This window comes from Camellia sinensis, chromosome 6 (genome assembly GCF_055761805.1).
Source record: "Camellia sinensis isolate YWXY chromosome 6, ASM5576180v1, whole genome shotgun sequence".
Taxonomy (NCBI): domain Eukaryota; kingdom Viridiplantae; phylum Streptophyta; class Magnoliopsida; order Ericales; family Theaceae; genus Camellia; species Camellia sinensis.
This window is the reverse complement of record NC_138966.1, coordinates 118,607,900-118,679,988: the sequence shown is the minus strand read 5'-3', so window position 1 is coordinate 118,679,988 and position 72,089 is coordinate 118,607,900. Positions and strand designations below refer to the sequence as shown.

At 39.1% G+C, this 72,089-nt stretch overlaps 3 protein-coding genes across 3 annotated transcripts; all 3 read right to left on the bottom strand.

Annotated features, from left to right (window-relative positions):
- Positions 1–24,262: 24,262 nt before the first annotated feature.
- LOC114271482 (uncharacterized) lies at positions 24,263–25,272 on the bottom strand. The gene is made up of 2 exons (XM_082876382.1): positions 24,750–25,272; positions 24,263–24,408 (listed from the first exon to the last, which is right to left on the bottom strand). The coding sequence occupies exons 1-2, from the start codon at positions 25,270–25,272 to the stop codon at positions 24,263–24,265; spliced, it is 669 nt and encodes a 222-aa protein (XP_082732508.1).
- Positions 25,273–37,723: 12,451 nt separating this feature from the next.
- LOC114271483 (uncharacterized) lies at positions 37,724–39,298 on the bottom strand. The gene is made up of 2 exons (XM_028213099.2): positions 39,089–39,298; positions 37,724–38,473 (listed from the first exon to the last, which is right to left on the bottom strand). The coding sequence occupies exons 1-2, from the start codon at positions 39,296–39,298 to the stop codon at positions 37,724–37,726; spliced, it is 960 nt and encodes a 319-aa protein (XP_028068900.2).
- A 3,444-nt stretch (positions 39,299–42,742) lies between these two features.
- LOC145792375 (uncharacterized) lies at positions 42,743–50,543 on the bottom strand. The gene is made up of 6 exons (XM_082873111.1): positions 50,358–50,543; positions 50,031–50,258; positions 49,838–49,930; positions 45,469–45,570; positions 44,913–45,358; positions 42,743–42,844 (listed from the first exon to the last, which is right to left on the bottom strand). The coding sequence occupies exons 1-5, from the start codon at positions 50,490–50,492 to the stop codon at positions 44,939–44,941; spliced, it is 978 nt and encodes a 325-aa protein (XP_082729237.1). The 5' UTR covers positions 50,493–50,543; the 3' UTR covers positions 42,743–42,844; positions 44,913–44,938.
- Between the last annotated feature and the right edge of the window lie 21,546 nt (positions 50,544–72,089).

The window sequence follows — 72,089 nt, the reverse complement described above, 5'->3', positions numbered from 1 at the left end:
AAGCAGAGGATATTTCGCCCCCGTACAGTGGCAATGGCATGGTTGTGGTGGTAGAAGTAGTAGCGATGATAGTGGTAATAAAATGATATGTATGATGCTTATGGAAACAATAATAATAGTGATGAAGGTGGTAGTAGAAGTGGTAGTGGTAGCAATGGCGGCAACGGTGGTAATGGTGGCAATGGTGGTGGCATGATGGTGGTAGTTGTGATAGTGTTGGTAGTGGTGGTAGTGACGGTGGTTGTGGTGAGTTTGTAATAGTATATATCAATGTCTATGTTTAATATTACTAAATTCAATTAGAATTAAGTAAATTTCATATGACTTAAAAATTTGTTAAATTTTAGTTTACATTTTAAGATGCACTTAAATTTTTTAGTAATATTAGTTATGATTATCGAATTGATTTAATTGATTATTACTTAATAGTTAATATATTCAACTTTAAATACCGAATCTAATTATCAAATACTCCTTAAAATAATATTTTATTTTCTAACTACTTTTCAGATAATTTTTTTGAGTCTTCTAGCATTGTTGAAAGAATATTAGACTTTTACAAAAGTTCCATGATACAAATTTATAAATTTCTAAGTCCTCATTTGGGAGCAAATTATTTTAATAATTTTTTAATTTTTTACGAAAAAATATAAAAAAAATTAAAAAAACAATATAATAAATTATAATAATTTTTTAACTTTTTAATTAAAACTGAAAATTACCGAACCAATAGTGCCACAAAAGTTTCAATTAATCCTATAAGTTTTGTGTGCCAACCAATGACCACAATAGCGTTATTTTTTTAAAACATTAGTTGGACGTGTGACGTCACTAAATGCGGTTTCAGAGGTTATTTTATTTATTTATTTATTTTTTTGTCTCCAAACTCTACATCTGTTTTCATAAGTAAAAAAATAAATAAATAAATAAGTAAATAAAACAAAAAATTGAAGCCAATTTGAAGAGATGTCTTAACCAAGTTCCTTAGAGGAAATAAAAGTTTTGTAAAAGAAAAGTGAGAATTTCTTAGTTTTTAAAACTGCAAAAGTTTAGCGTTTTTTTTTAAAATTTTTTTAAGGATATTAAGAAATTTCCTGAAATTTTTTAAAATTTGAAACCAAAAAAATTTCTCAACTTAAGAAAATGTTGTTGGAACTCAATTCTAAAAGTTCAAAATTGGGAAAATTGCATTTTTGTTTGTAAATTTTTTCAGAGTTATTTTTATTTTTTTCAAAATTATTTAATGAACTTATTTAATATGGATCTAGCTTGATAATCTCGATGAGTATTTACAATTTTTTTCATTTTTGACAAAATCAGAAAATTGAGAAACTTTTCTCAGTTATAGGTTTTGAAAAATAATTGACATATATCACCTCTAAAAATCACTCTTAGTGATGTGTCTGATAAGTATTAAATTTTGATTTGTCAAACATTCTATCATAAGAGATCTAACCTCAGTCATTTAGGGGGTAAATCAGAAGGATGTAGCATTGTTGTTAAGTTTTTAACAATACATATAGCAAACTTTTGAGAATTTTCAGATTTTCTTTGTGAAATACTAAAACTAAACTGAAAACAGAGAAGAAATAAATGAGAGAATAAAAAGTGAAAAAAAAATTGCATAAATATATATATATATATATGTGTGCAAGTGAGAACCACTCTAAAGTATGTATTTAGATGTTGAATTTGAGTACGCATTTGTGAAGAAAAAAAGGAAAACTAAAATAATAGTGAAAGAAAAAATGAATGAAATAAATCCTTCTTTTTTCCTTTTTCCCTTCTTTCCCCTCCCCCCCCCCCCTTAAATCCTTACATAAATTTAAGAATTAAACACATGTTAAGTAGGTATTTTAATTACAAAAAATATTCATGTATTAATAATATTTTTAAAATTATGAATAATAATAATGAATGTTTTGATATGAAATGAAAACATCACTAAAGACAAAGGGAAAAAAAAAAAACCCTCTCAGGTGAGTATTGGAGAATAGTTCACGAATTAAATTTGTATACAAAAATGTATTAATAATATTTTTAAAATAATGAGTGAAATATTTTAATTTTAAATTAAACATTAACAATAGAAACAATTTAGTATGGGAGTCAATTGTTCGAAATCCAGAGGGTGTCCTACGGTGCAACTGTTATATAATTTCACTGTGATGTTAAGCGTTATGGATTAAACTTATAGAAAGAATATAAGATGACAAATATATAATTGGGTTGGACCAGGTTATTTTTTCGTGGTGATAGTTGAGAAGTTGGTAAAAAGTTAATTTTTTGAATTTTTTTAACTTATTTTGTCTTTTTATAATAAGTTATGTAAGAGATGATGTAACTCAAAATTAGTAAAAAGTTGGAAGCTGACTTTTTACCAGCTTCCCAAAAGAACAGGCATTGTTAGATTATAATTGTCTAATTTTATAAAATTATTTTATATATATAATTAATTTTTTGTCGATTAGTTAGATTATAATTGTCTAATTTTATACCATTATTTTACATATATAATTAATTTTTTATCAATTAAAAAAAAAAAAGGCCACATGGGGGAGAGCGTTCTGCATTCAAATTGCTCTTATACAAAAATTATGTTTCTAAAAAGATAGGTTGCGTTTGGTAGAGTTTTGTAAATATGATTTGAGAGTATAAGTTGTATTTTGAGTTTAGTTTTGTAAATATGATTTGAGAGTATAAGTTGTATTTTGAGTTTCTGAGGTTTGGAATTATTATTTGAGTGTGAAAAATTTGTTTGGTAAAGAGTTTTGAAAATAGTTTTGAATTGAGTGGGAAATTGTTGATGTGACATTTGATATATGATACAAAAATTTATAACTCATAAACAAACATACAACTCAAAAATTTTTTAAAGCACATAAATTTTTTTTAAAAATTCAGAAAATGTTGTTTTCAAATATATAAAAATTAACATATCAAAAAAAAAAAAACACTATTTCAGTCAACCAGTGGGACGACCGGTTAGGCAAAATTTGCAAAAAAAAATTCTGAAAACCGCGTCTGAGACAGAGTTTTCTGCAGAGTTTTGGAAACGTGATTCCAAAACTCGTTCCAAATATCATATTTAAATGTAGGTGTAGAATCACGTTTTCAAAACACAATCAAACACAACCATTTTTCTCTTTGGACAAAATTTTTAGATTTAAATCTACATATTCAACAACTTATATCTCCTTCGTCGTAACTCCATTTCACCTCATTTTTACATCGTTAGATTCAACTCATGGCTTAGTTTTTATTCTATCCCTCATATACCTTGTTTCATCTCTTTATGATTGTTGTCGAATCTCCGAAAGTTGGCCAAAAATACGCTTTTCTTTTCTTTTCTTTTTCCACTCTTCCTCTTCCTTCTCCTCTTCCTCCGCAGCTCCTCCTGGCTTGCTGCTATTGCTACTACTGCTTCATCACTATTATTTGCAAGATGAGTTGGTGGTGGAAATGGTGGCGGTGTTGTCGTGTAGTGACAGGTATATACAACAACACATAAAAATCAAAAACCAAATGGGTTGCTGAGCATGTTAGGGTGCATTGGTTTCCAATCAAACATCATCCATTGCATCTACACTACCAAAATAATGATGCGATAGCAGCAAGAAAAAACGAGAGAGAGAGAGAGAGATCTTATTTTTAGCCAACTTTCGGAGCTCTAAAGGCATGCAAAAAAAAAAAAGGTGAAACAAGGCATATGAGGGTGGAATAAAAATTAGGCCATGAGGTGAATCGAACGATGTGAAAATGAGATGAAACGGAGTTACGATGAGGGAGATATAAGTGTTTGAATATGTTGAATTTGAAAATTTATCCAAAGAGAGAAAAATCTTATTTTTGGCCAACTTTAGGAGCTCTGATGGAAAGTAAAAAGATGTGGAACAAGGTGTATGAGGAGTCGAATGAAAACTATGCCATGAGGTGAATTCAACGACACAAAAATGAGGCAAAACGGAGTTATGACGAATGAGATACAAGTGTTTGAACATGTGAATTTGAATATGAAATTCTACCCAGATTTCTATCAATTTAATATGACGGAAATGGACGGAGGGGCCAGATTGAAACACGAATGAAACTCTAAGGTTTAATTTATTGAAATTGAAATTATACGGTTTAAATTGAAAAATACGCGAAACCCTGAGATTTTTTTTTGTAATTTACCCTTTATTTTTTGACTTATTATTTTTCGACTTATACATTGATTTGAAATTTCCCTTTTATTTTTTTGACTTATTTAACTAAAAAGTAACTTTCATTTAAATAATAGTCAAATAGACATCGAATAATAGAAACATATATATATATATATATTTGATGGTGGAGGGATGCCATCTGGTAATGCCCCCTCACTAATCAGCAAATAAAATACTCTTATTATTTCCTCGTAATCCAACACAAAATTATGAACCCCCTTCTTCCATCAGTCATTGTGGGGAAGTGGTTTTTGGAAATACTCTTCTGATCCTGGGGGACGCTCGTGACCCACCGATAGGCACCTGAAATGAAGTAAACACTCCAATCGGGGGTGTCGGAATTAGCACTCCGATGGACAAGTCAGCCTCTCGTTCTAGATTACTTGTATTCTAAGTTAAACACCACAATCATCACATACCTCTTTCTGGCTGATGTCTCTTCTATTTATATATTTTCTTCTTTGGGCCACGGGATTAGTTCCAAATCCAACCTCCTATTCGGCATATTTTGTAATAAACTGATCTTCACTCGGCCCCTTGCTTAATCGACTATCTAGCCAAATAAGGTTGGGTCCGAGTTTCCGTGGTAATGGCCGAATGTTTCGAATCTTGATTCTTCAATGTTCGACTCTCCGGAATCTCTACGACTCCCAATATTCGGCCCCCACAATTGCCCCCCAAGCACTCCACTAGCAGTAGTTGGTGGGAGTGTTTGGCTTTGAACTCGAAGAGTCAGAGCTGAAATTCGGTGGCTGACCGTATTTCAATGCAAATGTTTCTCCACACGCTTCTCGGTTATCATTTCAACTTCCCGCCTCTTCGTACACTCTCATTTATTGTGATTTAAAATTTCGACGTCTTTTCAAATAGATACACGCTTTTAGACGCCCGTCGCTGGATTGCCTTCCGAACTACCTCTGTGACCTCCTACTCTTCTCTACCTCCTTCGCCACTTGTAAGTTCTTTCCTTCTTTGCTTTGAATTTCTTTCCTTGCTTTGTTTTTTGGCTTAGCATAATCATATTGGCTGGGGAGAATGGCGAAACATTTAAAAGATCTCCTCTCACCGGATCGAATTTCTGGCTTCCGATGCCATTTTTCCATCCCTGATGACGTCCGTCTGTCTTTTGTGGCAGACAGCACCCTTGATATTTAGAGGGTTAATGAAACCACAATCGTCTTCCCTCTTTTATCAATCGCAGAGGGCGGGGTCCGTTTCCCCCTTTACCCACTCCTTAGGGCCGTGCTTTGCCATTGGGAATTAATCCCTTCGCAGCCCAACATCAATTTCTTTAGGATTGTGATGGGGATTGTCGCACTAAACCACCGCCTTGGGCTTAACCTTGGCCAAGTCTTCTGGTCAGCACGGGCATTATTTCGTTAGAGCCAAAGACACCGACCATCAACTAGTGACTATGCTTTCCAGCTTTGGGAAGCGAGTCGATGATGTTATGGTCGTCGTCCAAGGAAATTGGGAATTCGGTGAAGGCGAGGATCGCCTTGATCGTATTCCTAGATGGATGGGCGAACCAGGTGGCCGAGTATCATTTTTTATTCATTTGTTAAATTTATAAAGCTTCATTTTTGGGACCTTATGGTTTTGCTTTTGCAGGGAACGATTTGAAGAAAATCTTGACCTCAACTGACGATGCCGTCCTTTCAGAAATCAAGATTGCGCTCAAGTACTTCGGCCGACGGAGTCTTCAGAAGCAGGGGAGGGCGGCCCACGTTCTGCTCCACTACGAGCCGACTTATACGACCTTTTCGGCGGTGAAAAATATCCCAATTTCGATCGGTGAAGAGTTTCTTGTTGACCGTATCTTGACTAACTTCAAAAATTTAAGGCAAGTCGGTTGTGAGGAATCAGATTCGAAGCGACTGGAAGTAGTTGAGGCCGCTGAATCAGACGAAGCCAAGACAGAGGTAGACGAGGCTTTGAAATTAGTATTTAAGGAAGCCGGCCTCAATTCGGCTGATAATCCGTCCATTTCAGGTCGAGAGGACCGTCCAATTGATGATATATTTTAGGGTCTGAAGGATCTTCCCGGCGCGTACCCAGAAGATATGGCTAGGCTGAGCCTCACCAAGCTTTCCAAGAAAGCGAACGCGGAAAGGATAGCTGCGCGGCGAAGGGCGGAGGAGATTCGGGCTGTCGAATCTCAGTCTCAGTCTCAGTCCTCCCTGCCCGTTATTGAGGAAATGACGGTAAAATGAGGAAGCACCGAAATGGAACCCTTAGTGCAGGCCAGTGTAGAAGCTGAGCAAAGGGTGGAGAAGCGCCCTGCCAATGTCGAGGCCGGCTCAGAAGAAGATCGCGCCGACAAACGGCCTCGTTTGGAGGAATCGGATGTGATTGTACCTTTTGTTATTCAGTCGAAGATAAAAAATACGCCGATCTTCTCCGATGCGTCGGTAATCAAAGATCCAATGGTTGCACTTAGTTTGGTGACGTCTGTTTCACTGACTACTGATAGGGCAACTTTTCGGGCAAAGCCGGATCTGGTTGCAATCGCGTTGGCCACGCAATCGGCTCTTTTGGTACATATCTTGACTCTGTGTTTTCTCCTTACACATTATTTTGGTTTTAACTTCCTGTTTTACAGACTGTCGGAAGGATAGCCAACATGGGCCGTCGCTATCATGATGCCGTGGAGCAGATTGGCCGTTTACAAGCGGAAGTTGAGGGCCAAAGGAGTAGGGCGCAGATAGAGGGCACTCGCGCCGAGGCCGAGTTGGAGAGAGCCTGTAATGCTGAAGATTTGAGATCGGTCATCGAGGAGAGGGCGAATGCGAGCGACACTGCGCTTAAATTGGCCCAGAGGGCGAATTCTAAATTGAAGGCTGAGTTGGAAGAGATGATGGCGGCGAAGGAAACAACTGACCTGAAGGCTTCCAGCGCATTTGATGCCGGGAAAAAATCTTCTTATGATGAATACGTAGACGAATTCCCCAAGTTTGAGAATCGGGGCTTTAAACACGGCTGGCTCAAAGCCCTTGTAGCCGCTAATGTGCCTTTGGCTGCGCCAATTCCATATGAACAAGTGGATGTTGAGCCGCTAGAGTTTGATTCCGATGGCTGATTTCAAATGCGCTTGTTTTTTGTTTTAGGATTTGCGCGTATTTTTCAGCTTTTTACAGTTTTTTGCTTAGTAATTTTCATATGTAAAATGGTTACAATTTGTGCCCAATTTACTTAATGAAAATTCATTTTGTACCTCGCTGTTACTGATGAATGGAATTTCTTTGGGTCAAATGTTGTATAATTGCCGACTAAATGATTAGGACGCTTTAAAATCCAAAAATTGGTGAATGAACTGGCTGCGGCACATATCGATCGGCATGAGGCCAGGGTACGCAACCGGCTAGATTAATAAATCTTCCATTACCCCAGCCAGTGCATGAATTGCAAAGGCATTGATAAAAAATTGCCGTTTAGAAAGTTAGGCCGTTTTAAAAGCCAAAAATTGAATGAACTGGCTGCGGCACATATCGATCGGCATGAGACCAGGGTACGTAACCGGCTAGATTAATAAATATGCCCTTGCCCTAGCCAGTGCATGAACTTCAAAGGCATTGATCAAAAATTGCCGTTTAGATAGTTAGGCCATTTTAAAAGCCAAAAATTGGTGAATGAACTGGCTGCGGCACATATCGATCAGCATGAGGTCAGGGTACGCGGCCGGCTAGATTAATAAATCTGCCCTTGCCCCAGCCAGTGCATGAACTTCAAAGGCATTGATCAAAAATTGCTGTTTAGAAAGTTAGGCCGTTTTAAAAGCCAAAAATTGAATGAACTGGCTGCGGCACATATCGATCGGCATGAGGCCAGGGTACGCGGTCGATTAGATTAATAAATTTGCCCTTGCCCTAGCCAGTGCATGAACTTTAAAGGCATTGATCAAAAATTGTCGTTTAGATAGTTAGGTCGTTTTAAAAGCCAAAAATTGAATGAACTGGTTGCGGCACATATCGATCGACATGAGGCCAGAGTACGCGGCCGGCTAGATTAATAAATCTGTCCTTGCCCCAGCCAGTGCATGAACTTCAAAGGCATTGATCAAAAATTTCCGTTTAGATAGTTAGGCCGTTTTAAAAGCCAAAAATTGAATGAACTGGCTGCGGCACATATCGATCGGCATGAGGCCAGGGTACGCGGCCGGCTAGATTAATAAATCTGCCCTATCGTTTGGAGAGCAGCGTTAATGAAATTGCCTCGGGAGCGCTGCAAGTATTAGAAATAAATGGGAGGTGGTTGTTTGTGCCTGTAACTTCGCTTACTGTGTTTTCAAGGCAACTTTTCGCGAATGGCAAATAGAGTTTTCTTCAACAGCAGAGGCGAAGGTCGAACTTTGGCTGAGCTTGATACTACGATGAATCGTGGCCGAGAAGCCACCCGTGCGGGAAGTGGGGCGTCTAAAGAACGGGAAAAACGTCAGCCTCCAAGTCATCAAAGCAGATCACCTCGAAAGGAGAAACAACAACGGGGAAGCTCTCCGCAACTGCGACCGTTGAGTTTCGCAATTTTCGTGGGGAACAGACCGATGATGGAGGTGGACTCCATTATTAGAGACCCAGTGGTGGCAGTCGAATTTGCTCGACAGATTTTTCCACTGGAGGTGCAGTAGTCGATGGTTAGCCGACAAGATTTCGATGTCTTTCGAGAGGGAATCCACAGGGCGGTGAAGGGGTTGTACACCGCTTACGAAGTCGGCATGCGGCTGCGCGCCGCGCGGCGGGAGATAGGGAAGATGAACGAAAGGGTCCACAGTTCAGAGGTTCGGGCGGAGAAAGCTGAGTGCGAACTTAATGTTCTTAAGATGGCTAAAGTCGCCGAGCTGCACGTGGCGGGTCGATCTAATCCAATCATGGACGAAAGGGTGACCCAATGGTTATTGAGTCATGCCATTGCCGATCGAGACACGCCTAGCATGTTTGCCATAGAGAATGCGAGATCCAAAGGTTATGAGTAAGGCTTTCATGCGGGCCGGAAGGTTAGGATCGACAAAATGAAAGAGAAGCTTGCAGAGGAGGTCTGCCGATGCGAGAATCTGGGATTTAAGCACGGTTGGACCGCGGCACTTCAGGCCGCAGAGGCTCTTCAAGCAAAGGGTGTCGATTCGGCATTGTCGCGGTACCGACGCAATCATTTTCCCTTTTCCACCTTTGAGGTCAAAAAGAGCGACAATGAGGGAGAGGTCCCATAAAAATATTCGTTGTAATGTTCAGGCGCGGATTGTGTCAAAAATTATATAATAACTTGTCAGATGAATAAAATGCTATGTTGTTAATATTCCTGTTGCCTTATAATTGCTTGTCAAATTGCGTAATTATGTAATTCTTTGGCGTATATATGTTTGCATGTTTTGTGCTTTATTGGACAGAGATTGTTCGAATAAACGGTTTTAGCCGGCTCATCTTCATGGAGCACGTCACTAAATATTTATTCAGTATGCTCGTTACATTGCCCAAAAACAGTGTTGATAAGACTCCGAATCTGGCATTTTCTTTAGGTATTTATTCGGCTCCAGGCTCAAGCTTGGATGACGCCATGCGCCGAAGGGGCTCCGAATCCGAAGACTTTGAGTGGCCAATCGTGATATCTACGAAGGGCACTCCGAATCCGGAGACTTTGATTGGCCGATCGTGATATCCACGAAGGGCGCTCCGAATCCGAAGGCTTTTTCGGCCCAACGGCGTCATGCGCCAAAGGGGCTCCGAATTCGGAGACTTTGAGTGGCCGATCGTGATATTCACGATGGGCGCTCCGAATCCGGAGACTTTGATTGGCCGATCGTGATATCCACGAAGGGCGCTACGAATCCGGAGGCTTTTTCGGCCCAACGGCGTCAGGCGTCGAAGGGGCTCCGAATCTGGAGACTTTGAGTGGCCGATCGTGATATCCACGATGGGCGCTCTGAATCTGGAGACTTTTATTGGCCGATCGTGATATCCACGAAGGGCGCTCCGAATCCGGAGGCTTTTCGGCCCAACGGCATCATGCGCCGAAGGGGCTCTGAATTCGGAGACTTTGACTAGCTGATAGTGATATCCACAAAGGGCGCTCCGAATCTAGAGACCTTGATTGGCCGATCGTGATATCCACGAAGGGCGCTTCGAATCCGGAGGCTTTTCCGACCCAACAGCGTCATGCGCCGAAGGAGCTCCGAATCTGGAGACTTTGAGTGGCCAATCGTGATATCCACGAAGGGCACTCTGAATCTGGAGACTTTGATTTGCCGATTGTGATATCCACGAAGGGCGCTCCGAATCTGGAGGCTTTTCTGGCCCAACGGCGTCATGCGTCAAAGGGGCTCTGAATCCGGAGACTTTGAGTGGCCGATCATGATATCCACGAAGGGCGCTCCAAATCTAGAGACTTTGATTGGCCGATCGTGATATCCACGAAGGGCGCTCCGAATCCGGAGGCTTTTCCGGAACACTTTTAGAACAATTTTCGACTAGAATCCTCATATTACAAAAGTGGAATTTGTACATGGCGAATCGTTTAACACTAAAATCATTCCCCACAGGTCGGGTTTAATGATAAAACTTTCGCAAGTGGGTCGAGTTCCAAGGCCTTGGAAGACTCATTCCTGTCATATCTTTCAGCCGCTATGCCCGTGTTCCTGGAATGGAATCTATTTGATAGGGGTTGTCCCAGTTTGGACCAAGTTTTCCGTTAGCCGACTTCCTATCGGCTGGAAGCACCTTCTTCAGGACCAATTCTCCTGGTGTGTAGCGGCGCAGCTGAACTCATTGATTGTATGATTTCACCAACCGTTTCTGGTACCATGCCATGGACGCAAGGGCGCGGTCTCTTCGTTTCTCGATTAGAATCAAATCCAAAGCCAGCATCATGTCGTTTCAGCCTGTATCAAAAACTTGCGACTTGAGGGTCGGGAGGCCGATCTCTAGGGGTAAGATCGCCTGGTTGCCAAAGCATAGGGCAAACGGAGTTTCTCCAGTTGATCTCCTCGGCATTGTTCGATGAGCCCACAATACACTCGGCAATTCTTCGACCCATTTGCCTTTGGCTTTCTCCAGCCTTTTCTTGATGCCGTCCAGGATGGATTTGTTCAAAGCTTCGGCCTGACCATTGCTTTGGGGATAAGCCGGCGTAGAAAAATACTATCGGATACCATATTTGTCGCACAGTTCTCGGTAAACACCACAATCAAATTGAGTGTCATTGTCTGAAATAAGGGCTCTTGGAATACCGAATCGTGTTATGATGTTCCTCCACACAAAGCGTCGAACATCAACGTCTCGAATGTGTGTTAATGCCTCCGCTTCGACCCATTTTGTGAAGTAATCTGTTGTGACGATCAAGTATTGCTTATTCCTTGGGGCCCTCGACAATGGTCCTACGATATCGAGCCCCCACTAGGCGAACGGCCAGGGACTGGTAATAGAGATCAGCTCTTCTACGGGCAAATGGGTTAGTGGGGAGAACTTCTGGCACTGTTCACACTTTTTCACATAACACTCGGCGTCCGCTCTCATTGTCAGCCAATAATACCCCTGCGTTATAGCTCGATGGGCCAAAGAACGCCCGCCAGAATGGGCACCACAACTGCCCTCATATATCTCAGTCAGAAGCTCCTCAACTTTGTCTGGGTGCACGCATTCCAAATATGGACTAGAGAAGGATTTTTTATAGAGCCCTCCTTGTGGATCTAAGTAGTATCTCATGGCTTTGTTTTGCAACTTGTGCGTTTCTTTTTTCTCCTCTGGGAGTTAGTTAGAAGACAGGAAAGCAGCAATGGGATCCATCCAGCTTGGGGTAGATTCTATAACGTTAATCTAGACTTCCTCCGAAGGGCCAATGCTTGGCTCCGGGATGAAACCTACTTCGATAGTCCGTTTAATCTCTGAGTTGATGGTGGAGGCTAGGCAAGCCAAGGCGTCTGCTTGGGTGTTCTGATCACGTGCTATCTAGTTCAACCCATGATGGTCGAATTTTGCCAACAAGGAATTGGCCGTTTTTATGTAGGCCGCCATGCGGTCGTTCCTTGCCGCGTACTCCCCTTTTAGCTGGTTGATCACCAGTTTTGAATCACAAAACACAAGCAAACGCCAAGCGCCAAGAACGTGCGCGTTCCGTAAACCAACTAGGAGGGCTTCGTATTCGACTTCGTTATTTGATGCTTCGAAGCCAAGCTTGACGGCCTGCTTAATTATTACGCCGCCAGGAGACATGATGACAACTCCGGCTCCACTGCCCCGCTGATTAGACAATCCATCGCAATACAACAGCCAAATATCCCCAACATAAATCCTCCAGTTCGGCTTCGGTTGAATTTCGTCAGGCTTGAAGTCGGTCAGAACACCAGTGAATTCTGTGACAAAGTCGGCAAGCACATGCCCTTTGATTGAGGTTCTGGGTAGAAATTGAATATCAGAGCCCCCTTTGAAACACATTCGGAAGGTTCTGCACTGCGTAGTACAGACCAGAAAGGATAGTCTGCTAGCACCCCAATGCTATGACCCTGGAAGAAGTGCATCAGTTTCCTCGCCGCCATGACTAGGACTAGGATGAGCTTTTCCAGCGGAAGGTAGCGTGTTTCAGCATCAACCATTGCCTTGCTCACGAAATACACCGGCCGTTGCTCTCCTAACTCTTCCTTTATCAGCACGGCGCTGACGGCCCGGTCGGAAACTGCCAGATACATAATGAGCGGGTCACCAAGAGAGGAAATGAGTGGTACTGAGCGGAGGTATGTCTTAAGGCCGTTGAAAGCAGCTTCACATTCGGAGGACCGTTCAAAAGCCTTGCCCTGCCGTAGTGTATGAAAGAATTGTCAGCAGCGATTTGTGGAACGGCTGATAAACCTGTTGAGCGCGGCGGCCATCCTCATTAACTTTTGCACCTCTTTTACTGATCAGGGGGAGCTGAGCTCCAGGATTGCTGTGATCTGTCTTGGGTTAGCTTTGATTCCTCAGTGATTGACGATATATCCCAAGAATTTGCCAGAGCCGATTCCAAAGGCACATTTGGAAGCATTCAGCTTCATTCCATATTTGCATAGGATGCCGAATGTTTCTTCAAGATCGGCTATATGATTCTGCTTTACCTTTGACTTGACCACCATATTGTCAATGTACACTTCCATTGTGCCACCGAGTTGCTTTTTGAACATGGTGGTGACTAGTCTCTGGTAGGTTTCCCCGGCGTTCTTCAGCCCAAAAGGCATAACCTTATAGCAGTAAGTTCCTCTTGGGGTGAGGAATGCTGTTTTCTCCTGGTCCTCCAGATGCATGGCAATTTGATGGTAGCCTCTGTAAGCATCGAGGAAACTCATGCGCTGATGGCGTGTTATAGTATCTACCAGTTGGTCTATCCTTGGGAGAGAAAAACAGGCTTTGGGGCAGGCTTTGTTTAGGTTCGTGAAATCAACGCAGACTCGCCATGTATCGTTCTTCTTCTTCACGACTACAGTATTAGAGAGCCATGTGGGGTAGGTAACTTCCCTGATTGCCCCTGCATCAAGCAGCCGGTCAACCTCTTTAATCACGGCGGTAGGGTGCTCTGCGGCAGATTGCCGACTTTTCTGAACGATCGGCTTGCACTTAGGGTCAACATTCAAACGATGCTTCGAAACAGTTGGTTCGACGCCCGGCATTTCATATGGAGTCCATGCAAATACATCAAGATTATCGAGCAGGAAGGATATTAGCTGTTGTCTGTCAGCTTGATTCAAGGAGGCACCGACCATGAAAAATCTCTCTAGATTGCGGTCAATCTTAATTCGGTCTAAGTTTTTCGTGGCTTTCTCATTCGGGAGCCGCCCGACATCGTCGAGGCTTTCACGATCAGGCACCTCGATGGAATTAACTTGCAAATCCTTTGGCGTCTTTCCGGAGAGGAGATAGCATGCTTGTGCTGATTGTTGGGAACCACGGATCTGCTCGATGCCGTATTTTGTCGGAAGCACAGAAGTTGATGATAGGTGCTTGGGACAGCCCGCATAGTATGCAACCAAGTTTGCCCTATGATAAGATTGTACGGCAAAGGCAGCCAGACGACCAAGAATTCCATGTTCACTGTTTGAGAGCCTGCTCGGACGGGTAGTATGATTTTCCCCAACGGATATTCTGGATTTGCGTTGAAGCCAAATAATGGATAAGGAGCCGGAGACAAGTCTGATTCGTTTAAGCCAAGTTTGATGAAGGTCTTGTAATACATAACCTCAGAAGTACTTCCTTGGTCTATGAGAACGCGCTCGATAGAAAATCGGTTGACACGTAGTTCAATGACTAGTGGATCAATGTGGGGGACTGTTATGCCGATAAGATCAGAATGCATTGCCTCATGTTCTGGAGTCGAAGGTGAGGCGAAGTTCAAAACACGTCTTGCTGGGATAAGCTCCGATCTGTGCGTGTTTGTTGGAGTGAAAACGTTTACCTACGTGTTTTTATCAGTGACTATTAGAGGGTCATCCGTCACGTCCGCCATGGATATGCTTGAGTATTCCCACAGACGGCGCCAGTTGTGGGGAAGTGGTTTTTGGAAATACTTTTCTGATCCTAGCGGATGCTCGTGATCCACCGATAGGCACCTGAAAGGAAGTAAACACTCCGGTCGGGGGTGCCAGAATTAGCACTCCGACGGACAAGTCAGTCACTCGTTCTAGATTACTTGTATTCTAAGTTAAACACCACAATTATCACATACCTCTTTCTGGCTGATGTCTCTTCTATTTATATCTTTTCTTCTTTGGGCATCGGGATTAGTTCCAAATCCAACCTCCTATTCGGCATATTTTGTAATAAACCGATCTTCACTCGGCCCCTTGCTTAATTGACTATCTAGCCGAATAAGGTTGGGTCCGAGTTTCCGTGGCAATGGCCGAATGTTTCGAATATTGATTCTTCAATGTTTGACTCTCCGGAATCACTACGACCCCCAATATTCAGCCCCCACAGTCATATAACACTCTTGAGTACCATGTAATCATATCCCATGACCGCTCTTGAGTATGCTAGTTTAGAGTTCTTGGTCATGATATTAAAAGTAAAAAAATTTAAACAAAAGGTTATTATATTATCCACATTTAACTTGGGAAAATTCTGTGGTTTGCACCCTTTAGGGGTGCATACTATATACACTCTATTATAAATTAGCATAATTTTATTATAAAATTTTATAATATTAATAACAAAATGCTTAATTTGACAACAAATTAGTGTAATAAAAAATATCATAACCAAATCACATACTTTTATAACATTAATCATAAAATTTTGAATATTTTACTATGCCAATTTATGACAAGATTACACATTTTGTGATTAATATTATGAAATTTCATAATAAAATTATGTCAATTTGTGATATAGTGCATATTATATGCATCCCTAAGAGACTGTACACTATAGGCTTTCCCTTAACTAAGTCAAATTTAAAAAATTATCAAACTCATTTGGTTCATCGATTTTGATAAGAATTTGAGGGAGGAAAAGTGTGTAAAATATAAATAAAATGTAAGTAGAAGTGAAGCCACATTGAGACCAGGAGGATTATGTGCCCCATGAATTTTTCATATTTATACTATTTCCTTTATATGTGAAGCTTTTTTTTATTGGTCATTTACAAAATTATAATAGTATCCCTTCTTAAATTATGTAAAATTCTTTTATATTTTAAAATTTTTTAAAATACTCTATTATATATATATATATATATATATAATTTTTGTCATTCTTTTATATTTTAAATTGGAAAGTTAATGGTAAGATTTGAAGTCATTGAACATTTCTTTCTTATTGTAGGATTTGTTTAGTTGATATTTTTTTTTTCTTATTATAGGGTTTTTTTTATTGAGTTGATAGTGTTAAATTTATTAATGATGGTGGATTTTTAAGTTATATTAATGTAAGAAAAATGTTTGAGACCTCCTTTGAGGATGATCCTGACACTCTCAAAGTGATCATGACCCTCATGTATGTGTAGGACTCACTCATGTATGCGTGGGGTCCACATCATGAGTGGTCTAAATTTGTGGGGTCTTGGGGTCTCAATCATTGCTCTTGATGTAATTCTCATTGTAATCATAATATTGAATCTCAATATATAAAAACAATAACGCCCAATTAGTATATATTAGTGTGTGTTTGGGAGGGAAAAAATTGGATATACAATATACCTAACTGTGCGTACCGGATTCCGCACTAGATGAAAGTGGATCGGGGCTCCGCACTCGGTTGGACTATCCAAGGATTGAGGTCCCTGTAGCAAGACGCACCGTTAGAGCTGCCCGGCCGGGGTTGGCCGGATAACCCCTCCAGTGTGGGAATCAGTGATCGGAGAAGAAGTGTAGAGAGTCAAATTTGTAAGTGATGTTCAGCTTGGAATAGTTCAGTTACCTTCAATGTGAAGTGAGTGAAGTATATATAGGGTTCCTTGCTTGCTTCTCAAGATGGTTTCATGGAGCTTTGGTGCTGCCAGATTTTCCTTTAGCATGGCACTAGGTGGGGGACCACCTGGTAGTTGTCAAGAGGTGCTTATACTCATTGTAGTCATGCTGATAACAAACCTCATTCTTCTAGTTTAACAGCTTCCGTGATTCTAGGTGTAGCGGACCAGCTGAGGTGGCAACTTGCACATGCACATACTCACAACTTCCACGTTTCTCTGTGAGGTTCTCTCAGCTCGGTACCTTCATGCCCCAGTTTGACCCTATACAAGGCTTCCGTTAGGATGGGCTGGTCAATTCAGATATCTTAGTGTGGGCTCGGCCCACTTTAGTTCGGCCCAAAGATTAGGTCTTGCAGCTCGGCCTAGTCCAGCATCGCAGCTGGACTAGCCTTTCCACTGCGGGTTGAGCCCAAGGGCTTGAGGACTTGGGTACACTGTTGATCATGGAGTTGGGCTTAGTTGGGTTGCCCACATGCTCATCTGACCCATTTGGATCTGGGCTTGGGTGATTGAACCGGCCCAAGGCTTGGGTCTGACCCATTTCTTATTTCCCCCCTTCATTTGCCCCTAGCTCGCACTAAGGTTCCCCTTAGAGGGAGCTACGATTCGATACTCCAAACGTCGCGTCGCTTCGGTTCTGTCATAGTTCAGCCGTGGTAACGGTTCAATCCTAACACATAACCCCTACATGTGTCCTTTCGTATAACGCGTGGCGACGTGTGATAGGTGTGCAGAGATAGTGCATCGATTCCATACCGAAGGTCGTGCTTCGTGTACCTTCACGCCGGCTGGTGCAATAAATGCTCTGGCTATCAATCCAAATCCCTTTATTTTCTTTTTAGTTCTTCTAGAGAGCTTCAAAGAAAAGAGAAGAACCCTTCCTGTTCCTCTGAACTAGTCTCATTGGAGCTCTGCTCAGGCTTTTCGCTGCTGGTCTTGCTTCAGCGCCGCCCGTTCGCCACCGCTGCTCTAATCTCTGTAAGTCCTCTTGTGATCCCTCTTCTCTTGTCTTTTTCTATTTCAATCGTCTTATCTGGTCCTTGCGCCGCTGCGTTCCACACTCTGTTATTTGGGTTCTACCTCTGTCCCATTAGGTTTGTTAGATGGGGAAGCTTCGCTCACTAGTTGATACCCCCGAGGCCATGGCCATGTTCCGCCTTGACTATAATATCCCCAATGACGTGACCCTTTTGCTGGCAAAGGTTGATGCCAAGCGTATGGGCACTAGGAGTACCGTCGCCTTTCCGATTGCGACCATCGTCTAGGGAGGGGTTCGGTTTCCCCTCAACCCTTTGGTGTGCCGATTTCTGCATTAAGTCCAGTTAACCCCAATGCAAGTGTCTGTGAACCTGTTCCGTGTCGTTTGCGGTGTATCCGCCTACAACAGGCGATTGGGTTTGAACCTTGACATCAGGGATATTTTAGGCTGCTACACTCTTTCACACAACAAAGACCAGAGCACGTACTATCTGTGTATTCGTTCGGTCGATTGTCATCTGGTGACTGGGTTGCCTGATTCGGACAAACACAACGATGATTTTCTACAAGTTGGTGGCAACTGGGAGTTCCCTGCTGGGACTGAATTCCAGTCCAAATGGATGCCTCAGAAGGATGGCTACCCAAGTTCAAGTCTTTCCCTTTAGTGTCTTTTGTATTTCTTACTTTGTTTTAGATGTTACTCTAATGAGTCATTTCTTTTTTGCAGAGGCCTCTCATTTTCAACGCAGGCCGAATCGGGAAAACACTGAGGCCATAAAAGCTGCTCTGAGGTACAAGAAGAGATTTGCGCCCGAGTTGTTGGATTACCAGTCGACTTACCGCTCTACCATTCCGAAGAAGGCGAGGCTCCCTGCTTTCCTTTTGGATTCTGATACTGAGACTGACACATCCCTCACTCCTCTGGTTACGAATCGCCGCCGAAGCCAGGGTGCACTGCCTAAGAGAACACCCTCTATGACTCCAGTTTCGCAGGGGGCAGGTCTGTGTCGAAGAGAAGAGTGCTGGTGGATTTGGAGGTTGAGACTTTCGGCATCTCTGATGTTTTGGAAACCCCTCTGGAAAAGGCCGAGGCGAAGAGCCTCATGGAAGTGAAGTTGGAGGTGGGAGCTTCCGGGACTCCTGCAACTACTGTCGAGCCCTCTATTTCGGTTGCGGTGAGAGCAAAAAAGAAGAGGAGAGAGACTGGCAAGGCAGTGGTGGGGGAAGCTTCTGAGGATCCTGTTGAGAATGAGGCATTTGAGAAATGTGAGCCGCCGATGTTGCATCAAGGCAGGACCATTTCTACTTCTGATTCGGTTGTTGGTTCCCAAGATTTTAGTTTTGATTTGACCAGGTTTCTGTTGAAGCCGATTGACATGGCTGACCATAATGGGCCCCGCAATATTCCTATTATGAAGGGGACCCTTCAGATGATGACTGTTGTAAGTGTTTTCTTGTTTTACTTGTTTTTGGTGTTATGCTACTGTTTCTTTTTCTTTTAATACTTTGCTGTCCTTTGTAGTGTATCCAGAGGATGCATCTGTCCATCACCCGCGCTGAAGAACTAGAAAAGGTCGTGCTGGAGTCCGCAATGAATGCTGAGAGACTGAAAGTAAGCCTGGAGACCGAGAAAGAAGGGCGCCGAACTGCGGAGAGGGAGGCATTCCGTTTGAACAAGATTGTTGCTTCAACTGAAAAATCAAAGGAGGCTGCTATTGGGGCGCAGGCTTAACTTGAAGGAAAGGTAGCCGAGCTGGAGGCCGTTATCGCGGTGATGGATGTCGAGCGTTCTGCGTTGAAGGCCAAGCATTGGCAACAATGTTGGGATAGGGCTGGGACTGCCTGTAAAGAGGAGGTGCTAGTGCTGCGAGACAAGCTCCTTCTAAAGGGTTGTATGAGTGCTTTAGCTGCTGCCCTGGTCCCTGAAGGCTCCCCTCTGTTTTAGGATGTCCCAGTTCCCTCAAGATCCTTGGGTTCAAAGATTGTCTCCACCCTTGCTGTTCTTCCGGCTGAAGTTTCCCCAGAAATCGATTCCGCAAACAAGACTCAGGACAGTGATGTTGCCATTGAAACGATGAATGTGGAAGAGGGTGGAACCCTAGAGACTGAAGCCGTGGGAGATGTGGTGAAGGAAGCTTCTACTTCTTAGGAAGTTGGAGCTGCCTCTACTTTTCCACCCCAAGACGGCCTGGACAAGATTGTGGACACTGCTCCTGAGGTTCCCTCTGTTAATGAAAGCTGAAGTTTTCTCTGAAAGGAATTGAAGTTTTTGCTTTTTTGTTTTGATGTACTGTGGCTCAGTCCCCTTGATGAGCATTCTTTCTATACTTGCCAAGACAATTTTTCTTTTTTCTCTTCTTTTCTTTGTTGCTGGTTATGAGGCCATTTGTGCCTTTTGTTGGATGCTAGGATTTTCTCTTTGAATTTGCAATTTGATGCTGTTTGGCTTCTATGTCTTAATGTTTTCTATACTGCTTGCCTTCGGCCGAGCACTGTTAAGACCTCGGGGCCGAATAGATGCTCGGTCTGGTTCTGTACTGTTTGAAATAGATGCTCTGTCTAATTCTGTACTGCTTGCCCCCGGCCGAGCACTGTCAGGACCTCGGGGCCGAACAGATGCTCGATCTACCTAACGAATATATGGCATGGCTGTGCTTGATTTCGTAAGAGGGTCTTACTTAGGTCCAAGTTGGTTTTTTTTTTAAAAAAAATTGTTTGCCCTCCCTTGAGCTAAGTAAGATTGGTAGTGAAGATTGTGCTCTTACGTAGAACTGCTTAAGTCTGTTTGAACTTTGATAGCACAGGTGCATTTGAATGGGATAAAGGCATCGAGAGATGTCTTACTTAGGTCCAGGTTGGTTTGAAAAAAAAAAAACAATTGTTTGCTCCCAGCTGGAGTTGAGTAAGACTAATGCTGGAAGTTTGCTCCTGACAGAGCTTAGCCAAGTTTGTTGCAACTCTGTTTGTTCGCATCAGTACTGAAGTGTTGACGTGTTGATACTTAAGAAATTCTGTGGATTCAGAGATGTTTACTTAGGATATGTTAGTGTGGTTTCCACCAAGCAATTCCACTTGGCTAAAATCCAATTTAGTTGCCAAAAATAGTTCCACCAAGCAATACCACTTGGTATGTTTGAGTGCTAACCAAATTTAAATTCCATTCAATCGTTCTGAAACTAAGTCCATTTGGGTTAGGACCAAAGCTAATTCCATTTGATAAACATCAAAACTAATTCTGTTTGATAAACATCAAAGCTAATTCTATTTGGTGAGTACCAAAGCTAATTCTGTTTGATAAATATCATAGCTAATTCCATTTGGTGAGTACCAAAGCTAATTCCGTTTGATAAACATCAAAGCTAATTACAAGAATTTGATAAATTTGAGAGAAGTGGGGAAGTATTTGCATTGTTCAACAGATAAATGCCTTTACATTCTAATAGAGAAGTTGGGAGATAATTTTATTGCTAGTATTGAGATTTACTACATTCCAGGGCCGAGGTACAGCTCTGCCTTTCAGATCCTCTAGGTAGTAAGCTCCATTTCCAACAACAACTGTGACTTTGTACGGACCCTTCCAGTTAGGCCCAAGTTTGCCCTTGGCAGGAAGCCTTTTGTCATCCATAACTTTCCTCAAAACCAGTTCTCTTCGTGTAAATTGCCATAGGAAAACTTTTTGGTTGAAACTTTTAATGAGCTGCTGCTGATATGTTACAAGTCTGATCAATGATGCTTCTCTTCGGCCCTCTGCCATATCCAGTGTTTGCGCAATAGCTTCCTCATTATTAGTGCTTTGAAACAATTCAGACCGAAGGGTTGGGAGACCTACTTCGAGTGGGATGATGGCCTCCATTCCATAAGTTAGGGAGTAAGGTGTTTCCCCCGTTGAGTGTCGTGTTGTGGTTCGGTAGGCCCATAATACGTGGGGTAACTCTTCAACCCATTTGCCTTTTGCATGTTCAAGCTGTTTCCTTACTCCGTTGATGATGATTTTGTTTGACGCTTCTGCCTGTCCATTACTTTGTGGGTACCCTGGAGAAGAGTTCCTATACTCGATCCTGAGGTCGGCACAAAACTTTCTGAAGATCTTACCATCGAACTGTGTTCCATTATCCGTAATCAGTATCCGCGCGATGTCGAAACGCACCACCACGTTTCTCATGACAAACCGCTTTGTAGTCGCTTCTTTGATACTTGTCAGCACCTTGACTTCAACCCACTTAGTGAAATAGTTGGTTGCAACAATGAAGAATTGCCTGTTCCCAGTGCCTTGTGCCAATGGTCCGACAGTATCCAGACCCCATTGGGCAAAGAGCCATGGGTTGGTGAGTGGAGTGAGAGTTTTGGTTGGCTAATGAATGAGTAGAGATGAATGAGTGGAGCAAACGTCTGACATTTATCACACTTCTATGCATACTGCTGCGCATCTTGTTGCATCTGTGGCCACCAATACCGTGAGTGAGGGCTCGGTGCACCAGTGACCTTCCACCAATGTGGCATCCACAAATCCCATCGTGAATTTCGTAAAGAACATTCTCGACCAAATTTGGATACACACATAGAAGATAAGGGCCAAGATAGAAGCGTCTGTACAGCTTCCCAGATGGTGAGATCCAAAATCGAGCTGACTTATGTCTAGCTTTGTTGGCTTCCTTTTTGTCTTCGGGGAGAGTACCAGATTTTAGAAAAGCAAGTATTGGATCCATCCAGCTCAGCCATAGGTTGCTGCAGAGGACTGGAGATGCAATGCTTGGTTCTGGCACGAACTCAACCCAAACTTTTCTAGCATCCTTGGTGTCCATTGATGAGCCGAGGCAAGCCAGAGCATCAACATGGCTGTTTTTGTCCTGACTAATTCTTTCAACTCGTATGGATTGAAACTTTTTGAGTAGGTCTTTGGCCTTGCCTGCGTACATAGTCATTCTTTCATCTCGTGTTTCATAGACCTCAAAAAGCTGGTTTACCATTAGTTATGAATTACTGAAAACAAGAAGTTGTTCTGCATTGAAGTGTTCGGCACTACGTAAGCCAGCCAATAATGCTTCATACTCTGCCTCGTTGTTTGAAGCCTTCTAACCGAGCCTGAGAGCCTATTCCCAGATAAATCCTTCTGGTGAGATAAGTACTACTCGTGGCCTCGAGCCTCGGTTATTGGACGACCCGTCAACATAAAGCTGCCAGATGTTTCCAATAAAGAATTTCCATGCTTCCACAGCGTAGGGCTTTCCCTGTTCGATGGTGCGTGGCACCTGTGCTGAACTCGGATTCCACAGCTCGATACTCTGGGTGGGAGCAAATTCTGCGACAAAATCTGCTAAGGCTTGGGCGTTGATCGCCGTCCTGGGTTGATACCGAATGTCAAACTCGCCAAGTTCTACTGCCCATTTTGTTGTTCGGCCAAAGAACTCAGCTCGGCTGAATACAGATCTGAGGGGGAATTTAGTGAGGACGTTAATGGTATGCCCCTGGAAGTAATGTTGCAACTTTCTTGAGGCGATAAACAGTGCGTAAGCTAACTTTTCCAATAGTAGATACCGTGTCTCGGCATCTAGTAAGGTCTTGCTAACGTAGTATACTGGCCTCTGTTTCTTGTTATCTTCTTGAATTAATACTCCGCTTACGGCATGATCTGAGACTGCTAGATAGAGGTACAACTCCTCTCCTGGTTTCGGAGTGGACAGAAGAGGTGGTGTGCTGAGGTATCTTTTGAGACTTTGCAGTGCTTCGATACACTCGTAACTCCATTCAAACACTGCCCTTTTCCTCAATAGCTGGAAGAAGGGTTTCATCTGATCTGAAGATTTGCTGATGAACCGATTTAGCGCGGCCGCCATTCCGACTAGTTTCTGCAGCTCTTTAGCTTTTGTTGGTACTTCAAGATCTTGTACTGCATTGATTTGATCTGGATTCGCTTCAATTCCTCTGTGAGTGACCATCTATCCCAAGAACGTCCCTGTTCGTACCCCGAAAGCACATTTCGAGGCATTGAGGCGAAGTTGATAGTTTTTCAGGATGCCAAAAACTTCTCTCAAGTCTGTAAGGTGGTTTGTAGCAAGCTTGCTTTTTACTACCATATCATCTATATAAGCTTCCATGGTTTTCCCAAGTTGGTCCTTGAACATCCGAGTGATCATCCGCTAGTAGGTTGCCCCGGCATTCTTGAGCCTAAACGATATTACTTTGTAGTAGTAAGTTCCTCTTGGAGTGATGAATGCTGTCTTTTCTTGGTTCAGACCGAACAGTGGTATCTGGTGATAACCACTATAAGCATCCAGAAATCTCATGCGCTCATGCCCTGCTGTTGAGTCTACCAGTTGGTCGATGCAAGGCAGTGGGAAGCTATCTTTAGGGCAGGCTTTGTTAGGAAAGTGAAGTCAACGCAAAACTCTCCATTTTTCGTTCTTCTTTTTTACTACGACTGTGTTGGACAGCCATTACGAGTACTAAACTTCTCTGATCATGCCCGATACCAGGAGTTTTTCGACTTCGGCAATTACTGCTTCAGTGTGCTCAACTGAGGATCTCCGACTTTTCTGTACTACAGGCCGAGCAGAAGAGTTAATGTTGAGCTTGTGGCAAGTAAATTCTGGGTCCAGCCCTGGAGTATCGTATGCTGACAATGCGAAGACTTCCATATTTTCCCTCAGCAGTTCCAGCAGCTAAAGTTTCACATCAGTGCCTAGTAAGGTACCAATAAGGAAGTACTTTTCTGGATCATCCTCTTTTACTAGGACTTTCTCCAAATCCTCTACTATCTTTTCCTCTGGGGTTCCCTCTACATCTTCCAAGACTGGCTGTTCGGAAACTGCCAGTGTATGTACCCAGTTACAGAGTTGCTTTGCCTATAGTGCCGCCATGAAGCAATGTTTGGATGCAACTTGATCCCCTGAGATCTGCTCTACTCCGTGTTCTGTTGGGAAATGGATGAGCTGGTGGTAGGTTGAAGGGACCACCTCCATTTGATAAATCCATGGACGCCCAAGTATGGCGTTGTAAGGGGATGGGGTATTAATAACTATAAACTCTATCTGGAGGATTTTTGTTCCTGCCAAACTGGCAATACTATTATGCCAAGCGGCCATTCTGGCTGTGAATTGAAGCCAACTAAGGGGGCTGCCGTTGGGGTGAGATGCTGCTCGGAGAGACCAAGCTTTCTGAACAAGTCATAATACAATATGTCTGCTGCACTTCCTTGATCTACCAGGACTCGTTTTACGTCAAACCGTTTCCCAATTCCCACAGTTATAATCAGTGCATCAGTATGTGGGTGCTGTATACCTTTTAAATCCTTTCTAGTAAATGAAACAGTACACAAGGGGGATTTGGGTACCGTACGTACCTTTTTCAATGCAGGCTCCGCTGACATGACTTGTTGAATTTGCACAGCCTTAGCAATCTCTTCTTTCATTGTCTCCTCAGGTTCTTGAGTCGTTGTTCCATGGATCACATTTATTATCAACCGAGGTGGGTGCTCAATATTCGGTTCTGGTAGTGGGTTCCCCGGTTTGGTCACTTCCTTATCTTGATCAATGTAATCCCGGAGGTGCCCAGCTGCTACTAGGTCCTCTAAGTGTTGCTTCAGTGCCGTGCAATTCTGAGTCATGTGCCCCCTGTCTTGATGGTAAGTGCATCTGAGCTTCTGATTGCGCCGGGCCGGATCTCCCAACATTTTCGGCGGCCAAACAAAGAAGGGCTCTCTCTTGATCCTTTCCAGGATTCGATGGATCAGTTCTTTGAATACAGTTATGACGACTTCGTGAGATTTGGACTTATCCACCTCATTCACCAGTAGCCCTCGGTGTTCTCCTCTATCTGCTCTCTTCTTGTGCCGAGCTATTTGTTATGCTGATGTTACCTCGATGGGGATCTGATCATCTTCAAGGCGAGCGTACTGCGTAATCCTGCCATGTAAATCTTTCAATGCTGTGGCCGGGCGCTTGGTAAGTGACTGTCTCAACCTACTTTCCGGGCGCAGACCATGTTTGAAAGACATAACGGCCATCTGCTCACTACACACGTTTTCCTCCAGGTCATTGTACTCTTCCCAGTATCTCCTAGCATAACTGCGCAGCGTTTCTTCCTACTCCTTTCGGAGATTGAACAGTGTATCCAGCTCTTTCGGGATCTTAGTGTTGCAGACAAACTTGGCTAGGAACTCTTCGGAGAGCTGCTTCCAGCCATGAATTGATCCAGCGGGGAGTCGATCGAACCATCGAAGTTCGATTTCTCCTAAACTGGATGGAAAGAATTTGCACATCAGTACCTCATCTCGGCTCCATAGAGACATCATCTGTCTGTGATGGCTAATATGTATCAGCGGGGTCCAACTTCCCATCGTACAAAGTAAACTTTGGTGGGGTGAATTTCTTTGGAGGTCTCATGGCCTCAATTTCCGGGGAGAATGGTGAGGAGACGAGCCTATCCAACGCTCGGTGCTCTCACTGGTGAATGGTACGGTCTAGATGATCCCGGCGTTGCTCGTTCGGCTTGTTGCCGATTAACCAAGTACAAAGGTCTTGAGGAGGGTATTCAGTCTGTTGGCTAACCGTCTTCTGCCTTTTAGCCCTTTTCCGACATGACCCACGGGTGTGGCTGCTCGCCGCCTCACTCTGTACCAGGATAGGCTGGCTTTGTTGCCCAGACTCATTTCTGGGGAACATTTTCACTGGTGGCTCTCTTGATGAGCTCCTCCATCGCAAACGAGAGGGCTCTGCTTCAGTCTTCTTTTCCGTTGGATCACCTAGCACCCTTTTAAGTTGCGATTTCAGCTCCTGTATCTCCATCCCCATGGAGTCTATGATTTGATCTCTGTAATCCTTTTTCCAGAAGAAAGTGATGAGAAGAACCTCTAGCAAAGGGTAATCGGTGCTCAACGAGTTCAGGGGTTCGGTTATTGTTTCCAGTTTGTTCTTCTAAGACTGTTGGGAGTGCCAAGCCTTTGTCATTTGTCTTCTCCGTTTGCGGAGTATGTGTCGAAGGTGGGATGTCCTCAATCCCCATCGTCGGAACTGAGTGCAGAGCTTAGAGATGAAGTGATCCACGTTCACCACACCAATTGTGCGTACCGGATTCCGCACTAGATGAAAGTGGATCGAGGATCCGCACTCGGTTGGACAATCCAAGGATTGAGGTCCCTGCAGCAAAAAGCACCACTAGAGCTGTCCGGCCGGAGTTGGCTGGATAACCCCTCCGGTGTGGGAATTAGTGATCGGAGAAGAAGTGTAGAGAGTCAAATTTGTAAGTAAGTGATGTTCAGCTTGGAATAGTTCAGTTACCTTCAATGTGAAGTGAGTGAAGTATATATAGGGTTCCTTGCTTGCTTGCTTGCTTCTCACTAAAACCCCTCCGGTGTGGGAATTAGTGATCGGAGAAGAAGTGTAGAGAGTCAAATTTGTAAGTAAGTGATGTTCAGCTTGGAATAGTTCAGTTACCTTCAATGTGAAGTGAGTGAAGTATATATAGGGTTCCTTGCTTGCTTCTCAAGATGGTTTCATGGAGCTTTGGTGCGGCCAGATTTTCATTTAGCATGGCACCAGGTGGGGGACCACTTGGTAGTTGTCAAGAGGTGCTTATAGTCATTGTAGTCATGCTGATAACAAACCTCATTCTTCTAGTTTAACAGCTCCCGTGATTCTAGATGTAGGGGACCAGCTGAGGTGGCAACTTGCACATGCACATACTCACAACTTCCACGTTTCTCTATGAGGTTCCCTCAGCTCGGTACCTTTATGCCCCAGTTCGGCCCTATACAAGGCTTCCGTTGGGATGGGCTGGTCCATTCGGATATCTTAGTGTGGGCTCGGCCCACTTTAGTTCGGCCCAAAGATTAGGTCTTGCAGCTCGGCCTAGCCCATGATCGCAGCTGGACTAGCCTTTCCACTACATGTTGAGCCCAAGTGCTTGAGGACTTGGGTACACTGTTGATCATGGAGTTGGGCTTAGTTAGGTTGCCCATATGCTCATCTGACCCATTTGGATATGGGCTTGGGTGATCGGACCAGCCTAAGGCTTGGGTGCGACCTATTTCTTATTTCCCCCCTTCATTTGCCCCCTAGCTCGCGCCAAGGTTCCCCTTGGGGGGAGCTACGATTCGATACTCCAAACGTCGCGTCACTTCGGTTCTATCCCAATTCGGCCTTGGTGACGGTTCAATCCTGACACACAACCCCTGCATACGTCCTTTCGTATAACACGTGGCGACGTGTGATAGTTGTGCAGAGATAGTGCGTCGATTCTATACTGAAGGTCGTGCTTCATGTACCTTCACGCTAGCTGGTGCAATAAATGCTCTGGCTGTCAATCCAAATTCCTTTATCTGCTTTTTAGTTCTTCTAGAGAGCTTCAAAGAAAAGTGAAGAACCCTTCCTGTTCCTCTGAACTAGTCTCATTGGAGCTCTACTCGGGCTTTTCACTGCTGGTCTTGCTTCAGTGCCGCCCGTTCACCACCGCTGCTCTAATCTCTGTAAGTCCTCTTGTGATCCCTCTTCTCTTGTCTTTTTCTATTTCAACCATCTTGTCTGGTCCTTGCGCCGCTGCGTTCCACACTCTGTTATTTGCGTTCTACCTTTATCCCATTAGGTTTGTTAGATGGGGAAGTTCCGCTCACTAGTTGATACCCCCAAGGCCATGGCCATGTTCTGCCTTGACTATAATATCCCTAATGATGTGACCTGTTCGCTGGCAAAGCTTGATGCCAAGCGTATGGGCACTAGGAGTACCGTCACCTTTCCAATTGCGCCCATCGTCGAGGGAGGGGTTCGATTTCCCCTCGACCCTTTGGTGCGCCGATTTCTGCATCAAATCTAGTTAACCCCAATGCAAGTGTCCGTGAACCTGTTCTGTGTTGCCTGCAGTGTATCCGCCCTCAACAGGCGGTTGGGTTTCAACCTTGACATCTGGGATATTTTAGGCTACTACACTCTTTCACACAATAAAGACCACAGCACGTACTATCTGTGTGTTCGTTCGATTAATTGTCATCTGGTGACTGGGTTGCCTGATTCGAACAAACACAACGACGATTTTCTACAAGTTGATGGCAATTGGGAGTTCCCTGTTGGGACTGAATTCCAGTCCGAACGAATGCCTCAGAAGGATGGCTACCTAGGTTCAGGTCTTTCCCTTTAGTGTCTTTTGTATTTCTTACTTTGTTTTGGATGTTACTCTAATGAGTCATTTCTTTTTTGCAGAGGCCTCTCGTTTTCAACACAGGCCGAACTGGGAAAACACTGAGGCCATAAAAGCTGCTTTGAGGTGCAAGAAGAGATTTGTGCCCGAGTTGTTGGATTACCAGTCGACTTACCGCTCCACCATTCCGAAGAAGGCAAGGCTTGCTGTTTCCCTTCTGGATTCTGATACCGAGACTAACACATCCCTCACTCTTCTGGTTACGAATCGTCGCCGAAGCCAGGGTGCACCATCTGAGAGAACGCCCTCTCCTGTCCCCAATTTTGCCGGGGGCGAGTCTGTGTCGAAGAGAAGAGTGCTAGTGGATATGGAGACTGAGGCTTTTGGCACCTTCAATGTTTTGGAAACCCCTCTGGAAAAGGCTAAAGCGAAGAGCCTCATGGAAGTGAAGTTGGAGGTGGGAGCTTCCGGGACCCCTGCAACTGCTGCCGTGCCCACTGCTTCGGTTGCTGCAAGAGCAAAAAAGAGGAGGACAGAGGCTGGCAAGACAGTGGTGGGGGTAGCTTCTGAGGATCCTGTTGAGAATGAGGCATTTGAGAAATGGGAGCCGCCGATGTTGCATCAAGGCAGGCCCATTTCTACTTCTGATTCGGTTGTTGCTTCCCAAGATCTTGTTTTTTATTTGACCAGGTTTCTGTTGATGCCGGTTGACATGGCTGACCATAATGGGCCCCGCGATATTCCGATTCTGAAGGGGACCCTTCAGATGATGACTGCTGTAAGTGTTTTCTTCTTTTACTTGTTTTTGATGTTATGCTGCTGTTTCCTTTCCTTTTAATACTTTGTTATCCTTTGTAGTGTATCCAGAGGATGCATCTGTCCATCACCCACGCTGAAGAACTAGGAAACGCCATGCTGGAGGCCGCAATGAACACTGAGAGACTGAAAGTAAGCCTGGAGACTGAGAAAGAAGGACGCTGAACTGCGGAGAGGGAGGCATTCCGTTTGAACAAGATTGTTGCTTCAACTGAAAAATCAAAGGACGCTGTTATTGGAGCGCAGGCTCAACTTGAAGGAAAGGTGGCTGAGCTGGAGTGTGACAACCCTCACCTTTGATTAATGTTAAACTGTGACTGAGCATGATAAGTAATTGATAAGAATGATATTCTGAATCGATTGTATGAGTGTATTGTTTTGAATGCATTTCTATCTATTTGATTTCTGAATGAATATGTTCATGTTTTAACTTTGAACTGTGAATTGAAGGTCTTATCGGCGACCGAACCAGAAATCGATTAGTGTTATATGCTAATTAGGATTTATGTGATTTTATGGTAGATTTAATTTAAATTTGATTTGGAATGATTAAATTAGATTAAATGATGCTAAATCACATTGGTTTGAGTAAATTACACTTTTTCCACTTAGTGGCCTAATTCACCAACACTCCTTACACCTTACATTTGTTGATGCACCACTTTTATTCATCTTCTTGACCCCAAAACCGTGAACAAGAGAGGGAGAGTAGGAGAAGTTTGGTTTCAACAAGAATTAGCTTGGAAATTAGAAGACTTGAAGAGTGATTGCAAAATTGACTTCTACACCTAGAATTCAAGGCCTAAGGTAAGAAAATCATCTTCTTAATTGTGAATTCAAGTTATCTCTTGCATGTTTCATGGAAATTTGGAGTTAAAGTCAAGAATTGGTCTAAAGAGTGGAATTGAGTAGTAATTCACGCATGCATGTTCATATCATAGCATTTTGAAGTTGTTTGTCATGGAATCCTCACATGCAAGTTCATAATTTTGTTGTAGTCCATGAATTCACCATGATTTTGAGCTCAACATTGCATTTGATCTCGTTTTGGAACACTAGAGCTCTTGGAAACTCATGCATGTATGGTTTTGCATTATTCTTTGTATTTACACTTAATTTTATGTTCAATTGGCATACTTTTGGGCTTGATTTCATAAATTGATCTTCGAAACATGTTGTACTATGAGTCTTCAAGTGTTTTTCAGAAAATTAGCCCAAAAGAATTGAGTTTGAAGCTTTAGAAGTTGAATTTTGTGCTTGAGGATCAATCTGGAAATTTCAGATTTTGGATCCATGCTCGAGCGGAGGACTTCACGCTCGAGCGTACACTCTGAGTACATGCACTTCCGCTTGAGCATAAGAAGTCACTCTCGACCGTGAAATGCATCTACCCAGAAGTTCATATGTTTTACAGTCAGCTCGAGTGAGAGAATTCACGCTCGAGCGAGGGTCTGAGTCTCACGCTCGAGCGGAGGTCGAGCGTTCGTCGAGTGTGAAAATTGTGCATCCAGTACTTTTTCATGAGTTTACAGTTCGCTCGAGCGAAGGAAGTCACGCTCGAGCGGAACTCCATTGTTTGCATGTCCGCTCAAGCGTAGAAAGCCACTCTCGAGCATGGACCCGTGTTTCAGCAAAAATTTGAAAAGTGTTTTAAAGTACATTTTGGTATCCTCATTCCATCCTAGGCATTTCTAGGCCAAGTTTAAGGCAACTTAATGAGGATAATGTTATAGAACCACACCAAGTCTAGATAAGGGGCTAAGTTATTGATTCCCTAGTGCGTAACTTAGTGTGTGTTCATTCTGTAACTGTGTAGGGTTGGCATCCGAGGACGCTCATTAGCCTATCCATAGCCCAGTGCTCTGTGAGTAACAATGTTGTAAATATATGTTCAATTATGATTATTTTCTGAATGATCAACTGTACTGCTTACTGAAATGCTATTGTTCAATGAATGAATGTTTGTCCTATTTGTAAACTGTACTCGTGGCATCCATAGCAACCTACTGTTACTGTTACTGCTACGATTACAGAGATCTCTGTCAGTTTCCATGCTGGAACTACTATTATTTACCGTTATGATGGCCATCAACTGACTGTTCGGTCTGTTAAGACCTACTGTACTATTTTGCTATTGGATGTACCATATATGACTGTTATGACTGTTTAATTACTGAAAGGACATTCATTCTTAACCTCTTTATACAGCTGTCATTCACTGGGCTTTAGCTCACTGTTTATATTTATATGTAGGTGTCCAGGCACCGGACCACAGCTAGGAGCGTCAGGCTAAGCTCTTGTTTTGTCAAGCTAACTATCATGCCTCACCTCGAGGTTTCAAGTGCTGCCAAGCCAAGGCTGTGTTGGGGTGTTTAGACCAACCCCTTTTTGTCTCTGTTTTGTATTAACTGTTTAGACTTGACCGTATAGTTATAGTTAGGGATTTAGTCCCTGACATGGATGTTTGTGTATATGTCGTGTGTACATATGTTTTGGTTATCAGGTGTGGCATGTTTATAAAAAGTTTTTTTGCATCCAGATTGTCACAGCTCATTGGGCATCTTTTATTTATTGTTTTGGCTTCCGCCAGCCCCTTTACTCTGTATTACTGTCATTACTGTTACGCAGGCCTTCGGTAATCACGGATTACTGGCCGATTACGGTGCTAAACCCATAGGGGCGGGTTTGGGTCGTGACATGTAGGCCGTTATCGCGGTGATGGCTGCCGAGCATTCTGTGTTGGAGGCCAAGCATTGGCAACAAGGTTGGGATGAGGCTGGGGCTGCCTGTAAAGAGGAGGTGCTAGTGTTGCGAGACAAGCTCTTTCTAAAGGGTTGGACGAGTGCTTTAGTTGCTACCTTGGTTCCTGAAGGCTCCCCTCTATTTCAGGATGTCCCAGTTCCCTCAAGATCCTTGGGTTCAAAGATTGTCTCCACCCCTGTTGTTCTTCCGGCTGAAGTTTCCTTGGAAATCGATTCCGCAAGCAAGACTCAGGACAGTGATGTTGCCATTGAAACGATGAATGTTGAAGGGGGTGGAACCCTGGAGAATGAAGCCGTGGGGGATGTGGTTAAGGAAGCTTCTACTTCTTAGGAAGTTGGAGCTTCCTCTGCTTTTCCTCCCCAAGACGGTCTGGACAAGATTGTGGAAACTGCTCCAGAAGTTCCCTCTGTTAATGAAAGCTGAAGTTTTCTCTTAAAGGAATTGAAGTTTTTGCTTTTTTGTTTTGATGTACTGTGGCTCAGTCCCCTTAACGAGCATTCTTTCTATACTTGCCAAGACAATTTTTCTTTTTTCACTTCTTTTCTTTGTTGCTGGTTATGAGGCCATCTGTGCCTTTTGTTGGATGATAGGATTTTCTCTTTGAATTTGCAATTTGATGCTGTTTGGCTTCTATGTCTGAATGTTTTCTATACTGCTTGCCTCCGGGCGAGCACTGTTGGGACCTCGGGGCCAAATAGATGTTCGGTCTAGTTCTGTACTGCTTGAAATAGATGCTCTGTCTAATTCTGTATTGCTTGCCCCTGGCCGAGCATTGTTGGAACCTCAGGGCCGTGCAGATGCTCGGTCTAGCTAACGAATATGTGGCATGGCTGTGCTTGATTTCGTAAGAGGGTCTTACTTAGGTCCAGGTTTTTTTTAAAAAAAAAAAAACAATTGTTTGCCCCCCCTAGAGCTAAGTAAGATTGGTACTGAAGATTGTACTCTTAGGTAGAACTACTTAAGTATGTTTCAACTTTGATAGCACATGTGCATTTGAATGGGATAAAGGCATGGAGAGGTGTCTTACTCAGGTCCAGGTTGGTTTGAAAAAAAAAACAATTGTTTGCCCCCAGCTGGAGTTGAGTAAGACTTATACTGGAAGTTTGCTCCTGACAGAGCTTAGCCAAGTTTGTTCCAACTCTATTTGTTCGCATCAGTACTGAAGTGTTGACGTGTTGATACTTAAGAAATTCTGTGGATTCAGAGATGTTTACTTAGGATATGTTAGTGTGGTTTCCACCAAGCAATTCCACTTGGCTAAAATCCAATTTAGTTGCCAAACATAATTCCACCAAGCAATACCACTTGGCATGTTTGAGTGCTAACCAAATTTAAATTCCGTTCAGTCATTCTGAAACTAAGTCCATTTGGGTTAGGACCAAAGCTAATTCCGTTTGATAAACATCAAAGCTAATTCCGTTTGGTGAGTACCAAAACTAATTCCGTTTGATAAACATCAAAGTTAATTCTGTTTGATGAACATCAGAGCTAATTTCGTTTGGTGAGTACCAAATCTAATTCCGTTTGATAAACATCAAAGCTAATTACAAGAATTTGATAAATTTGAGAGAAGTGGGGAAGCATTTGCATTGGTCAGCAGATAAATGCCTTTACATTCTGATGGAGAAGTTGGGGGATAATTCTATTGATAGTATTTCTTAAGATTTGCTACATTCCAGGGTCGAGGTATAGCTCTGCCTTTCAGATCCTCTAGGTAGTAAGCTCCATTTCCAACAACAACTGTGACTTTGTACGGACCCTCCCAGTTAGGCCCAAGTTTGCCCTCGCCAGGCACCGTTTTGTGATCCATAACTTTCCTCAAAACCAGTTCTCTTGGTGTAAATTTCCTTGGGAAAACTTTGTGGTTGAAACTCTTGATGAGCTTCTTCTCTTCGGCCCTCTACCATATCCAGTGCTTGTGCAATAGCTTCCTCATTATTGGTGCTTTCAAACAATTCAAACCAAAGGGTTGGGAGACCTACTTCGAGTGGGATGATGGCCTCCATTCCATAAGTTAGGGAGTAAGGTGTTTCCCCCGTTGAGCATTGTGTTGTGGTTCGGTAGGCCCATAATACGTGGGTAACTCTTCAGCCCATTTGTTTTTTGCATGTTCAAGTTGTTTCTTTACTCCGTTGATGATGGTTTTGTTTGACACTTCTTCTTGTCCATTACTTTGTGGGTACCCTGGAGAAGAGTTCCTATACTCGATCCTGAGGTCGGCACAAAACTTTCTGAAGATCTTACTATCGAACTATGTTCCATTATCCGTAATCAGTATCCGCGGGATGCCGAAACACACCACCACGTTTCTCATGACAAACCACTTTGTATCCACTTCTTTGATACTTGCCAAGGCCTCGACTTCAACCCACTTAGTGAAATAGTCGGTTGCAGCAATGAAGAATTGCCTGTTCCCAGTGCCTCGTGCCAATGGTCCAACAATATCGAGACCCCATTGGGAAAGGGCTATGGGCTGGTGAGTGGAGTGAGAGTTTTGGCTGGCTGATGAATGAGTGAAGCAAACCTCTGACATTTATCACACTTCTGTGCGTACTGCTGCGCATCTTGTTGCATCCGTGGCGACCAATACCCGTGAGTGAGGGCTCGGTGCGCCAGTGACCTTCCACCAATGTGGCATCCACAAATCCCATCGTGAATTTCGTAGAGAACATTCTCGACCAGATTTGGATGCACACATGGAAGATGAGGGCCAAGATAGGAGCGTCTATACAGCTTCCCAGATGGTGAGATCCAAAACTGAGCTGACTTATGTCTGACTTTGTTGGTTTCCTTTTTGTCTTCGAGGAGAGTACTAGATTTTAGAAAAGCAAGTATCAGATCCATCCAGCTCGGCCATAGGTTGCTGCAGAGGACTGGAGATGCAATGCTTGGTTCTGGCACAAACTCAACCCAAACTTTTCTAGCATCCTTGGTGTCCACTGATGAGCCGAGGCAAGCCAGAGCATCAGTATGGCTGTTTTTGTCCCGACTAATTCGTTCCACTCGTATGGATTGAAACTTTTTGAGTAGGTCTTTGGCTTTGCCTGCGTACATAGCCATTCTTTCATCTCGTGTTTCATAGACCTCAAAAAGCTGGTTTACCACTAGTTGTGAATCGTTGAAAACAAGAAGCTATTCTGCACTGGAGTGTTCGGCACTACGTAAGCCAGCCAATAACGCTTCGTACTCTGCCTCGTTGTTTGAAGCCTTCCAACCGAGCTTGAGAGCCTGTTCCTAGATAAATCCTTCTGGTGAGATAAGTACTACTCCTGCCCTCGAGCCTCGGTTATTGGACGACCCGTCAACATAAAGCTGCCAAATGTTTCCAATAAAGAGTTTCCATGCTTCCGAAGCTCAGGGCTTTCCCTATTCGGTGGTGCGTGGTACCTGTGTCAAACTCGGATTCCCCGGCTCGGTACTCTGGGTGGGAGCAAATTCTGCGACGAAATCTGCTAAGACCTGGGCGTTGATTGCCGTCCTGGGTTGATACCGAATGTCAAACTCATAAGCTGACTTTTCCAATGGTAGATACCGTGTCTCGGCATCTAGTAAGGTCTTGCTAACATAGTATACTGGCCTCTGTTTCTTGTTAACTTCTCGAATTAATACTGCGCTTACGGCATGATCTGAGACTGCTAGATAGAGGTATAGCTCCTCTCCTGGTTCTGGAGTGGACAGAAGAGGTGGTGTGCTGAGGTAACTTTTGAGACTTTGCAGTGCTTCAGTACACTCGCAACTCCATTCAAACACTGCTCTTTTCCTCAATAGCTGGAAGAAGGGTTTCATCCGATTTGAAAATTTGCTGATGAACCGATTCAGTGCGGCCGCCATTCCGGCCAGTTTCTGCAGCTCTTTAGCTTTTGTTGGTACTCCAAGATCTTGTATTGCTTTGATTTGATCCGAATTCGCTTCAATTCCTCTGTGAGTGACCATGTATCCCAAGAACTTCCCCATTCCTACCCCGAAAGCTCATTTCGCGGCATTGAGGCGAAGCTAATGGTTTTTCAGGATGCCAAAAACTTCTCTCAAGTCTGTAAGGTGGTTTGTAGCAAGCTTGCTTTTTACTACCATATCATCTATATAAGTTTTCATGGTTTTCCCAAGTTGGTCCTTGAACATCCGAGTGATCATCTGCTGGTAGGTTGCCCCGGCGTTCTTGAGGCCGAACGGCATTACTTTGTAGTAGTAAGTTCCGCTTGGAGTGATGAATGTTGTCTTTTCTTGGTCCGGACCAAATAGTGGTATCTGGTGATAGCCGCTATAAGCGTCCAGAAATCTCATGCGCTCATGCCCTGCTGTTGAGTTTACCAGTTGGTCGATGTGAGGCAGTGGGAAGCTATCTTTAGGGCAGGCTTTGTTTAGGCAAGTGAAGTCAACGCAAACTCTCCATTTTCCATTCTTTTTTTTTACTACGACTGTGTTGGACAGCCATTGCGGGTACTGAACTTCTCTGATCGCTCTCGATGCCAGGAGTTTTTCGACATTACTGCTTCAGTGTGCTCAACTGAAGATCTCTGACTTTTCTGTACTACGGGCCGAGCAGAAGAGTTAATGTTGAGCTTGTGGCAAGTGAATTCTGGGTCCAGCCCTGGAGTATCGTATGCTGACCATACGAAGACTTCCATATTTTCCCTCAGTAGTTCCAGCAGCTGAAGTTTTTTATCAGCGCCTAGTGAGGTACCGATAATGAAGTACTTTTTTGGATCATCCTCTTTTACCAGGACTTTCTCCAAATCCTCTACTATCTTTTCCTCTAGGGTTCTCACTACATCTTCCAAGACTGGTTGTTCGGCCACTTCCACTGTCTGTACCCGGTTACAGAGTTGCTTTGCCTTTAGTGCCACCATGAAGCAATGTTTGGACGCAACTTGATCCCCTGAGATCTGCTCTACTCCGTGTTTCGTTGGGAAATAGCTAAGCTGGTGGTAGGTTGAAAGGACCGCCTCCATTTGATGAATCCATAGATGGCCAAGTATGGCGTTGTAAGGGGATGGTGTATTAATAACTAGAAACTCTATCTGGAGGGTTTTTGTTCCTGCCACAACTGGCAATACTATTATGCCAAGCAGCTATTCTGGCTGTGAATTGAAGCCAACTATGGGGGCTCCCGTTGGGATGAGATGCTGCTCGGAGAGACCAAGCTTTCTGAACAAGTCATAATACAATATGTCTGCTGCACTGCCTTGATCTACCAGGACTCGTTTTACGTCAAATCGTTTCCCAATTCCCACAGTTATAATCAGTGCATCAGTATATGGGTGTTGTATGCCTTCTAAATCCTTTCTAGTAAATGAAACAGTACACAAGGGGGATTTGGGTACCGTGCGTACCTTTTTCGATGCAAGCTCCATTGACATGACCTGCTGAATTTGCACAGCCTTAGCAATCTCTTCTTTTAGTGTCTCCTTAGGTTCTTAAGTCGCTGTTCCATGGATCACATTTATTATCAACCGAGGTGGGTGCTCAATATTCGGTTTTGGTGGTGGGTTCCCTGGTTCGGTCACTTCCTTATCTTGATCAATGTAATCCCGGAGGTGCCCAGCTGCTACTAGGTCCTCTAAGTGTTGCTTCAGTGCCCTGTAATTCTGAGTCATGTGCCCCCTATCTTGATGGTAGGTGCATTTGACCTTCTGATTGCGCTGGATCGAATCTCCCAACATTTTCGGTGGCCAAACAAAGAAGGGCTCTCTCTTGATCCTTTCCAGGATTCGATAGATCGGTTCTTTGAATACAGTTATGACGGCTTCGTGAGATTTGGACTTATCCACCTCATTCACCAGTAGCCCTCGGTGTTCTCCTCTATCTGCTCTCTTCTTGTGCCGAGTTGTTTGTTCTCCTGATGCTACCTCGATGGCGATCTGATCATCTTCGAGGCGAGCGTACTGCTCAATCCTGGCACGCAAATCTTTCAATGCTATGGCCGGGTGCTTGGTAAGTGATTGTCTCAACTTACTTTCCGGGCGCAGACCATGTTTGAAAGACATAATGGCCATCTGCTCACTGCACACGTTTTCCTCCAGGTCATTGTACTCTTCCCAGTATCTCCTAGCATAACTGCGCAGCGTTTCTTCCTGCTTCTTTCGGAGACTGAACAGTGTATCCGACTCTTTCGGGATCTTAGTATTGGAGACGAACTTGGCTAGGAACTCTTCGGAGAGCTGCTTCTAGCCATGAATTGATCCAGCGGGGAGTCAATCGAACCATCGAAGTCTAGTTTCTCTCAAACTGGATGGGAAGACTTTGCACATCAGTGCCTCATCTCGGCTCCATAGAGACATCATCTGTCTATAATAGCTAATATGTGTCAGTGGGTCTGACTTCCCATCGTACGAAGTAAACTTTGGTGGGGTGAATTTCTTTGGAGGTCTCATGGCCTCAATTTCCGGGGAGAACGGCGAGGAGACGAGCCTATCCAGCGCTCGGTGCTCTCTCTGGTGAATGGTACGGTCCAGATGATCCCGATGTTGCTCGTTCTGCTTGTTGTCGATCAACCAAGTACGAAGGTCTTGAGGAGGGTATTCAGTCTGTTGGCTAACCGTCTTCTGGCTTTTAGCCCTTCTCCGGCGTGACCCACGGGTGTGGCTGCTCGCCACCTCATTCTGTACCGGGATAGGCTGGCTTTGTTGCCCAGACTCATTTCTGGGGAACTTTTTCACTGGTGGCTCTCTGGATGAGCTCCTCCGTCGCAAGCGATAGGGCTCTGCTTCAGTCTTCTTTTCCGTTGGATCACCCAGCACCCTTTTAAGTTGCGCTTTCAGTTCCTATATCTCCATCCCCACGGAGTCTATGATTTGATCTCTGTAATCATTTTTCAGAAGAAAGTGATGAGAAGAACCTCCAGCGAAGGGTAATTGGTGCTCGATGGATTCAGGGGTCCGGTTATTGTTTCCAGTTTGTTCTTCTAAGACTGTTGGGAGTGCCAAGCCTTTGTCATTTGTCTTCTCTATCTGTGGAGTATGTGTCGAAAGTGGGATGTCCTCAATCCCCATCGCCGGAACTAAGTGCAGAGCTTAGAGATGAAGTGATCCACGTTCACTGCACCAATTGTGCGTACCGAATTCCGCACTAGATGAAAGTGGATCGGGGCTCCACACTCGGTTAGACTATCCAAGGATTGAGGTCCCTGCAGCAAGAAGCACCATTAGAGCTGCCCGGCCGGGGTTGGCCGAATAACCCCTCCGGTGTGGGAATCAGTGATCGGAGAAGAAGTGTAGAGAGTTAAATTTGTAAGTAAGTGATGTTCAGCTTGGAATAGTTCAGTTACCTTCAATGTGAATTGAGTGAAATATATATAGGGTTCCTTGCTTGCTTCTAAAAATGATTTTATGGAGCTTTGGTGCTACCAGATTTTCCTTTAGCATGACACTAGGTGGGGGACCACCTGGTAGTTGTCAAGAGGTGCTTATACTCATTATAGTCATGCTGATAACAAACCTCATTCTTCTGGTTTAACAACTTCCATCATTCTAGGTGTAGGGGACCAGCTGAGGTGGCAACTTGCACATGCGCATACTCATAACTTTCACGTTTCTCTTTGAGGTTCCTTCAGCTCGGTACCTTCGTGCCCCAGTTCGGCCCTATACAAGGCTTCTGTTGGGATGGGTTGGTCCATTCGGATATCTTAGTGTGGGCTCGGCCCACTTTAGTTCGGCCCAAAGATTAGGTCTTGCAGCTCGCCCTAGCCCAGCATCGCAGCTGGACTAGCCTTTTCACTGCGGTTGAGCCCAAGTGCTTGAGGACTTGGGTACACTATTGATCATGGAGTTGGGCTTAGTTGGGTTGCCCACATGCTCATCTGACCCTTTTTGATCTGAGCTTGGGTGATTGGACCTGCCCAAGGCTTGGATCCGACCCATTTCTTATTTCCCCCTTCACTAACCTTTAGCATAGTGCACAAAGTGATTGTCCCGCGACTTGAACTTATAACTTCAAGGTTATTAGGCCAAAATTTTACCATTGAATCTCAACATATAATGGACAAAAAAAAGTGTGTAAATTTAATAATTATCTCGTTATTTATTGTGAATTTTTATTTTTTTTTTAATGATGTGAGAAATATATACACCCTCTACCTTAAGTTTGTGACTCCACTACTAAATATAATTATATTTCATTTATATTAAATTACTTCTCTTATTTTATTTTTTTTTCAAATATCCATTCAAATCTATAAATCTAAACCGGAGTGTTATTTGAAGAGGTCTGAGGCGCCGTTTGTTCTAGATGAAACGATTTGGTCACAAAGTAGATACACTCATCATTAGCCTTGAAATTTAATTCAATTAAATTAAAAAGTGATCCTCCCTCATCCTTATCATACACAAAATACTTCCAGAAACACCACACGATTATACATTAAATTATGGATTATTTTAATCAGATGGTTAAAAGTTAATAATTTAATATTTTTTATATTTTTTTAAAAGAATGTGTAAAAAAATATGAGAGATGATGTGATTCAAAATGGGTTAAAAACTAAAAGATGACTTTTAACTATCTTTCCAAAATAAGCCTATATACAAATGAATTTAAAAAAATAAAAAAATAAATCTCAATAATAAATTATAAAATAAATTATATTAATAATCCTTACATTTTATTCCTTATGTCATTTTCAAATCTTTGAGATGTACTTCTTTAACTAATTAACTTGAAATTATAACAGTTAATGATGTCTCATTTGAGTAATTATTCTTTTTTTTATTATCATTGATCCATCACTAAATTCTAATAATTTGTCTCAAAATATTTAAAAATATTATATTATATAAGATTTTTTAAAAAGATAGTCGCAAAATATAATTCAACTGATTCTTTTTCTTTTTTCTTTTTTAAGATGGGCAACTGATTCTTTTGTTGAGTCTCTACTTACCCATAAGAATTTATTTCTCAAGAATATATATTAAAAATATATATTTTAATAGAATTAAGAAGAAGATTTATTGCGTCATAAATCAAATGATAAATGACGTCAGTTTTACAGCCGACCGTAATTTGTCTGTCGTTTATGCACGTGGTCAGTCACTAGACATTCCTTCCAGGAAGAAAGACTGACCCTGAGCTCAGCTTTTCACCCGCGGAAAATGTTCTGTAGTTTTAATTCTGAAAAAAAATTGAGAATTTTAAATTAAGAATTTTAATTTTAATTGGTGTGTAAATTTCATGTGATGTAATATTTTAGTTTTGATTTTTTTTTTCCCACATCATTAGCGTTCTTTTAGAATTGCCAAATTAGATGAATGTATCATTTCTATTTTATTTTGGACTCCTAACACTACAAGAAATGTCACTTTTGGCTACCAAAATATTGGTCGCCAAAAGTCACTTATTTAGTCGCCAAAATGAATTAGCGACCAAAATTTTTCGTCGCTAAGCTCGTCGCCTTTACCCTGTCGGCGATAGTATTGGCGACTAAAATCTGTTTGGTCGCCGAAAGTGTACGCATTTGGCTACTAAATTGGCTTTAGTCGCCAAAAGGTATGTTTCCCCTACTAAAATAATTGGTCGCCGATAATCACCATTTGGCTACGACTTTGAGTTTAGTCGGCAAAAGGTCTGTTTCTGCCACTAAAGAATTGGTCGCAGAATTAGGCTTTTTGGCTACCAACCTGTGGTGGTCGGGGAAGGTTCACTTTTAGCTACAAAAAAATTGGTCGCCGAAAGTGCATATTTGGCTACTACTTTGAGTTTAGTCGGCAAAAGGTCTGTTTCTGTCACTAAAGTATTAGTCACTAAAAGTGCTACCATAATTTAAGAATAACTATTATAGACCAAACATTTTTGTCACCAATAGAATACATATTTTTAGTGACTAAGCAATTTTTGTCATTGTTACTTTTGCCCACTAAAAGTTTTGTAGCCAAAACCCTGCTCACATTTACTTCTTCATTTTTTGCCACCAAACGTTTTAGTCGCCAAATGACACCATATTTTTTCCGTGACTAAAACATTTAGTAGCCAATACTTTCTTTATCTCTTTCTCAATTGTTTTAGCTACTAATTATTTGGTCACAAAAAATTAATGGGTTATGTTTTTGCTACTAAATTCTTAGTCACCAAAACATTTGATTACATATTTAGCTACCAAAATATTTGGTGGCCAAATATGTTAACATTTTTTTTTTAATTAAAATATTTGGTGCACCTGTATCCATTATTAATCAGCATTCCTGTATCCATCAACAGTAAATATGTTATGAAGCATTCAATAACAATTACACACATTTCAGTTCCAACCATCCAAAAAATTAATATTGAACATCCACTTATATATATATATTACAAATTTCATAAGAACCAAGTCTAAGCCCACGTCAATAATTTAATTCAATACATAATACTGGAATAACCAAATTCTTTGTGCACCTACAACTTTTGTACCACAACAAAAATTATATTATGTACCACGTGCTATGTTAATTGCTACCACCAAAAATTTTTTTACAAACCACTATATATACGGATAGAGATATGAACAAAATGCCCTCCCGTACTTGTCAACAAAAACATATCCACATTTGTATGTCCAAAAACATCTGCAAAAAAGGGGGAAAAAATCATTAGTTCGGTGCATGTAATGGCACTTCTGGACGACATATATATATCGTAATAATTTCAAACATTAAAAGACAAAGACAGTGATATCTATTAACTAATGCAAGACATCCAAACATGAACCCATCACGAGTTCTTGTTCTAGCTTTTTTATCTCTAAATCTATCGAAGTAAATTTTAGTACTTAAATGTGAAAGTAAATTGTGTAGGTATTATGAAATTACCAAAATTTTGGGTGTACTTACCATTTAATCCAAAAATTATTTGGTATAAAAATGTAAGAAAACCCATCATTACAGTTTGTCTGGTATCCATAAAACTCACTATGCTTATGCTTTTGTGACCTCCACGAAGCTTCCAGTTACGTTAGTTCAGTGTTTTTCTGACCTCCACGGATGGAAATTAATATGGTCTTTTTCTTCATAAAAGATTCTAATTTTCTCAATATAATCATTGAAATTTTGGAAACACTTTCCTTAAAGAATAAACTAATTAGTGGGTTTATAGATGTAGATATGCTTCTGTTTGTGAATGAGTAATGCCTTGAGTTCTTTATAGGCTTATGGGGACGAGCTATATAAGATTATGCTTAACTATTCTTCCATTACACTATCTAATTTTGATACGTACCTTCAATACTTAGCTTCTTTAGTCCTAAGTTCCCTATTCTGTTGCTGAGGAATTATCCTCCCTTCAGCCAAATCTTGAGGCCATGTTATGTATATGAACTATCTATTGTTCAACTGTTGCACATTTTGTAGTGGTGATAGTTAAACTTATCAAATACACAATTGCGCCTAAACCTTAGCTGAACTTTACAAATCCTTTGTTCCAATTTCCAAAGGACTACGTCAACAGGATATATCATTCGTCACATTTAGTTCTTGTCCTACTTACGTATTGTGGACACCTACATGTCACATTTATCACCGGGAACCTTCCTATTATTGAAAAACAGTGGCTCGGGGGCTGTTTTGCATTTTCGGCCCCCGAACCCCTTTTTTCGACAAAGTTTATGACATTTTCAACTCTAATTCCCAAAGTAGCTGTCCTATTTATGTACCGTCTGTCCATAGATGTCACATTTATCACCGGGAAGCTTCCCGTTACCAGAAATAAAATTTTGGGGGCTGCTTTGCATTTTCGCCCCTCGAACCACTATTTTCGACTAAGTTTATGACATTTTGAACTCTAATTCCCAACGTAGGCGTGCTATTTACGTACCGTCTGTCCCTACATGTCACATTTATCACCGGGAAGCTTCCCGTTACCAGAAAATAAAATTTTGGGGGCTGCTTTGCATTTTCGCCCCTCGAACCCCTATTTTCGACTAAGTTTATGACATTTTCAACTCTAATTCCCAACGTAGGCGTGCTATTTACGTACCGTCTGTCCCTACATGTCACATTTATCACCGGGAAGCTTCCCGTTATCATAAAACAGTGTTTTGGGGGATGCTTTGCATTTTCGCCCCCCGAACCCCTTTTTCCGACTAAGTTTATGACATTTTCAACTCTAATTCCCAACGTAGGCGTGCTATTTACGTACCGTCTGTCCCTACATGTCACATTTATCACCGGGAAGCTTCCCGTTATGAGAAAATAGTGTTTCGGGGGCTATTTCGCATTTTCGCCCCCCGAACCCCTTTTTTCGTCTAAGTTTATGACTTTTTCAACTCTAACTCCCAACGTATGTGTCCTATTTACGTACCGTCTGTCCCAACGTGTCACTTTTGTCACCGGGAAGGTTACTATTACTTTTAAACACATATTCGAGTTACTATTCAAAATACCACTGTTGAAGTTTACATGTTACTGTAAACGAAGATTGAAATTCGCTATGTTTTTTTAACATGTTTCTACTATAGTTAATCTTAATCAAGTACATATTTTAAATACAAGTTCATTGTTAAGAAAACTCAATACCAAACTCTAGTAACTGCACAAGAAATCATTAACCCCAAATAACTCACAAATTGATGACATTTTCAACTCTTCAAGCGAACATATTTAAACAAAGTAAGTGTGACATTAATGAAATTGTTCTTACCAAAAAACAAACGTCGGATGCCCAACTTAGATTCCCAAGAGTTGTGACAGTTTGGCGACTACGTTATTGAGATGCTCGACCTTTGTATTTGTCTCGTCCCTTGCCTTTTGTCCCTCCTCCCGCTCTTTCAACATCTCATTGGATAATTGATTGCGCTCCTCTCGTTCTTTCAACAACTCACTGTAACATCTCTCGCGCTCCTCTCGCTCTTTCATTAACTCGTCATGATCCTTTTGCCGCTCCTCACGAAGTGCCTCCACCTCAGCTCGCATTGCCTCCATGTCCTTATCGTGTGCTCGTGTTGCAAATATGGTAGACGGTTGTGGGCCACTCCCAAATCCAAGCAAGTACCTTTTCTTCTGTCCAAGCACTTGCCTTGAAATATCCTCTTGTGTCAATGGCGTCCCCGACTCGATGGCAGCCGCTTGTACATTGACCATCTCTTGCTGTCATTTCAAATAAATAAGGGTTAAAAAACTTTGGCAACATATATGTATTATTGGGTACTAAGTACAAGAAAATATTGAATACATATATTTCCTTGTCACATACTTACATGCAGCTCACGGCATTTCGGATGGATCCAGTCATTCGTTTTCTTTGAAGTGTGGCTGTCCTCATAGAACTTTGGGAAATCCAACTCTCCATCTTTTGCTACCTGTTAACACATCAATGTATAAATCAATGACACTTTATGCACCAAACAGACAAATTTCCATGAACAGATTTTTAAACAAATTGCTGGACAGATTGGCAGACAGATTTGGAGACAAATTTTAAGACAGATTTTCTGCCAGATTTGAAGCCAGATTCGTATTCAATTTTAAAAAAAAATTAAAATTGCTCTAAACACCAAACATGTAGGTTATTACCTAAATGGGATTGAATATGTGTACTTGTTGCAGTCCATCATTGATTTTTAAATATGCGATATTGATATTTTAAGGATGAGCCCCAACCTAGCCTTAATGGGGAGTACGGTGCTAGGACTTTCATGGTGAATCATTTTGATCGGCACTATTGTGGCAAGTGTGGCTTCACCTATGTTTATCAGAAGTCTGATGGTGATTAATCCTTTGATTTCAACTTTGAATTACTGTTTGTGTTTTTGTTTTAGTGCAGAAGGTTATGGATTTGTGTTAAAGTTTGAATTTTGATGGCTTATTTCTATTCTACTGCTTTAGTTGTTAAACATGAGATGGATTCTTCTTAAATTAAACGAATCTTTGACATATGGTGTGGTATTATTTCTATGTTGAGAGGGTATCACGTGGTAGTATTATATGATATCTTCTACCAATTACAAACGTATAATTTATCTATTATTTCTTATATACTTAAAATAAATGTAATAGATTCTATTGTTTAACCAATCACAATAAATAAATAAATAAAAGTATTAGATGACATCCGTCCTCCATTGAACCAAAAAAATTCTCATAATTAGGACATGATCAGCTGATGTAGGGCCAGTGTATGTCAGTTTGGGCCTTTGGTCCTTATTCTATTTGTCTAGAGACTACAGCAGGTCCCTTAGCACCCAGATTTCAAGGGAAGATAGGAAAGATAGCATAGGGCTTATCTGTACATACAAAAATAGAGAAAAGATAAAAGATATTGATAGGCTAACACTCACTATTTTTGACAATGAGACATCCCTATTGTTTCAAGGCACTTTTTTCTTCACTGTCTGTGCGTGGATATGATGTTCTGTAATGCATCGTTTTCACTTCTCAAGCCTCAATGAATTTGACAAGAATTTGTCAAAGGAAAGAAAAACGAGATCAAAATTTAGCTTATATTTTTATCATATTTTTTTTTCCCATTTCCTTTACAAATTGTACTTAAATTTATGATCCAAATGTTGCCCTGGTTGACCATGGCTGTGTTTGCAAATATAGGAGGATGGATTGCTGACACACTTTTGAGCAAAGGTCTTTCCGTAACAACAGTTCGTAAGGCAAGAACAATATACAATACTGCTCTCTTTTGTGAACATACATGTAATGTGAAAATATTTTCTAAATGGAGAAATCATCTGCATCTTTTTCTAAAATAAAAGTTTATAAACAGCAAAGTAACCTTTATTTTTTCTTACGCTAGACCTGATGAATGCCTATAGCCGTTTATAAAGGGACTTTTGAATATTTGGTTATCTGTTTTGTTCTTTGCCACCTTTCCTCAAGCTGGACATTTTTTCTGTATTTGCATGGTGCTTAGGAACCCAAGAATTTAGACAATTTGCTGCTCTTTTTGCTCTTGCCCTGCTTCATGAAATTGGGCACATGGATTGTGACACAAAACTAATATGAAATCAAATAAAAAATTATTAGAATTTATGGACATCAAGATGCTGATTTCAATTCAACTGTGCTACAATCTAGACATAATTTGAGGGCTGATAAGCACTTATCAAGGGCATTCCTTCAGATGTTTTGGAACTTCTGGAATTCTTGGTTGGAAGTATTGGTAATGCTAACACTGTCTATCTAATGCAGCTAGCATTCTAGTTTAGAGTATTTCTCAAGTTCATGTCAATAATAGTAGTAGTGAAAAAATATATGAATTTACTTAATCGAACTGATCATATATCCCTTGACAGATAGGAATGGTGAAAAGGATTGATGTAGTACCCCACTTGATTGGAACATTAGGCTTGGTTTGGTTTAATCACTTATGAACAAAAGATAGTAAGGCACTTGTTACGCTGATGGTTTTTCCCTTATTCATCTCGATAGCATTATGTAATGATGCTCACAGTCTTTATGGCAGAACTCTTTCAACAAACCTTTGAGGCAATTCTCTAGAATAACAGTTGATATCCTTGTTTCTTATGTTTATTGCATAACCATTCAAATCCTTAGACTTGTATTGTTCTTTTTGGTAAGGCTTCCTCATAATTTTTACTTTTCTAGCTAATGTAGGCTGGTTTCATTACTAAGTCTTCATGTAGTCCCTTAAAACTTCTTAGCTTAGGCATGATTGAGCACTGTGGTGTCTCCTCGGTTGCGTGAGCTTTTTGATAATCCATTTTACACTTGCAAAAAGCATTTTGCCTATAATGATATTTGAAGCTTAGGTATGTATCCTGGCTTCTTTTACAAAAATATCTTGATGCAGTCAATGTAGTTAAAAGTTGATGGCTAACATGATGTTACTAAGTAATCTATAAATTTGTACCTCACCCAAGAGTAATCAGATATGAAAAGCAATAACATGGATAGAACATTGACAAGAAGCTCAAAGCCATAGCTGGTTTTGGTTTCAAAACATTAAAATGCATGGACAATGTACCCAAAAAAAATTGACAATTTAACGGTATGCTTAAGCTACTATGCAAGAAGATTCTACTTTTATTACGTTACATTGTATATGATTCAAGGCCCTTGGTTGAGTGGAATAGAAAAACAAGATTCATGTAGCCCAAGTAGTTGGAACAAGGCTTTGTTGACTTGACATTTCATTTCAACATGAATGGTCATTTGATTATGTCTATGTACTTCACCAATTGCTTTTTTATCATGACTTCTAACTTCGATTTGATTGATTCCAAATTCTATGTTTTAAGGTTGTTCGATTTTGGCCGAGAAAAGGTGCTTTTGGTTTTGTAGCTTACAAGTATCATTTAAGGCGGCTTGAACGACGACAGCCCAAGTTGACCAATCCTCAGGTTATCAACTATTTGTTAGAACTCAACAGTTCAGTTTTATGACTTTTCCTAAAGATAAAGATCATACCTACCCTATGGTCAGTATTGGCCAGTCTTATTACCGATACATGTGACCTCGCGTGTATAATTTTTAGTTCATGATTGTACAATTCTGCTCATTTATTGGTTTTCTTTTTCTTGCAACCAAGTGATCATACCCAATTTTATGCTGTAGTTGATATTGCACATGGTAATTGGATTCTAGGAGATTTCTGGGAAAGAAGTTCTGGGACCATAGAATTACTGTTTAAAGTCCCAATCTAATTTTCATGGCCTAACATGATGTGGTGATGTTGGAAAGGATGTTTGATTCTAAAACTAAGAAGGCATGCTGGATCTATACACAATATGTATTATAGTTTAGACAGATTTTTAGAGTATAGTTTACATTTTGTAGTATAGTGCAGTATATATTGTTCAGATTGGCTTTGATTTTTGCTGATCTGTTGGTTCTGAGTGGACTGCACTAATTTTGGTTTTCAGCTGCTGATCTGTCTGTTTTGCTGATCTGTTTTGAGGTATCCTTGGAAGGCTTCAGTTTGGTTCTGAGTGGATGCAGGGTTGGGCTCTGGAAATGAGATGGGTGAGGCTTGCAATCAGCTGGGCTGCTTCTTCATTCTGCTTCTGTGTTGAGCTGGTATTGTTTTGCATTCTATCAGATCTCAGCAGAGGTGTGGTCTACAGCAACAGAGAAACTATCTGCTTTTTCTGGCTTTTTCTCTGTTTTGTATGCTCGTTGGCTTCTCACCAACTAGGAGGTTGGAGCTTGTTTTTAGCTCCAACCTCCTCTTTATTGATGTAAATTTTCCTCTTCCATAAATAAAGTTTTTTTTGCCGTTCAAAATAAAATATATATATTGTTCAGATTGTGTATTATAGTGTAGACAGATTTATATATACTGTATTATAGTGTTGACAGCTTGTGTATTATAGTGTATTATAGTGTAAACATAGTATAGTTTAGATTTTGTGAGACAGATTTCGAAAGAAAGACAGAGTATAGTGTAGGCAGATTTAGAATGCAAACATGTGGCAAGGGTAGATTTAACAGATTTTTTCCAGACGGATTTTTTGCAGACAGTACATGTTTACTAACAGAGTTTAAAATATATATATATATATATATGTGTGTGTGTGTGTGTGTGTAGGAGAACATAACATTTTTCAAATCCAAACAACATATAATGGATTCAAGTTTAAAAAAAATCGAACTCACCATAGCAGCCATTGCGATAGGAAATGAGCGAGACCCATTGGTATGATTGTACGGCAATTGACTCCTATTACTCTTGCCAGCTTTTGACCGTTTCTAAAAATAAGTCAAGCAGATAAACAATATTTTTTGTCAATATTAAGGCATATCACATTTTCACATAGATGTATGTACTCTATCTAGTCTATTATTTTACCTGGTGAGATGCATCTTGCCATGCCACATCGATCAAATGCTTCCAATTATCTAAACTCACCCCTACGGGCGGATGACCATAGATCTCATCACGTGGAAGTCCTTCTAACAATTCGAACTCTTGCTTCAAGGTGTACCTCCAATCTTTGTACAACCCATAGGCCTTCTTATTCACAATCTCCTGTGCTTGTAAGTCATTGTGGAAATCGTCTCCAATTTGAAACTTGTCCTACATGCAAAACAAATTGAAATAGTAATCATTACATATTAGTCTTTCTTATTACTCACATAATACAATTACATATTGTGGACAAGTAATATTAGTTACAAGAACTCCTTGGATGACGGCAGCTTTAGTAGTCTCATCAAGATCCAGCCATGACTTCACATCTTTCAAAGGGCACAAGGTTCTAATTTGAATTCCTAACTCGTTAGTTGCTGGAGTGGCATACTTGCCAGTCATTGCATTCAACCCACGATCGATGTGAACATAACATTTTTCCCCTTTGTTGGCTCTAATTATTTTTTGTATGCCCTTGCCAAGTGTCGGTCCACGTACACGTAGAGGCTTCGAAGTCCCTGTTAACAACATAACATCATGAAAATTGCCTAAAATTTGGCTACAAAAAAACAATGGCAATGGCATGTGGTAATTGACAAATTTTATACACTTCATTCTTACCTACGCCACTCGGCTGCGTTTCGGATGGGGCTTGTGTCTCATCAGAATCATCCATTGGTTGGCTAGTGACATGATGAGATGGTCCCACATTTGATCGGACGGGTACAACAGGAGACGGAGCAACGGGTGATCCTAAAGGAATAGCAGCCGGCGAGTCTGTTTCTGGCTGCGTGAGTGTCTTCTTCCGAAGCCGACCAGTCTTTAAGCCAGGAACCATTTTCCAATCTGCAATAACATAAGTAACACTATATACATGAACTAGACAAAAATAAGTCCGCTTGATTATTGCAGACAAAAATAATACATGAACTAGACAAAATTAACACAATAACAAAAATAATACATGAACTACACCATTTTCCATTTTCCATTTTCCTATATACATGAACTACACAAAAATAAGTCCGCTTGGTTCATGCATATAGCAATAAAGAATTGTTTGTAGTTCAAGCACGTGTCCGTTAGTGGTTCATCAGAGGTGCTTGAGCTCTGCACCCAGCTTTGATGACAGTGGGAAATTTTACTGCCCTTTTTGTGCATATTCTCATGCAATTTTGAAGTACTTTGAAGTCAAGAAAAAGGCGTCTTTAGCTAGGAAAGATCTCGCTGCTTTCATTGGATTGGAGAATGGACATCGGGCAAACAAACTTTGTAAGAGATTTCTTAGATCAGAGCAAAATCAGTTGAGACGAGATGACAACGTGAATGGAAACAATCAAACAAACTACAATGGAAACCATGTAGATGAAGTCAATAGTTCTCAATACAGAGAAAATGTAGAAGCTAAGCAACAAGCAGAACCTTCAGTATCAGGCTTTAATGGCAATCTATCTTGTCGAGAAGGTGGTGTGACCGTAAATGATGGAACACTTGCGGAGACACAACAGATTGATGAACGCTCTGGTTCTAAGCTTCATGAAGATAATCCATCTTGCAGAGACTCAGAGATTGTCGATGTGACCAAGATACTTGCTGGAGATAGAAAGCAACAGGAAGTTTTACAACAACCGATTACTAATTCAACCCAAAAAGCTGCATGTCCACCGAATGCTGACGCAGAGGAAAGTTCTGAAGAAGAAAATGATTAGTATTAAATTGGTATTAAAATGATTAGTTCTGAAGAAGAAAATGATTAGTATTAAATTGGTATTAAAGTTCTGAAGAAGAAAATGATTAGTATTAAAATGCTGCATGTCCACCGAATGCTGCATGAAAAACGTACAAATCTCGGGCTCTATCAAATTAGTATTAAATTGATTATATACCATGTGTTGCTTACTGTTGCTTGGCACCAAAGGACACGAGAAACCGTTGCAAAAGCACTTCAAATAGGATATCGTCCTACAAGTTAACAGTAGACAAGTGTTTAAATGGATGTAATGGACATATTTTGTGTATTCTATTATGTAATTTGAATGTAGTGTTTGAACGAATCTGTTTTATTATGGATTGAACAATCATAACCTGGAGCACTTTTTTTATGAATCTGTTTGAATGGATCTGGAGCATGACAGATTGAGCTTTTAGGCAGATGCACAGAATGGATTTGTTTGAATGGATCTGTTAAAAATCTGGAGCATAACAGAATGAGCATTCAGGCAGATTCACAGAAGGGATTTGTTTGAATGGATCTGTTCAAAATCTGGAGCATAACAGATTGAGCATTCAGGCAGATTCACAGAATGGATCTGTTTGAATGGAGCATTCAAGCATACAAAATCTGGAGCATTCAAGCATTCAAATTCACAGACATACAAAATCTGTTATGCTTGAATGCTCATTCAACATACAGATTCAGCATTCAAAATCTGGCCCATTCAAAGACATTCAAAACCTGGAGCATTCAAGCAGATTCATAGACATACAAAACCTAGAGCATTCAGGCAGATTCATAGATTCATAGACATACATTCAAAACCTGGAATATTACCATAAAATATAACCTGGAGCATAACAGATATATACATTTCAGCATTCAAAATCTGGCTCATTCAGTCACATTTACACACATAATCTGAACCAAAACCTGGAGCATTCAAGCAGATTCATAGACATACAAATTGCTATATTTTGTGCCATTAATGCAATCGACACACGGACACCTAATTTCATCCTCTACGCCTAAATTTGCCGTAGCAAAATCAAGGAATGACTTCACCCCTTGTTGATACTCTTTACTTGTCAACCGATTATTTATCGTCATCCAACTCTTGTCCATTTTGTCACCTACAACTCACACAAACATTAACCGAGGAAGCCATGAGAACACACATTTCAAGTTGAGATAGATTAGGTTGTTTTTCATTCACTGTTTGGCTTGTCACATAAATCTCTTTTAGGGTGGAACTTTATGACACGATTAGTTCTAAAACAAGTTAATTTAATAAATGACCCGTAATTTTGGACCACTACATAGCATAACTAGTAGAGCACTAGTACTAGTGAAACTATATGGTCAATGATAGAATGATATATCAAAATAATGAAAACCATGTCATCCTCTTATTACAATGAAACAGGTTAAGAGTTAAGCATGACTTTTATACCACTTAAACTCAGATTTGTTTTCTTAACAAGAGAAGAATGTCAAAGCCATAGGCTTTTTGACGCTCACAAATCAGAATAGCGAGGGAGGGCCAATTGGAGAAGATGATGGACGAAGGAGGCTGCAATGGTTGAAGACAAGGCTATAAAGGTGACGGAGCATTTTACAAATAGCATACTTACCGTGGGAAGTTAAAACTCCAAAATCCTATACATGCAAGTTTAAGTACTACTAGTCCTGCACTAACAGTGGCCACAAACATATATTATAATATGTGACCTAAAGCAGCTAATAATTAATATCCATTAAAAAAAAAAAAAACCAACCTGAATGACAATCCTGTGCTACAGGATTACCATTACGGGTAACTCCACAGAGTAGACCAGCAAGCTCTAGCAAGCAGCCTGGTTTTGGGTAGTTGGCAATGATGTATTTACCGACAATGAGAAAAGCGAGTGCAAACACCATAGAAAAGAAATTTTTAATTAACAAAGTTAAAATCCCTCATCTTGTTGGACAGTACAGGTTTGTAGGAAAGACTTGGATGTGAAACAAAAGTAAGAGGATGTCAACTTCGGGTACAAATCAATTGAGCCAAAGAGTTGTTTGGTGCAGAAAATCCCTATTCATAAGTCCAAGATAAGCATCCCTTGTACAGTAATATGATTATATAAGTATATTTCAAATTACCACGTTGTCATGCAAAATGAAATGTTCCATTCTTCACACCTAACTGTTGGTATTAATATAAAAAACTACCCATGGTACATATCAGCGGTTCACCCCTAACTGTTAGTGTTAACATAAAAAATACCCAAGCTACATAATAGCAGCTGATCAGAGGATGACTGGATCTTCACTAGCAAACAATTTCCTTTAGCAATCAATATGCCTTAGTTAGTTGAAGAATTTATGTTAGAAAAGCAAACTAACCTCACATTGCCTACAACAGAAAACATTATTGTCATGTAAGATTGATGATCCACCATTTAACCAATAGAAAAATGCATTGCCACAGTCCAAACCAAATTAAAATTAAGGCTTGTATCCTATTCAAGTGAGATAGACTACATAAATCATTTTTCACTATTCTACTCTATCAATGTTTGTATACTTGATTAATTATACAAATTCACATGGATTACATAATATGCCAAAAGTACTCTTTCACTTGAGCTAACATATGTTAAAAAATGCCATATGTTAAAAAATGGGTAATACTAGAATGAAGATGCCAAAAGTACTCTTTGCCCTAGTTTATGTAGCAAATGGGTTGATTCACCCCAAGCATTGCCCTAATTTTTCATTTCAAACACATTTGAATAACAATGCCCTAATTGAGGGCATTTCGTAAAACAAATATTCTGTGTGTTTTGACACACACACACACACACACACATATATATATATATATATATATGTAGATATATATATATATATGTATATATGCATATATATATATATATGTATGTATGTGTGTGTGTGTAAACAGAGACAGATAGAAACTGAGGCAAATCGAGAGGGAGATACAGAGAGAGGGAGAGACAGATGCGAAATTCAAACATACCTGGGAGGGAGTTCGGGGGATGATCCAGTTCGGGGGAGTTCGGGCGATGGAGACTATTCCTGTACAGAAAAGGGCAGAGGCGTGAGTGTACATATGATTTGGGAAAATAATCCAGTATATATGGAATCAATGTTGTGAATATATGATTCGTGTGTGTGTGTAAACAGAGAGAGAGAGAGAAAGAGGGAAACCGAAAGGCCGTCTGAGATGTTTAAGAAATGGAGAGGGAGATACAGAGAGAGAGAGGGAGATACCTGTACAGCAACTCTTGCGATGGAGACAGAGCAGTGATAGAGGCAGGAGTGCGAGAGGGAGGGAACTGGGATCCTTTTGCAATGCAAATAGAAGAAGTAATATTCCCTCCACAATTTCGTGGGACGTTTGGCGACCAAAATGAAATTAGTCGCCGAAAGTAATTAATTCTAAAGCAACCTTTTGGCGACCAAAATTTTGGTCGCGAAAGGTATAAAAGTGAAATTTTTTTTTTTTTTTCTTTTCATTCGACAAAACAAATCGAAAAATTATAACTTTGTTCTAAAATTTCAAAAAAAATTCGGTAAAGATAAAAATTAACAAAAACAAATAGTAAATAAAAATAGTAAAATCGAACCAATGAGCAAATCGAACCGTAACATAACAAATATATTAAAATTATATTTAAATAAAAATATAAGTAATAAAATTTTAAATTATAAATATTAAATTATCTTAAATATTTGTCCTAATATTTTTTTCAAAATACAAAATTTAAAATTTTTTTCAAATACATAATTTAAAAATTTTCCCTATAATTCAATATTGTAAATATTTTTTTAAAAGACTAATACTATACAAATAGAAAAATTTATTGTGAATTTCTTATTTTAAAATAAATTAATATAAAAAACAAATTTATTTATAATAATCATATTATCGCATTATTGTCAAAATTTATTTATTAATTTTAAATTTTTTTTTGGGTGGTATGAATTAGAATAGAGATGAGATTGAGAAGTTTTTTTTCTTCCACAGGACTAATAAAAAAATAAAAGAAATCAAACACAAACTCAAACACAGGGAAGCCTTCAAATTGGTCCCAGATTTGAAACGGTCAACTGTGATCAAGATTTTGTCTGCTTTTGTCTTTCCAACTCTGTAATTCACTTCTTTCCAATACATATATAGGTCGATTGATATATACATATATACATATATATATATATATATATGTATATATACACATTTCCAGAGACACATGATTTTCATTTTTCTTCTTTTTTCTCTTCTCCAGGATCCCCAAATTCCTCATATATATACACACACATTTGCAGAGATATATTAATAGTGAAACTCACAACTGTTATGTTGCTGATAAAATCCACCCTTGTTCTGAGAGGCTTTATGAAATGCTGCATGAACTCTTTCTACCGATGAAGGGAGACACTAATTTTACAGATTTTGAATATTTTATGTAATCAGTACACTGCATTGTGCCTAAGTTATGTGGTGGTGCAACGGACGGAGTGAATTCAAATATAAGAATATTTGAGATTAAAGAAAATTGACTTATTATCTTCTTTAATTCAAGCTGTCATCATCAAAATTAAGGTCAATTAACTGTCATAATATTATCATCAGGATTGCCTCTACTCTATAAAAGTGGATCAGGCATGCAGTGTTGCTATAGACTAAATTTGTTTTGGTAGTCAAAACTGGTCGCCAAAAATGTGTTTTCTTGTAGTGTTGTTATATAACTATTTTCCCAACTTTGAAAATATTTGTAGAAATGGTGTGGTGCAACCACAGTAGTAGTAGTTGTGGTGGTGGTGATGTGATGATAGTTATGAGGTGGTTTGATGATGTGATGCGGTGATGGTGATAGGATAGTGGTGACATAGACGCTGGTAGCATTGGGAATGATAGTGAATCTTCATCTACTAAGGCCTCTTTTGTGAAGACTAAAAAAATCAAAAATTCAGTTTTTAATATATTTTCGGTCGCATCATTCTCTTTATTTTTAATCTACTAAGGCCTCACGGTAGTAGTAGTTGTGGTGGTGGTGATGTGATGATAAAAGTCAGATAAAGAAGAGAGATAGAGAGAGAGAGACAGAGATAGAGTGATGAGCGAGAGAGACAGATAGACAACGTGGCTGCTAAAAGTGTATTTTCTTATAGTGGATTGATAAATCGAGAAGGAGCTCGATAAATTAAATTCATCAGACTGACCTGTAACTATGCCTTTAAATTTTTGCAATGTAAAACTATCGACAAACAGCCAATAACAAGTTGCCCATTTTAGCATACCTTTCGCGTGAGGGCCCAATTATTAAAAGATGTGTTCAACCATCAAATGAAAGCTGTCTACTTCTTCCATCTAAAAATAATAATCTATTTTCAGAATTTAATTTCTTTTTATAATACAATTATTACATTTTAAAAATATTAATTTTTCAAAATTACCTTTTGATAGTGTATTTTTTTAGACATATCAATTGTCATAATTGTACTTTTTGTATTATTAATGGACTAGCGTATGCCCGTGCCTCAAGGCACGGTATAAATAATGTTAGGACTATAATATAATTATAATCGCAACACTATTTAAATTTAAGATTAAAATACAATTAAAAAAATATATTTAATAGACTATACTCTACAATTCCAAACAAATCAAATATTAAAAAAATTAAATATCAAATAATGCACACCTTTCAATAATTTTTTTGTTGGTAAACCATAACAGTAATAATTTTTCTATATTAAATTATTTGTCATTTTGTTTTAGTCTGTTGCAATTTGTTTCAACAATTTAAAAAAATTTAAAAAAAGAGGAGTAAACAATTAGATATGCTATTGGAGTAAACAATTAGATTTCTATATTAAATGATTGACCCGCTTTATAAACTTACACCTCTGCAGTTTCCTATCCAAGTCGGATTGACAATTAGATATGCTATTGGAGTAAACAATGCTCCCAAGTATATTAGCAAAATCAAAATAGAGGTCAGCATGATCAATCCAAATGAACTGCCATCGTTCTGATAGGACGCTAGTTCTCACAGGCTCTTTCAATGGCAGCATAGAAATGATTTTGGAAAGAATCCCATCTGGTAGTTGAATTTGGACACACATAAGTTAAAAAAATAAGCATACATCTGTAATTTTACTGAAGCATACATCTGTAAAAAAATCAATATCAGTACAGATTTGGGTTTTGAATTTGGACACACAAAAATTACAGATGCTTGCTTAACACATATATTACTTAAGCCAAATTCAAATACCCAAATCTTTTTATAACATATGTTTGTCATTATAAAAATTCAAAATTCCCAAAGCATGTTTTACTTCTTAAAAATGGATTCTGCACTCCATTTTTACTTCTTTAAGCATGTTTTTTATAAACAAATGTTTTTTACTTCTTATAAACAGATGTTTTTTACTTCTTATAAAATGGAGTATTTTTGTTCGAAAAAATCTGCTCATTATAGAGATATTACATTCCGTAATATTACTTCTTATGGATTGATGCTCATTATAAAGATGATTTGGGATTAGTAATATTTTATAAAGATTCAAAAACAGATTCAAATATTACTTATCACCACCTTTATCTGCATAAGCAATCAACAATGAGAACAAAGAACAAAGAGAACAATGGCAATACCAGAAAACCCGAACCAGAAAACCCAGAAAACCCAGCAGCACAAACCCATGAAATGGACAGCTCAAGAAAACCCAACTGTCGATTCAGTTAAAAAATGGAACAACCTCTCAGACCCATTCAAACAAACACTTAATGGGTGTGAAGCCCTGGACTGAAAAAGAAGATTAGAATCAAAATGATAAAAAGAAAATCTGAAAGCAAGAAGAGATAGCAAGAATTAATCAGAACTAACCCATGAAATGGACAGCTCAAGAAAACCCAACTGTCGATTCAGTTAAAAAATGGAACAACCTCTCAAACCCATTCAAACAAACACTTATTGGGTGTGAAGCCCTGGACTGAAAAAGAAGATTAGAATAAGAGAAAGAGAAGCAAAATGATAATCAGGAAATCTGAAAGCAAAGAACAGATAGCAAGAATTAATCAGAAGTGATAATTGAAGATCGCAAGAACAATTGAAAAGTGATAATCAAACAACAGAGCAATTGAAGCAATGGGTACGGAGAGAAAATAATAATTAAAAAATTTGAAAAATCAAACAACAGAGTGATAGAGACCACATTTATTTATGATCGCAAGAACAATTGAAAAGTGATAATCAAACAATAGAGCAATTGAAAAGTGATCTTACCTGGAGAGCAGAAGAAGAAGAACAGGCCTGGAGAGCAGAGAGATAAAAGAGGGAATGGGGTGGGTGAGAACAAAGAGGGGAATAGATAAAGATTAATAGAGTGATCTTAAAGATAGAAGGAGATGAGACGTGGGTGAGCAGGTACTTTAGTGTTTGGGCGGGAAGGGGATTGAGCCGTCCATGTGAATATACAAATGAATCATGACCCTTAAAATGTCCTAGTAGGACAAATGTCTCTAGGATAAATTCAAAATCCGTTCTACTTTATTATATAGATTTAAAAAAAGGACAAAATAAGAAATTCATATTATTTTAATAATTAATTTTTTCAAAAAATTTATATTTTGAGATAATAAAAAAAAGATATTAATATTTTTGGATGGTGGGTGTACAACCTCTTAATAAAAATAAAAAAAAATAATTAATTTTCTTATTTTCATTCGGCTACCAAACAATTTAGTAGCCGAAAGTAGAGGTACAGCGACTAAAATAAATTTTGTCGCGGAAAGTTGACATTTGGCGACCAAACGTTTGGTCGGGAAAGATTAAAAATCAATTTTTTTATTTTCATTCGGCTACCAAACAATTTAGTAGCCGAAAGTAGATATACAGCGACTAAAATAAATTTTGTCGCAGAAAGTTGACATTTGGCGACCAAACGTTTGGTCGGGAAAGATTAAAAATCAATTTTTTTATTTTCATTCGGCTACCAAACAATTTAGTAGCTAAAGGTACCTCTACGGCTACTAAATTTTTGTTTAGTCGCCAATTGTCATATGTTTAGCTACTAAAATTTGTTTTAGTCACCAATTGTAATATCTTTAGCTACTAAATTTTTTTTAGTAGCCAATAATCAACATTCCCCTACTAAAAAAAATTAGTAGCTAAAAATCTGACTTTTGCCGACTAATATTATTTTTGGTAGCCAATTCCGTGACTTTTGGCGACTAAATTAGTTTTGGTAGCTAAAAGTGGTCGGCAAAAATGCTTTTTCTTGTAGTGTAATGATAAGTCATATAATTAAAAAATTTATTTAAATATAAAAATTACTCAATAAGTAGTTGCAGTATGCATTTGTTTGGATAGAAGGGAGGATTGTAATCCATCAGACTATTAGTCGTGTGATACATTGTCCCGGGACTGTTTGGTTAGACTAAATTTGTATCCTATGCTTGTTTAGTCATGTGATTAGATGTCTTGATTGAACTATTTTTTTTTATCCAATGTTTGTTTGGAATATTATGGAGAAGGATAAATGCTCAAATGACTATTTTATCCTTTTCAATTATTTACTAAGTAATAGCAATATTAAACATAGCTTTAATATTTTAATTATTTTTAGCTAAATTAAATAAAAATTTATTTTATTTTATTTTTTGCACAATATTTTAATTATTTTAATTTTCTGTTTTCAATTAAATTAAATTTATAATTTATAATTTATATTTTTTATTTAATATATAATTTTAAATTAACGACAATAAAAAATAATTTTATTTAATTTATAAATTAAATTTTCAACAACAGTTAAAAAATTTAATTTATAAAGCCATAATTTGTAATTTATTTTTTTTAAATAAATTTAATTTATAATTTATATTTTATAATTTAAATTTTTTATTTAATATATAATTTTAAATTAACAACACTAAAAAAATAATTTATAAATGTTCAAAAGACTATTTTATCATTTTTTAATTGTTTGCTAAGTAATAACATGAAGGATAAAATGAACATTTCACAAAATAATCTAATGGGATACCAATCTCATAATTTCTATCCCATCCCCCCATGGGATAGGATAGTCCGGAGCAAAAAAAATGAAATAAACAATGGACTATTAGTCCGGTGAGACTAATAATCCAATCTCATCCCCTAATCCTTCAAAACAAACACACCCTAAGGGTATTGAAAGTCTTAAATAGGAATGTATTATTACTGCTCACTGATCTTTAAAGTTTGATTTTTCTCATTTTTACTTTTTATGTTTTAAGCTTTTGTTCAATTTATATTAATTTTTGCTCAAAATTAAACAAAAATATTATAATAACTGTCACAGAACATAAAAAAAAATATATATTATTATATTAAGATTTGAGCTTGTGTCAAAGTTATGAATTATATATAAAATATTTTTATGTCATATGATTGTTAATGTGTCATTTTCTGTCTAATTTTTAATAGAAGTTAGCTTTGAAAGTAAACTAAGAAAAATTTCAAACATGAAGAACCAAAATGAGAAAAAAAAGAATTTAAGGGTCAAAATAAAAAAATGACCAAACATAATGAAGACAGATTGTAATTTATCCTATATATTATATATAAATGAGCCTGAAAATGGTTTTGGGTCATATTCATAAATATGAAGGCCCAAGAAAAGGAAAGAAAAAAAGTACTCCGAAATAACCAACTCTCTATAACTATTGGTATTTTTTACAAATAAAAAAATAAAAAATAAAAATAAAAAATCATGAGGGGGTCGATTTCAGTAATCGAATATTTCAATAATTTTAGGAGTGCTACCTAGGAAACCATGTACTATGGAATATATACGAGATGGATATTGTAGCATGGATGTTAATTTAGTGATACACTTAAATAGAAACTAATAAAACATGGATCAAAGCAAAAGACACTTCCATTCACCAAATCAACCAAAAGGGTTCATACATATAATATAGAAGATATATATATATATATATATATATAGAAATGAAAAGTACAGTTGCATCAGTAAATAAGAGGTTGAGTACATATATATGGGTATAGTTGATGTTAGTGAAATATTACAATGATATATGGATGTCATGGGGTGTATTGGATTGGAATGGAAATCAATTTGAGTAGTGATGGTTGTTTTTGGAAGTAAGAGAATCGATAACAAGTTGAGCCATCATCTCCTTCACCGACTTCCTGGGTACTGGAATCACGATTCCACTCTTCTGTTTGAAACGCCGTTTGGAATCGGTCTGTTCTCGATCCTCTCCTCCACTACAATTCTCCTCTTCTAGCTTGCACTTGATTTTCTCTCTCTTATCTGCCATCTCTCTCTCTCTCTCTCTCTCTCTCTCTCTGAAGTGAGAGTTGTGTTGTGCTGTGTTGAGTTTTCTTGGGATGGAGAGGAACAGATGAGGATATATTTTTACAGAGTGTTGTGGTTTCTTTGCCTCTCTCTTTGAAAGTATATATGCAGTGCCAGTGTGTGAACCCAAATTTGAAGACGCACCCCTGTGGCTGTGTGTGTGTGTGTGTGTGTGTGTGTGTGTAAATTATAGTTAAATTAACAGTTACCATCCCACTTTGAGTGTATAATTCAGGTGTGTGAGGTGCTGTGTAATGCAGATGAGGATATATTTTCTCTCTCTTATTTTTTTTCATCACATCACCTTTTTATTTTTCTGCACATCTTTTCGTAAAAAGACAAAAAATACACTTATTTAAATTATCCCAAACAATCTCTTAATTATTTTTTTTGGGGTCCAATGATGAGATGAAAATTAATTTTTTTTTTTAATTTTTTTTTCAAATGGTGGGATAAAGATTCAATTTCCTTTTTCACTATTACATAGACAAATTATTTAGCTTTATTATGTATTATACTTACTAAAATAAAATTTAAAAGTCTCAACTAAAAAAAAATAAATTTATTTAATTTTTATTGATATTCTATTTATTTAATTTTTTAAAAAGTTCTACCTAATAATAAAATAAAATTTATAAGTCAGATATATGCCTCGTTTGAAGAGTAACTATTTTAGTCAAAAAGTTAAAAAGTCACTATACGTTATCATGAAGAAACTAAGAACTTCTTTTATTATTTAATTTTCAGAATACTTTTGAGAATGAATTACAATGCTGTATTTATAAACTTGTAAGTAGTTACTAGTTTGTTACAATGGAGTGATAGTTATAACTAAATGGATGAGGTGGAATTAACTTCAAGAAGCTTCTTTCCACAGCTGGAATAACGGAATTAGTTAGAGCAGTGTTTTCTTGCAGCAGCAGTTGTACCAGAATCTGTTGAAGCAACAGTGGTACTTCTAGCAGTTGAAGCATCAGTGGTATTGCTCACTTCAATAGTCCCCTGCAAGCTGATGGGGCAATCAAGAACCATGAGCTTGGACTTGAGATATTGAAACCGAGATACGCTGACAGGTTTAGTAAACAGATCAGCAAGCTGATCCATAGTTGGAATGTATTGCAACTGAAATTGCTTAGCCAAAACCTTATCTCGGACAAAATGACAATCGATTTCGATATGCTTGGAACGTGAGTGGAACACGGGATTGGAAGCTAGAGCTATTGCAGAGAGGTTATCACACCAGAGTATGGGTGTAGTAGGGGAAGCAATACTCATTTCAGTGAGCAGCATGGAAATCCAACTTAACTCAGCAGCGGTATTTGCTAAAGCTCGATATTCAGCTTCAGTGGAGGAGCGAGAGACTGTGGCCTGCTTTTTGGCAGACCAAGAGACCAAATTGGACCCCAAGAAAACACAGTAACCAGTCGTTGATTTTCTATCAAGAACATCTCCTGCCCAATTGGAATCGGAATACCCATGCACATCAAAAGTACTGGAGGAGAAAGACAAGCCATGAGTGATGGTGCCTTGAACATATCGAAGAATTCTCTTCACGGCAGCAAAATGTCCAATGGTAGGGGCATGCATATGTTGACAAGCCTGGTTAACAGAGAGAGACAGATCTGGTCTGGTAATGGTGAGATATTGTAAGGCACCAACAATACTTCTATAAAGAGCTGGATCAGAAAATGGTAAAGCAGCATTTGGAGGAACACTAGGCTTGACTGAAATGGGTGAAGGACAAGACTTACAAGATGACAAGCCAGCTTTAAACAGAATTTCTTTGGCATATTTAGACTGAGATAATAGATATCCTGAGCTGGTAGGCTGGACTAAAATACCAAGAAAATAAGCGATGTCACCCAATTCCTTCATGGAGAACACGCTGTGCATCTTTGTAATGAGAGATTGAATATGAGAAGAGCTATCACCAGTGATCAAGATGTCATCGACATAAACCAACAGATAAGTGACTGAAGTGGATGTCTTTTGAATGAATAAAGAAGAATCACTCTTGCTATTAATGAAGCCTTGAGACAACAAGTATTGAGAAAATGTGGAATACCAAGCGCGTGGTGCCTGTTTCAACCCATATAATGCCTTGTGTAGTTTACATACTTGATTAGGTGAAGAAGAATCTGCAAAACCTGGAGGCTGAAGCATGAATACTTCTTCGTCAAGACGGCCATGGAGAAATGCATTGGAAATGTCTAACTGTTTAAGTGACCACTGATAGTGAAGAGCAAGACAAAGTAAGATTCGGATAGTGGGTTGCTTAGCCACTGGACTGAAAGTCTCATGAAAATCTATACCCTCTTGCTGCAGGTACCCTTTAGCAACCAATCGTGCCTTATACCTTGCAATAGCTCTGATACCATGAAGAAACTAAGAACTTCTTTTATTATTTAATTTTCAGAATACTTTTGAGAATGAATTACAATGCTGTATTTATAAACTTGTAAGTAGTTACTAGTTTGTTACAATGGAGTGATAGTTATAACTAAATGGATGAGGTGGAATTAACTTCAAGAAGCTTCTTTCCACAGCTGGAATAACAGAATTAGTTAGAGCAGTGTTTTCTTGCAGCAGCAGTTGTACCAGAATCTGTTGAAGCAACAGTGGTACTTCTAGCAGTTGAAGCATCAGTGGTATTACTCACTTCAATATATCACAATACTCTCTTTATTTTTCTATACATCTTTTCGTAAAAAGTCAAAAAGTTACTAAAATAGTTTATTCTTAAACGAGATCTAGTATTGCTATTATTTAGTAATACAAAAGGGCAAAATACTCTTTTTAACATTTATCATTCTTCATAATATACCAAAAAAACATAAGATTTAGGCCTGGTTTGGCATCAACTAAAAAATTCAAAAAGTCAAAAAGTTACTATCCTATTTAAGTCACACCACCTTTCTATTACATCACTTCAAACTCAACTCATACCCAACCCATATTTCATAAAAAATCAAAAAGTGCACTTATTTAGGACATGCCAAACCACCCCTTAATAGATTAGTCATTTCTTGACATCTAGAGGATATCTGTGATGATCTAAATAAGTATACTTTTTAAATTTTTATTAAAAAATGTGCAAAAAAAATAAAGAAGTGATGCGATTCAAACTAATAAAAAATAAATAAAAAATTCACTTTTCTAGGAAATATCAAATAATGCCTAATAACTAAACAAATATGCGATATATAATTTTTCTAGCCAAATAGTCAAGTCTCTTTTGAAAACTAGGTTAAAAGTTCTTTATTGACTTTTTGATTTTTTTTATCACATCACTTTTTTATCTTTTTATACGTTCTTTCGAAAAGTATTTAAAAAATTAACTTTTAATATCCTTTTCAAAATAAGCTCCCTCCAAACATGACTTTTGGATAGGACTCCCTCCCGTCACAATCTAGGACACGCCATCATAGTTACCATAATAATTTTGAACATCAGCTTTGTGACTTCAATTACTTAAATAATTATTTTTGACCAACTTTCAGAGCTTCAATAACAAGTAAAAAGATGTGGAACAAGATGTTTGAAGAGTGGAATGAAAACTAGGCCATGAGATAAATCTAACGACTCAAAAATGAGGCGAAATGGAGTTACGACAAAAGAGATACAAGTGTTTGAACATGTGAGTTTGAATATGAAATTCTGCTCAAATTTTCGTTAGTTTAATATGATAGAGATGGATGGAGGAGCCAAATTGAAACACGGATGAAATTCTATGGTTTAATTTGTCGAAATTGAAATTATTGGGTTCAAATTAAAAAACATAGGAAACCTGAGTTTTTTTTTTGTAATTAACCCAAAAATAAAAAGGGAATTTCAAATCAGTATAAGTTAAAAAATAATTACAAATTAGTGGTAAACTTTATCAATATTAATAATTAAAATTATAAAAATTTCTTATATATATATAAATAATAATTTTTTACAATTACCACTGACATGTAATTTTCTCAAAAATAAATAAGTTATTTTATTTGACTAAATAAATACGTTTTTCAAAAAAAAATTATTATTTTCAGAATCTAAAATAATTATGCGAAACATGATTTTACTCTCTGGATAATTAGTTATATTAACCAAGACTCCACAACACCGTAGTGGTAATACGAAAATTTTACACAAAAATCAAATTTTGAAAAGGCTCACATTTTTTTTTTGGGTCCAAAACAACATATTATTTTTTCAACAATTACCATATACGTAAACTTTTTTTAATATTACAAACAAGCTAAAAAATAAATAAATAAATAAAAATATAAAAGTAATTTTCAAACCCCAACTTATAAAACGTGCAATTACTTGCAAAGCAGGTGTATTGTTTAGAGAAAATTAATGAAAATCCATCCTAAAAGAGGTATAAGGTGTTACATTAAAGTTAAAATCTTATTTAGTGAAAAGAAAATGCCAAAAAACATGTAATTACTTGCAAAGTAGGTGTATTGTTTAGTGAAATTGGTGAAAGTCCATCTCAAAAGAGGTATAAGGTATTACATTCAAGATAAAATCATACCCGATGATAAGAAAAAGCCGAAAAAGTTGCCAGCACTAGAAAAGTAGTCGAAAAAGTCTCCAACAACGGAGGCAGGAGGCTGACGATAGTAGGTGATGGTTGTAAGTTAGAGAAATGTGTGACATTCAACCTATAGATTGTTGAATGAGTGATATGTGTCACATTTTAACAGATCATTAGTTTGATGAATTTCAATAGATAAATTGATTTTAACATATAATTGTTATTCTGAACAAATTATATCGTTTTGATCCAAAGAAACTAGAATTTGGCTCTAATAACCCAAAAAATTTAAAAATAAATTTATGACCTGAATGTCTTATCCCCAAATATTTTTAAGCTTCATAAAAGTTAAATATGAGATCTTTTATATATATATATATATATATAAAAACCATAATGACACTGATAATAATATTGAACTTCTTAATCACACTTGTGCGGGTTGTCCTAAAAGTTAATATGAAAAGTTGATTAAAAGTTGATTTTTTAATTTCTTTTATTTTTTATTTTTTTTTGAAAAAGTATGTAGAAAAATAAAGAGGTGATTTAATCCAAAAAAAATTTAAAAAATCAAAAAATTAACTTTTAACTAACTTATCAAAATATGCCTAAATCAATCGACAAAGGGATGAAGAGCGGCCCAACATGTCTCTGGTTCATTTCAACTAGTAATAGTTAATAGGTGGAAAAGCAAGTCTTAATTTGTTGCATCAATTAATATATTTTACTTCAGTCGATTTCATATAATCAGTATAGCTCGATTGGTTTGTTTATCGATCTGAAGTTCAGATCAAAAATTAATTTAGTCCGAGTTACACTCAACTAAGTTAATACTAATCATGTTTGTGTTCGGTTTGAAAATTGATAACAAAAAGCAAAAAAATTGGGTCAATAATCAAAGTTGGTTAGCTCATTAAATATTATTTTATATTAAATATGTATATGTAAGATATTTTATATTATTTAATAATCTAAATAAAACATTTATTCTATTACTTAAATAAATAATAAACGAGTTAAGTTTTACAACTTGAGTCGAGCTGAGCCGTTCCAAACTCACAAATAGTTCAATTTATTTGCGACTCTATCAATGAATTGTATCTTCTAGTGTCCCAAGAATATACTTCATGTGGGTGTTGATTTTTGACTACACAACCAAACAAGGAAACTCAGTAGAAGAGCACCGGCATAATAGATTAAGCTCGAACAACCTATTACAGAAAGATAAGAATCCGACGCTGGTTCTGCCACTCGGGGACACTCCGACAATCAAGTCAGTAATTATCTCTCAAAGATAGCTAATAGTGATTAAGTCACTAAACAGAGCCTAAAGAGCATACCTTAGACCCACGAGGATGTCTTACTTTTATAGCCATCATTAACCTGATCCCTGTAAAAGCCTAACTTCAATGGATTTTGGTTCAATGCTCATCCTAGACTCTCAACTAGATAAAAATAAATTCCCTGCACTACAACATTTTCTTAGTTTAGTGACATTTAAAAGTGCCACAAAACTATTGGTTTAATGACATTTTTTAGTCTTGTGGCATTTTGAACAAGTGTCATTTGTATCCATGCCACGGTAGATACTTGCAAGTGCCACTACACCATCATGGCTAAAAACTTTCAATGACATTTTGATGTCATGGTAGATATTATTTGTGGCACTATCAAGCGCCATTAAAAAAAGAGTTAGTGACACTTATAAGTGTCATTACACCATCAAGACTAAAACCTTTCAGTGACACTTTAATGTCATGGTAGGCACTATTCGTGACGCTATCAAGTGTAATACGTTGTAGTACAATTTGATCCGTTCTTGCGGAGACTCGAGCCGCCAACCTCCCGCACCATAAACCTTATACATCACACTCTTCCCACTACACCTCTATAGCACCACATGATTAATTATATATGCAACATATATTATTTATATAGTATATATATATATATCCATATTAATATAAAGTATATGTATAAACATAATTATTTTATTGAACATAATTTATGTAAAATAAACTATTTACTAGCAAAATAAAAAAAGACCACTTTTGGCGACTAAAAATATTTTTTAGTCGCCAATTCTATACTTTTGGCTACTAATTATTTTTTAGTTGCTAAAAAACTTAATTTTTGCCGACCAAATTCGGATTTGGTCGCCGAAGATGCACTTTCAGCTACCAAAATTTTGGTCGCCAAAAAATTTAATTCCCGCCTTAGGATTTTAGTTCTCCCGCGCTAAAAATGACCACTTTTGGCAACTAAACTTATTTTTTAGTCGCCAATTGTAGACTTTTGGCTACTAAAATTTTTTTAGTCCCAAAAAAACTTTACTTTTGGCTACTAAATTTTTTTTAGTCTGTAAAACCCATATAATCAGCGACAAAACTTATTTTTAGTCGCCAATTGTAGACTTTTGGCTACTGAATTTTTTTAGTCGCCAAAAAGCTTTACTTTGGGCTACTAAAAATTTTTTAGTCACTAAAACCCATATAATCAGCGACCAAACTTAGTTTTAGTCGCCAATTGTAGACTTTTAACTACTAAAATTGTTTAGTCGCCAAAAAGCTTTACTTTTGGCTACTAATGCTGTTTTGGTCGCTGAAAGCTATACTTTCAGCGACCAAATTTTTTTTGGTCAGGAAATTTAGTCGCCGAATGTGCTTTTTCCTGTAGTGTATATTGAGTTTAATTTATTTATTTTTAATCATTTACTGCATTTTAAAAATTTAGAAAATATATTGGCATTTTTTTTTTTTCAAAAATGCCATTATAAGCTTGGAAAGTTTTTAGTTTAGTGGTATTTCTTAAAATGCTATAAAATATTTGTTTATGACACTTTTCACCTAAGTGCCATAAAAAGTAATTTGCACCTACCTAGTGTCCTGACATTTTTTAAAAAATGTCATTGCTACTAAAGTTTAGTGGCATCTGTTGGTAAATGTCACGAACATAATTTTTTGTGTCATTATTTTATAAAATGCCATAAAATTGATGTGACATTTCTTTATTGAAATGCCACTAGAGCCTTATATGTTTGTGGTTCTGTGGCATTTTTCTAAAACATTTAATGCCAATTTTTATTTTTGTGGCATTTTCTAAAAACATGCCACTAGTGTAGTGTCACTAAAGTATAAATTTGTTGTAGTGACATTTTTGTTGTAGTGAAGTGACACTTTTTTTAATTGAAATGCCACTAGAGCCTTGTATGTTTGTGGCTCTATGACATTTTTCTAGAAAATGCCACAAAATATTCTTTTTGTGACATTTTTTAAGAACATGCCACTAATATGGTGTCACTAAAATGTGTTTTTGTTGTTGTGCTGAGAGCTTTATCTTTATCCAGTTGAGGTCCTCTCCCATTCTAGGACTCTTGTCCCTTATCCGCTCATCTCAGATTCCGATATCTCCAAAGATAACCTCAGCCTAGCCGAGATCATCTCGCAAATGACCAAGCCACGTGGCACTTTGGCTGATACGTCAGCGTCACTCCGGCCACGTGTTGTCATTCACAAAATATGCCCCCACAATAGTCCCCTAGCTTCCATTACCTCGGCAATCTAAGGTGATGGAACCTACATTGTCTCATCGGTCAAAGTTCACTCTTTCCTTCTATGGTCGAGATCATTAGTCGTCGACTTCGCGTACCCAGGATTCTATTGTCCAACTTTGCCACTGACCAAGCTCCTTAACTGAGATCGTTCCTCTAGCCAAGGTTGTTGCCTCATCAAATCCAAAACTCGAAGAGTTTTATCTGAGTATGAGCTGTCACGCACGGTTTTCCCAATCGTTTCTGCCACACGTTCTTTTTGCATTGGTTCGTACTTGACACGTGCTATTAGGATGCGTCGCTTCTGCACACGCTGTCTGACAGACACATCGTCCAAGGCTTATCATTATGGTTTGCCGCCTTTTTCACATTTTTTACAAAACTTCTCCCTCTTTCTTCGCCTCTTCACTTTTGAGTATTCATTTTGCCATGAAACTTTCTCTCTCTAACGCCTCTCTCCCAAACCGCCACTGTTGAAGCTTTCAAGCTCTGTAAGTGTTCCGATTACCTCCTCCGGCGACCTTTTCATTGTCTGTTTGCAGCCATTCACGTCGTCTGACTCCGATGATACTCATCCCGGCGTTTGTTTCCTCGGTAAGCCACTGATTTCCTCCATTTTCAGTCTTTCATTATTCTTTTGATTTGTTTCAAATCTGCTACATGTTTACATGCTATTTGTCGCCATTGCAAATCAGTTTTTGTTCTTGAATCCTTGTTGTATTTTGAATCTTGTATTTGTTTGTGATTCATGCTGTTCAATATGTCCTTGTGTCTATTCACATGGTTCGTGATTCTCGCACACACGTACATAATGCTCATAGGTTTGAAGCTTTAATAATTTTTGCCACTGTTCTTGGCCTTTGCACATCCGCACACACCTACTCAGTATTTTTTGAAAAAATGTTGCTTTCTTTATTTCTGAATCATGCTCTTTTTTCTGTTTCAATCTTGATTTTTGAACTATATTTCTTGTCTAGTCTTCTTGTTCTGTTTTTAAATTCTGCCTTCGAATTTTTTGTTCACTTGCATAGACCATAGGCTTGGGATTTGCTTAGAAACCAAATACTTTAGGAAAAAACCAAACCAAAAACCCTCTTAGATCTGAAAAAACCCTAGCTCCGATACTAACTTAGGGTATAACCGAGGTATTTGAACCCATACCAAATATTCCTTTATGAAATTTTGCACCATTCTTCACTAAGCTGACATTATGGGAATGTTTAAGTGGAGAGTAGACACCCATGCCAAGCTGGAGTACTTTAGGCAAGAGTTTTCCATTCCAGCCGATGTCCATCTGAGGTTGGCTGGGAAGGATGACTCAATTATGCTTGGCCAAGATTACATGCCATTCCCAGTCGTCTTTATTGTTGAAGGAGGAGTTAGGTTTCCCCCATATATCCTCTTTAGGGAAGTCCTCCACTATTATAAACTCAATCCTATGCAACTGGCCATTAATTCCTTTAGGGTCCGTTTGTTTTTAGAGGTAGAATGGAAGGGATTGTTAGTGAGGGGACTACTAGTGAGGGGACTGTTAGTGAGGAGACTAAGAAAAATTGTGTTTGTTTGATAACCAATGGACTAGTAATAGTTCATGTTTGTTTTGAGAGATAGGAGTGGGATTAACCATACAAAATTACATAAATATCCTTATTGTATTGGTATCAAATTTGAACTTATGCCAACTAATAAATGCATTACCCAATTAAATTATTCAAAAACTAAAATTAAAATTACATAATTGAAAAAAAAAAAAATTCAACTATTAATTTATTATTGTTTTCGTCATTATTATTATTATTATTATTATTATTATTATTATTATTATTA

What these genes read in the sequence shown, in the direction of transcription:
- LOC114271482 (XM_082876382.1), bottom strand. Translation starts at nt 25,272, where the DNA reads ATGTTGGGAGATCCGGCCCGGCGCAATCAGAAGCTCAGATGCACTTAC. An exon ending in TGACTTGTTCAGAAAGCTTG is followed by an intron (nt 24,409 to 24,749) that starts GTCTCTCCGAGC and finishes ATACACTGGCAG; the next exon opens with TTTCCGAACAGCCAGTCTTG.
- LOC114271483 (XM_028213099.2), bottom strand. Translation starts at nt 39,298, where the DNA reads ATGGGGATTGAGGACATCCCACTTTCGACACATACTCCACAGATAGAG. An exon ending in GAGATCAAATCATAGACTCC is followed by an intron (nt 38,474 to 39,088) that starts GTGGGGATGGAG and finishes ATTCATGGCTAG; the next exon opens with AAGCAGCTCTCCGAAGAGTT.
- LOC145792375 (XM_082873111.1), bottom strand. Translation starts at nt 50,492, where the DNA reads ATGACTGGCAAGTATGCCACTCCAGCAACTAACGAGTTAGGAATTCAA. An exon ending in CCGTCATCCAAGGAGTTCTT is followed by an intron (nt 50,259 to 50,357) that starts GTAACTAATATT and finishes TTTTGCATGTAG; the next exon opens with GACAAGTTTCAAATTGGAGA. An exon ending in CTATCGCAATGGCTGCTATG is followed by an intron (nt 45,571 to 49,837) that starts GTGAGTTCGATT and finishes ATGTGTTAACAG; the next exon opens with GTAGCAAAAGATGGAGAGTT.